Source organism: Balaenoptera acutorostrata, chromosome 21, assembly GCF_949987535.1.
Source record: "Balaenoptera acutorostrata chromosome 21, mBalAcu1.1, whole genome shotgun sequence".
In the NCBI taxonomy this organism is placed as follows: Eukaryota; Metazoa; Chordata; class Mammalia; order Artiodactyla; family Balaenopteridae; genus Balaenoptera; species Balaenoptera acutorostrata.
The window spans coordinates 35227544-35299632 of NC_080084.1; the positions used below are offsets into that span (position 1 = coordinate 35227544).

Here is a 72089-nt window from a genome sequence, read left to right on the forward strand (position 1 = left end):
GTTGGTTGGTCTCCAAGCCAAACAATTAGAGATTCGAATTAATTCAGAAAGGCTAGTTAGGCCTAAACTCTGCTACAGCCAGTTAGGATCTCACTGCACTGCCCTGTTTGCATCTTCTTTCAGTGACTGTTTTCTCTGAGAACCCTGAGGATCCTCCAGGGGAGGCATGGGGGCGGGGGGGGGGCATCTCCATGCAGTTGTAGATGATCAGATGACTATGTGTTTCTGCCCTTCCTGCTTTTTATACCCGTGATATCAGGGACTTCCTTTCCCTCTATTTTATACGTCTGCCATAGGAACTCTAGTTGACTTGTGTAATTTGGCTTCAAAATGCTCCACTGAACAGGGGATTATCTTGTTGGCAATAGACTGCTAGAGAATCTTACTGAATGATATCAACTAGCGGTTCTTTTCCAATACCAACATCTGGTTGAATGAGGCAACTGGATAAGCTACATCCACTGAAATGTTTTTATAAAATGAACCAAATCTAGGTGAAGAGGTAGGTATTATCATGTTTTTGCATATTATTTTAACTGTCAAGGGTATCAGATAATTCAAACAAATTGTCTTACAAGATACATATATTTTAAAAATATTACCCTATGTATAATAATCCTTACTAAATGCCCTTAGGTTCGATAGCCACAACTCAAAATATGGGATTTGTCCTGTGTGCCTCAGAATATCAGAGTCATGGATTCGGTGAATTTATCCCCCATATCTGAAATTTTGTGTACAAGTTAAATTTTTAGAAGCCTAGTGTTGTGGACTGAATGTTTGTCTCCCCACTATTTCCAAATTCACCTATTGAAATCCATTTCCCAATTTGGTGGTATTAGGAGGTAGGACCTCTGGAAGGTGATTAGGGTTAGATGAGGTCATAAAGGTGGAGCCCTTCTAAGAGTGAGACGCCCTTATAAGAGTTGTCTGTCTGCCAGGTGAGGACACAACAAGGGGACAGCCATCTGCAAACCAGGAAGAGGCCCTCACCAGGTATGTGACCTGCCAGCATCCTCATCTTGGTCTTCCGGCCTCCAGAACCGTGAGAAATAAGTGTTTTGTCGTTTAGGCCACCCAGCCTAGGGTTATTCATTCCAGCAGCCCAAACTAAGACACCTAGTAATTTAAAAAGGACATGGAGTGTTGGACAAAACGTATTTCGTTAAAGCATATAGATACTTGAGATTATCATTTACATATGATCTAGTTTCTTTAGAATTACATGAATGTATTTGAGGTTATTGAGCATGATGTCTGATCTAGGATTTGAGAACCTTCCAGACTGCTCTTGCTGAAGAAGGAAAAAAAATTAAACAGCAGCTTCTTGAAGAATAGAATTAACTGTAGTGGTTGCACCCTTGTTTGGATAAACCTGATTGACAGAGGCAGAGACAAGTGACATGTTCTTGACACTAACTAGTTATTTGGCCTTCTCTCTAAGTTATGAGTCACCTCTCAGTCTCAGCTTACTCAGCTACAAAATACAAAGTTAGACTCAGGGATCTCAAATGTGGATTTCACTTATGAAACTCAGATCCTATGAACCATGTTTTATATTAATAAAGTGAGTTTTAACAAGCTTTGATGTATTATATATATATATAAATTTTTTAAAATTCTAGAAGAGAAAGGCTTATCATGGAAGCATCAGTGACCTTCTTATCTCCCTCTCCTCATAAGAAATCGCTCAATGATCTCTCCTGCTGATAACCTCCATATCATTAAGGGGGAGTGATGCTTTTGCTTCCTCTCTGATTAATCAAGTTTAGATGATAAAGAGTTTACTTATACCTCTCACTGTAGTTAAATCACTATAGTGATATATTTTGTTTCTTGCTTACCTGTAAACATCTATACCTTTGTTTCTCATTTCATTTCCTGATTTTCCACTTTGTAAGATGAAAATATTACAAAATATTACAAATATCTCCCTCTCCTTTATGTGATCTTTCTTCCCATTTCCGCCTCCCGCCTTCTATCATTTATCTTTAAACTTTACTGTTACACATGTCTACAGGTATACAGTTACAGTCTGGTCTTTAACCAGATTAAGTTTTTTTTTTTTTTTAATTTATTTATTTTTGGCTGTGTTGGGACTTCGTTTCTGTGCGAGGGCTTTCTCTAGCTGCAGCAAGCAGGGGCCACTCTTCATCGCGGTGCGCGGGCCTCTCACTGTCGCGGCCTCTCTTGCTGCGGAGCACAGGCTCCAGACACGCAGGCTCAGTAGTTGTGGCTCACGGGCCCAGCCGCTCCGCGGCATGTGGGATCCTCCCAGACCAGGGCTCGAACCCGTGCCCCCTGCATTGGCAGGCAGATTCTCAACCACTGTGCCACCAGGGAAGCCCCAGATTAAGTTTTGTGTTGGATTCCAGTACTTGAAATGATGATTGCAACCTTAACACTAGCTTCTCTAGCTCTGCCCACAAGTTCATTCAAGGTGTGTTTGTGTGTGTGTGTGTGTGTGTTGTGGAAGAGCTAAAGCTTAAATCGTGATTCTAATAGTTGAAAATCATTGACAGTGCTTACCTTGTTCTATTGATATAGTTATGTGGGGACGCAGTGAAATAGGAAGCAGACGTGCTGCTTAAGGCATTTGGGCAGTGATTCTGCTTTTTACCACATTCAGAGATGTGGCATTTCTTCCTAAATGGTAATATAAATCCTGAATATGAAAGGGCTTCAGCAGAGAACAAAATTAAGCTTCTCGCATCAGACACAATCTTGCTTTGTGTGGAGAGTGCCGCTGGCAGCTGCCTGCCCATTAGGAATGAAAGGAAACGGCATCAGTCACCCACTTGAGCTCAACTTCTAGATCCTTGACAAAATCAGTCGAGAACTTGGAGGGCACAAAGTGTGTGGTCTCTTTTTTCACCTACCCATAGCCTATCTGAAGGTTCCAATTATTATTACCTGTAGAGCCAGGAAATATTCTCTATGTATTATGATACTGCCAGGTATTTTTTCTCCTGAAGTTTTTCTTTCTCTTAGTTTCCTCCCTCCCTCCCTCTCTCCCTCCCTCTTCCACATCCTTCCTTCTTTCTTCTCCACCTGCTTCTCTCTCTCTCTCTTCTTTCACTTTCTCCTCCTTCTCTCCCCTCCTCCTCTCTTGCTTTTTATCTCACTTTTTCTAATCAACTTTATTCTAGCCTCATAGTTTTTTCAAATGCAGTCAGCATGCCAGGCCTGCTGTACGACTACCATCACTAAGCTCTCAAACTGGAAGCCGCTGTTTCCTTGGACCCACATCTCCCTCCCAAATGTTACACTCACTCTGTTGGAGAATATCCTGAAGTAACTTCGTAAGACAGGATGGGTAGAAAGTAAACTTTATGAATCTTACATGTTTATAGAGATCTTTATTTTAGCCCTTACTCTTAGTTGATAATTGTTTAATGTTGATCATTTTAATTTTTCCTGGAAAAAAAAAAAAAAAAGGAAGGCGTTGGTTGCTTCATCGTTTTCCAGCATCCAGTGTTTTGTAGATGAAAGGTCTGGCACTAGTCTGATTCTCATTCCCTGTATGTCAACATGTTCCTTCTATTTGAGAGCTTTTAGAAACTTATCCAACAGTTTAGAAATTTCACAATGTCTGAACATGTGTCTTTTTTATTTCTCTCTGAAGCAAAATCAGTGAACACTTTAAACTGTGGGAAATGTATTTATATTGAGAAATTCATTTGCCCTATTTTTTTTTTTAAATTAATTTATTTTTTTAATTTATGGCTGTGTTGGGTCTTCGTTTCTGTGCGAGGGCTTTCTCTAGTTGCGGCAAGTGGGGGCCACTCTTCATCGCGATGCGTGGGCCTCTCATTATCGCGGCCTCTCTTGTTGCGGAGCACAGGCTCCAGACGCGCAGGCTCAGTAATTGTGGCTCATGGGCCCAGTTGCTCCGCGGCATGTGGGATCTTCCCAGACCAGGGCTCGAACCCATGTCCCCTGCATTGGCAGGCAGATTCTCAACCACTGCGCCACCAGGGAAGCCCTATTTTTTTTTTTTTTTGATCTTCTTTTTTGTTGAAGATTTTCTTTCCTCTACCTTGCACCGTTTTCATACTATCCTGTTCTTGTCTGAAGGATATTATATTTTAAAATCTCACTGAAAATACTTCTTGCACTTTCTCTTTTTTTTTTTTTTCCACACACACACACTGTATTTTATTTTTACAAGAGATAGATAGACTGACACCAAGCATTGTACATGGATGACCACAACAAAAGCAACAATGATTGCAATTACCAAACATGAAACACACTTATACTATGTCATAACATTGACATTCAGTCCAGTAATCCTCCACTGTAACAGCTCCTTTACTTTGCAGTGAAAATTGATTTGTATATTCTTTTCCTCTGAGTCCTTGTGGGATTTTTTTTTTTTTTAATTCAGACAGAAAGTCACAAAAATTATACTCATCCTCATCAGTTCACTCAGTCCCATGTAATTAATTTCTTTTTTTTCATCTTGATCTTTTGTTAGCACTTTTATGAGTTCATCAGTTTTTCATTAGAGTTCTGAAAATGCTTATTCATTCAGTTCAGCAGTACAGTCAGTTACCAGAAACCTGTACTTGTCAGAGTCTTTTCCATGAATTTCTTGAAGATGAAACTCTTTTATAGGAACATATTTGCAAAATCATCAGAGTACACCCAGAACTGTCTGTAAATGACAAAAGACTTAAAAATGACCATGGTTAAAGATTTGATGAAAGTTCATAATAATGCAGTTGACAAGAAAATTAGTTATTTCTGAGATATACATTTTAAAGTAATAACTAGGATTATTACTTATAACATTATACCAGAACATATAAGATTTTTAGACGTTTCCTGTAATGTCTGAAACATTTATATTAACATATTTCCATACATATTTCCATACAAATACAAATATAAGATTTTTAGAAATTTCATGTAATGTCTGAAACATTTATATTAACATATTTCCATACATATTTCCATACAAATACAAATATAAGATTTTTAGAAATTTCATGTAATGTCTGAAACATTTATATTAACATATTTCCATACATATTTCCATACAAATACAAATATAAGATTTTTAGAAATTTCATGTAATGTCTGAAACATTTATATTAACATATTTCCATACATATTTCCATACAAATACAAATATAAGATTTTTAGAAATTTCATGTACTGTCTGAAACATTTATATTAACATATTTCCATACATATTTCCATACAAATACAAATATAAGATTTTTAGAAATTTCATGTAATGTCTGAAACATTTATATTAACATATTTCCATACAAATAACCCAATGAAAGTTTAGTATTAGTTGTTTTGTTTGTTTTTTTATACTGCAGGTTCTTATTAGGCATCAGTTTTATACACATCCGTGTATACATGTCAATCCCAATCGCCCAATTCAGCACATCACCATCCCCACCTCATCGCAGTTTTCCCCCCTTGGTGTCCATATGTCCATTCTCTACATCTGTGTCTCAACTTCTGCCCTGCAAACTGGCTCATCTGTACCGTTTTTCTACGTTCCACATACATGCATTAACATACGATATTTGTTTTTCTCTTTCTGACTTACTTCACTCTGTATGACAGTCTCTAGATCCATCCACTTCTCAACAAATGACTCAATTTCGTTCCTTTTTATGGCTGAATAATATTCCATCGTATATATGTACCACAACTTCTTTATCCATTCGTCTGTTGATGGGCATTTAGGTTGCTTCCATGACCTGGCTATTGTAAATAGTGCTGCAATGAACATTCGGGTGCACGTGTCTTTTTGAATTACGGTTTTCTCTGGGTATATGCCCAGTAGTGGGATTGCTGGGTCATATGGTAATTCTATTTTTAGTTTTTTAAGGAACCTCCATATTGTTCTCCATAGTGGCTGTATCAATTTACATTCCCACCAACAGTGCAAGAGGGTTCCCTTTTCTCCACACCCTCTCCAGCATTTGTTGTTTGTAGATTTTCTGATGATGCCCATTCTAACAGGAGTGAGGTGATACCTCATTGTAGTTTTGATTTGCATTTCTCTAATAATTAGTGATGTTGAGCATCTTTTCATGTGCTTCGTGGCCGTCTGTATGTCTTCTTTGGAGAAATGTCTATTTAGGTCTTCTGCCCATTTTTGGATTGGGGTGTTTGTTTCTTTGATATTGAGCTGAATGAGCTGTTTATATATTTTGGAGATTAATCCTTTGTCCGTTGATTCATTTGCAAATATTTTCTCCCATTCTGAGGGTTGTCTTTTGGTCTTGTTTATGGTTTCCTTTGCTGTGCAAAAGCTTTGAAGTTTCATTAGGTCCCACTTGTTTATTTTTGTTTTTATTTCCATTACTCTAGGAGGTGGATCGAAAAAGATCTTGCTGTGATTTATGTCAAAGAGTGTTCTTCCTATGTTTTCCTCTAAGAGTTTTATAGTGTCCAGTCTTATATTTAGGTCTCTAATCCATTTTGAGTTTATTTTTGTGTATGGTGTTAGGGAGTATTCTAATTTCATTCTTTTACATGTGGCTGTCCAGTTTTCCCAGCACCACTTATTGAAGAGACTGTCTTTTCTCCATTGTATATCTTTGCCTCCTTTGTCATAGATTAGTTGACCATAGGTGCGTGGGTTAATCTCTGGGCTTTCTATCTTGTTCCATTGATCTATGTTTCTGTTTTTGTGCCAGTACCATATTGTCTTGATTACTGTAGCTTTGTAGTATAGTCTGAAGTCAGGGAGTCTGATTCCTCCAGCTCCATTTTTTTGCCTCAAGACTGCTTTGGCTATTCGGGGTCTTTTGTGTCTCCATACAAATTTTAAGATGATTTGTTCTAGCTCCGTAAAAAATGCCCTTGGTAATTTGATAGGGATTGCATTGAATCTGTAGATTGCTTTGGGTAGTATACTCATTTTCACAATGTTGATTCTTCCAATCCAAGAACATGGTATATCTCTCCATCTGTTGGTATCATCTTTAATTTCTTTCATCAGTGTCTTATAGTTTTCTGCATACAGGTCTTTTGTCTCCCTAGGTAGGTTTATTCCTAGGTATTTTATTCTTTTTGTTGCAATGGTAAATGGGAGTGTTTCCATAATTTCTCTTTCAGATTTTTCATCATTAGTGTATAGGAATGCAAGAGATTTCTGTGCATTAATTTTGTAACCTGCAACTTTACCATATTCATTAATTAGCTCTAGCAGTTTTCTGGTGGCAGTTTTAGGATTCTCTATGTATAGTATCATGTCATCCGCAAACAGTGACAGTTTTACTTCTTCTTTTCCAATTTGTATTCCTTTTATTTATTTTTCTTCTCTGATTGCCGTGGCTAGGACTTCCAGAACTATGTTGAATAATAGTGGTGAGAGTGGACATCCTTGTCTCGTTCCTGATCTTAGAGGAAATGCTTTCAGTTTTTCACCATTGAGAATGATGTTTGCTGTGGGTTTGTCATATATGGCCTTTATTATGTTGAGGTAGGTTCCCTCTATGCCCACTTTCTGGAGAGTTTTTATCAGAAATGGGTGTTGAATTTTGTCAAAAGCTTTTTCTGCATCTATTGAGATGATCATATGGTTTTTATTCTTCAATTTGTTAATATGGTGTATCACATTGATTGATTTGCGTATATTGAAGAATCCTTGCATCCCTGGGATAAATCCCACTTGATCGTGGTGTATGATCCTTTTAATGTGTTGTTGGATTCTGTTTGCTAGTATTTTGTTGAGGATTTTTGCATCTATATTCATCAGTGATATTGGTCTGTAATTTTCTTTTTTTGTAGTGTCTTTGTCTGGTTTTGGTATCAGGGTGATGGTGGCCTCATAGAATGAGTTTGGGAGAGTTCCTTCCTCTGCAATTTTTTGGAAGAGTTTGAGAAGGATGGGTGTTAGCTCTTCTCTAAATGTTTGATAGAATTCACCTGTGAAGCCATCTGGTCCTGGACTTTTGTTTGTTGGAAGATTTTTAATCACAGTTTCAATTTCATTACTTGTGATTGGTCTGTTGATATTTTCTGTTTCTTCCTGGTTCAGTCTTGGAAGGTTATACCTTTCTAAGAATTTGTCCATTTCTTCCAGGTTGTCCATTTTATTGGCATAAAGTTGCTTGTAGTAGTCTCTTAGGATGTTTTGTATTTCTGCGTTGTCTGTTGTAACTTCTCCTTTTTCATTTCTGATTTTATTGATTTGAGTCCTCTCCCTCTTTTTCTTGATGAGTCTGGCTAATGGCTTATCAATTTTGTTTATCTTCTCAAAGAACCAACTTTTAGTTTTATTGATCTTTGCTATTGTTTTCTTTGTTTCTATTTCATTTATTTCTGCTCTGATCTTTATGATTTCTTTCCTTCTGCTAACTTTGGGTTTTGTTTGTTCTTCTTTCTCTAGTTTCTTTAGGTGTAAAGTTAGATTGTTTACTTGAGATTTTTCTTGTTTCTTTAGGTAGGCTTGTATAGCTATAAACTTCCCTCTTAGAACCGCTTTTGCTGCATCCCATAGGTTTTGGGTCGTCGTGTTTTCATTGTCATTTGTCTCTAGGTATTTTTTTATTTCCTGTTTGATTTCTTCAGTGATCTCTTGGTTATTTAGTAACGTATTGTTTAGCCTCCATGTGTTTGTCTTTTTTACGTTTTTTTCCCTGTAATTCATTTCTAATCTCATAGCGTTGTGGTCAGAAAAGATGCTTGATATGATTTCAATTTTCTTAAATTTACTGAGGCTTGATTTGTGACCCAAGATGTGATCTATCCTGGAGAATGTTCCGTGTGCACTTGAGAAGAACGTGTAATCTGCCGTTTTTGGATGGAATGTCCTATATATATCAATTAAATCTATCTGGTCTATTGTGTCATTTAAAGCTTCTGTTTCCTTATTTATTTTCATTTTGGATGAACTGTCCATTGGTGTAAGTGAGGTGTTAAAGTCCCCCACTATTATTGTGTTACTGTCGATTTCCTCTTTTATAGCTGTTAGCAGTTGCCTTATGTATTGAGGTGCTCCTATGTTGGGTGCATATATATTTATAATTGTTATATCTTCTTCTTGGATTGATCCCTGGATCATTATGTAGTGTCCTTCCTTGTCTCTTGTAACATTCTTTATTTTAAAGTCTATTTTATCTGATATGAGTATAGCTACTCCAGCTTTCTTTTGATTTCCATTTGCATGGAATATCTTTTTCCATCCCCTCACTTTCAGTCTGTATGTGTCCCTAGGTCTGAAGTGGGTCTCTTGTAGACAGCATATATATGGGTCTTGTTTTTGTATCCATTCAGCCAGTCTATGTCTTTTGGTTGGGGCATTTAATCCATTCACGTTTAAGGTAATTATCGATATGTATGTTCCTATGACCATTTTCTGAATTGTTTTGGGTTTGTTTTTGTAGGTCCTTTTCTTCTCTTGTGTTTCCCACTTAGAGAAGTTCCTTTAGCATTTGTTGTAGAGCTGGTTTGGTGGTGCTGAATTCTCTTAGCTTTTGCTTGTCTGTAAAGCTTTTGATTTCTCCATCAAATCTAAATGAGATCCTTGCTGGGTAGAGTAATCTTGGTTGTAGGTTCTTCCCTTTCATCACTTTAAGTATTTCATGCCACTCCCTTCTGGCTTGCAGAGTTTCTGCTGAGAAATCAGCTGTTAACCTTATGGGAGTTCCCTTGTATGTTATCTGTCGTTTTTCCCTTGCTGCTTTCAATAATTTTTCTTTGTCTTTAATTTTTGCCACTTTGATTACTATGTGTCTCGGCGTGTTTCTCCTTGGGTTTATTCTGTATGGGACTCTCTGCGCTTCCTGGACTTGGGTGGCTATTTCCTTTCCCATGTTAGGGAAGTTTTCGATTATAATCTCTTCAAATATTTTCTCTGGTCCTTTCTCTCTCTCTTCTCCTTCTGGGACCCCTATAATGCGAATGTTGTTGCGTTTAATGTTGTCCCAGAGGTCTCTTAGGCTGTCTTCATTTCTTTTTATTCTTTTTTCTTTAGTCTGTTCCGCAGCAGTGAATTCCACCATTCTGTCTTCCAGGTCACTTATCCGTTCTTCTGCCTCAGTTATTCTGCTATTGATTCCTTCTAGTGTAGTTTTCATTTCAGTTATTGTATTGGTCATCTCTGTTTGTTTGTTCTTTAATTCTTCTAGGTCTTTGTTAATCATTTCTTGCATCTTCTCAATCTTTGCCTCCATTCTTATTCCGAGGTCCTGGATCATCTTCACTATCATTATTCTGAATTCTTTTTCTGGAAGGTTGCCTATCTCCACTTCATTTAGTTGTTTTTCTGGGGTTTTTTCTTGTTCCTTCATCTGGTACATAGCCCTCTGCCTTTTCATCTTCTCTGTCTTTCTGTAACTGTGGTTTTTGGTCCACAGGCTGCAGGATTGTAGTTTTTCTTGCTTCTGTACTGCACTTTCTCTTTTACTGTTGTCTTGTGTCCCCAAGTTGTTTCTCTTTCCTCCTGCTTCATTCTGGGATGTGTGATTCCTCCTACATTAAGAAAATGGCTTTCATTTTGTAGACTTTTTTCAACTATCCAGCAATCCTAGATTACCATCTAATATTTAAGAATAAGGCAACTGTCAGAAAGTCCACTCTGTGCTCTGTGAACATGGGCAGGGCTTGGCAATTGGCAGTCCTTACTTTAGGATGAGCTAGCTAGGAGCTGACTGTCTTAATCGCTGCATGCAGAGTGCCTTGTCTGGGAAAAGGAACTCTTTGAGCTAGCTTCTCTAGCTCCTTCTCCAAGTTTATCCAAAGTGTGCAACCTCTGTGTGTGTGTGTGTGTTTGTGTGCGTGTATGCGTGTGGCAGAGAGTAGGGGGGATTCCTATATATATTTTCTTGTTTTTAACTCTATATTTCACTAGTTTACTGTATTATTACTGACAGCTGAACTCTTAATCTTCCCAGAGTTGTATGAGCAGATCTTCTTCACCAGTTCTCGGTATAATCTCCTTCACTCATTTTTGACATTTTTCTTCCATCTTCTGAATTTTTTGGAAGTCTTCCACTGATCCCCTTGCATTCTCTTTGATATCGTGGACTTATTTTCTCTTTATTCGTCTTCATTTTAAACGTAATTTTAGAGCAGTAGAGGGAGAGGAAATAAGCACGTGTTTATCATCTTGACTTGTATTATTATATGTTAGGAGGGTTGTGAGAAGCCATTCTTTGAGTAACTACAGACAGTGATTAAGAAATAATCACCCACAAGCGACATTTCACACATAACTAAGTAGGCTCAGGAACACATTTCACTGATGCTCTTCCTGCCTTGGGTTTTTTCCTCGCAGGCAAGATGCAGTGGGAAAAGGAAGGTGAGTGTGTAGGTGTGTATAAATGCCACCTTTGTGGTCCCAGGCAGAGAATAATGGGCACAAGTAACTGCATATTCACTCGTGGTTTTCCAGTAGCAGTACTGAGTAAATGCAGTGAGTCAGAGGCCGAGGGGCTCGATACGATGCAAATGGTGGCCAGTAAGATACGTGATGTATCAGGTACAGTTGCTCAAAATATTATTTAAAGTCTGACTTCTTGCTTCAGGCTAGATAACAGCAGTGACATTAGCCACCATTTACTGAGCACCTTCTGTGTGGGACCCCGTCCTAAATACTTTAGGCAGATCTCCGCAACAATCTGGTAAAGTAGGTACTGTTACGATCCGCATTCCCATTTTATAGGAGAGAAAACTCAGGCACAAAGAAGACAAGTTAATTGCTCCAGGGCATACCGCTAGTAAGTGATGGAGCCAGGGTGGGAATTAAGTTCCAGAGTTCCTCTAAGACAGTGTGTGTATGCATATGTATGTGTGTGTGTGATATATATGCTACAGTATCTCAAAACACTTTTGGCCAATGGTATGCTGGTAAACTGTCTTTCTAGGGGGAAAACAAGCCCTAATTAGTAATATTTGCTGACATATGTGGTATAAATACTCCCAACATGGCTGATTTCAGGACATTAACAATGTAACCATTGGCTCCCTGGTTAAAGGGTCTCCAATACAACACTGCTTTAGCATCATAAGAACTCAGTTGAGTGAGCTTGGATCGCTTTTATTCTTAACTCTTTGGTTTAATTTTCAATCAGCCTTTATTACCATAAACAGAACAGGAGAGGAAGACAAATGACATTGGTTTTATTTAGGAATGGAAAGAAGTGTTTTGACATTTACGGTGTTTAAGGATTTTGCACAAGTTAGAAAGAAATAGAGACAGATTGCTGGCAATTGGTAGGGACTTTGTTTTCCCACGTCTACTCTTAATACCTGATTTTCTCATATTATCCACATTCTAGAAACCAAATTTTAATTAAAGAGAATACGTGAGCAACCACGTCTAATGCACAGCATAGAAAGGTCACAAGTTTAAATCAGTTGACCAATTCTTTGGTGCACTGTCCCTGCATTAGAACTATATGACTTCCTGTCCCTTTAACTCAGAAGCGAATAGGTTGATGATGGCAGCTTTAACTTTCCCCATTATATCCACTTTGCATGTGGCACTGATCTTATCCCTCAAGTGGCGATGCTTTTCCAAATACTGAAATATGACGCCTCTTCACTGGCTGACCCTGGGTTGTATATGAAAAGACCCATCATATAGCACAAATGGGGCACAAACAATTCGCAGAAGAACGAGTTTTGTAGACCTTGTTATCTCATCTTTTTAACTTCCTAAGACGGGTTGAGTATATACTGAGTAACACATAAATAGCATAATACTCAAGAAAACAAGCAAAAAATTTAAATATGCCTTTTTAGAAGCTTTTTTAAAGGTCTAGGAATCTTTTTAAAAATATGACCAGTAAAGTGACATAAATAGGTCTTAATCTATTTTCATAATTAGCATCCAATTAAGATACATATTTATGTCATCAGTTTTTAATTCAAATGAAGTTAATTAAACTATTAAGATACTGGGTTCAATTATGTTCTTAGCTCCAAATTCAAATACCAAGCATCAGATGTAATAACACTTTAAAAAGAAGTCCAACAATTAAAAATTATGGGCTTTAAAAGTATATTATAGTCTATGTATGATATCTCAATTAAAAATGCATTATGCTTATTATTTGCCTTTTGAAACAAAAAGGGATCATTTGAGTGCTGGTAATGGAAACAGACCCTTTTTTTGTTTATGTGTATATAGTGCACATATGTATGTCTAACAACTTCAGGTCAGAATTCTATAAATCAGGATTGGCTAAACTTCTAATTTGCTGGGGAGTAACAGGCCATGAAGACTTTCAAATTCATTTTTCTGGTGATACATGGCTGCCTAACATGTCAACGGATGGCAAACGCACAGAACAGGCGTTTCGTCTTGATATAAATACATTCCCAGTTTAAATCTGGCTGCTTTTCCCTTGTTCCAAGGCCCCGTATCAGATGTCAGCAAGTCGAGGTGCCTTGGGGGAACCCACAGAAGTCAGATTTCCCCTTCCGCTCTGTGCGTGTGAGGCTGCGGGCCTGCTTCCTTATTAGCTCTCAGGCTGCCGTCAGCAGCTGCTGAGTCCAGCTTTCAAGTTCCCATTTGTGAGGACTCTGCTTGGGTGGGACAGAGCAGGGGCATTTGTGACAAGGCTCCCCAGTGATGACACACGGCCAGGCCTGAGAACAGGTGACCCGAGGGCATTCTCAAAACGACAGCTTTCTAGCCCTAACTTACGAAGAGCATTAAATCTTAAGATGAGTGTAGGACAAAACGGAGCAGATATACTGAAGGTGGGGGACAATACTGGACATACGGTTTTATTAATGACTCCTGAGGTAAAAGGAAGGTAATGAAGGCAAAGATGATAGTGAGAAAGCCCACTTACAGTCCTGTCTAGTTGTCCGCAGACGGCTGACCGAGCGCTCAGAAAAACAAGGCAGACGAGAGTTACTGACTCACTGCTAATTCAAACCACCAACATCTGCACAAGAGATTAGTAAAACCACAGTACAGATCAAGTTCCCTAAATCATTTTCGGAAGAAATTATCAATACGAAATATTTGTAGCTAAAAGGTCAGAGATTTTTTTTGGTGGCTAAAAACCTTCACACACTGAGAGCACCACCAGAGGAAAAAGCCCAAGAAAATCAACACAGTTGCTCGTCATAAGACGGCCCACGTTTTCTAATACGTGCTAAACAAAACGCACCTTTATGATTAACAGCATTCTTTCCTCTTCAGGCTAGAAGAGAGCATTATGTACAACTGATAACCAGTGATAAGAGACATATTACTCTAAGGTACTGAGGTTCAATCAGGACTTATCATGCTGTGACTCATTGTTACTTTTTTCTTTGTGTCTAAAAACCTTGGCTACTCTAATTATTTTAAGTATCCAAATATAGATTATTTCTTGTGGCTTTACTGTATCACTATGGAAGTAAATCCCCAAAGGAGCAATTTCTTGAAACACTGAGCAGAAATCCAAATATCACTCAAAATTTAAACATAAACAAAATACATACACACACATATTCATTTTCAGGGGATATACAAAGCTTAAATAAAAACAGATAATAAAAATTTTTCAGATATAGAAAGTGAAAATGCTCTTTTAGCATAAAATTTTTGTGCTTATCTTACACAAAGAATTTTAGAATACATGAGGCACATTATACGATGACAGTGAGTAGCCTTTTCAGCCTCTGTTTCTTTCTTCTTTAAGTACAGATGCGGACAGAAAAGATGGATTAGATGCAGTCGACTTTTTCCTCAGTTGGCTCACTTTTTAGAGGATTGTAAACCATGAAATGAAACTGAGTAAATGTTGAAAGTTTATTGCAGGCAGCACCTGGGGCCAAGAAGAGAAAAAGTTGTTTGGTTAAATAGAGAATGCACATGTAATTTACAACCAGTACAGACATTGCTTCCCCACCTGGACACTGGCTGTTGTGTACCTGCTGTCCAGTCAGGCCACACGGAAGTGGGCTGTGTGTCCACCTTAGTGCAGATTAGCTGACAGTCCATGAGGGCAAAGAAAGGCAGTGGGAAAGCCATCTCTTTGAACCTCGGAATATAGGCTGATTTTTTGCTCCTATACATATGCAGTCATTGCTACTGTTATTTTAATGTTTTCATACCCTTTTCGCAGAAGAAGAAAATTTTCAGGCACACACTAAAAACTGTATTTCCCTAGTGACTAGGCCATTCCCTTCATCCATCCATAATCCTCCCCTCCCCAGGCACCCTGCTCTTTTCTACGCTTCTACACGGGTAGAAAGTGAGCCTTGTTTTGTCAAGATGCTCTCTGTCAGACAACAGTGATTTCTTCCCCTGCTCAGACACCTGGAGGGAGCCCTTCTAATGCCATTACTTTAAATATAAGGGGCTGGTCAATTTTAAATTCATCTACAATTATATAATTATCATTTTTACATCCTGTTAAATCTAACTTTGAGCCTTCTAAGGTTTATTTCCTAAGAGGGAATCAATGAAACTGATTTATTTTAGACACAAAGCCTCCCCACCCATAACTTATATTGACTTTTGTATTTTAGTACTTAAAAAGGAGTAAGGAATTCCTCAAACAAGTTTTTCAGATACCAAACTGTGGGAAGTAAAAGATCAAAGCGCAATAATAAGCAGTCTACCCTAATAAGCTGTATTGATCAGTAGGCTGTGTACCTTCCCCACCTGAAATCTCACTAATGAGGAGCAGCAGTGGTTGATCTTGAAATGCTTTGAAACTGTGATAGGCTCACACGGAAAGTAAATGAAGCAAAGGACGTGCCTCAAATACAGCGCAAAAATAATTCTGCTAACGCCTTTAGTTTACTAATTAGTAATACATTTTGTACCTGGGAGCCCTGAGATCTAAATGACGGAGACCTTTAAATAATGAACAGAGAAGTGGGGAAGATCATTTATCCCTACCTACTTCTAACGAATAAAAGCATTTGACTAGATTAGCCCATCTCAGCATGTACTTGAGCCGAAGCTAAACTCTCCTGAGGACAGACGTCAAGGGTAAGACCGAAAAGCCGAAGACTGGACCCTGACCACTGCCAGTCGACAGAGGAGGGTTTCGGGTGCACTTCTAACGCTCTGGGGGTCCTGACACATCAACAGGTCACATGTATCCACTGCCTACTCAATATAGTCCCTGTTTCTACTGCACAGGATTAAAATACCCAACAACATTTTAAAGTCTCTCTCCTCATCAACATTTGCAGGTTCATATAAATATGAATTTCAGATAAAACTTACCATAACTTCCAGTCACGTTAGCACATACCACAGCCCCAAAGAAGTTGGGAAAGTACTTCTGGATTCTTAAAATCACTTTTTGGCATGCTGTGGTTGGGTCTTTTCCTCTTCTCATATACTCTACAGCTTGGTAGCTGATTTAAACAGAGGCAAAACTTTAGTATCACAGAGTAAACTAACTCCAAATTTGGTTACTTGAGGTTAGACATCTAAAACCATCAAAATTGTCACATTTGACAAAATACAGTGCATATTAAGTGAAAAGAGGTCTGTAACTCCTGTGAAAGTATCAACAGGAAAGGAAGTAAACCTTGATACCATGTCTACCTTTTCAACTAATCCACCCACTCATTTCAGATAAGGACTTTTAGTTTTGGCTTCAGCTGAATAACTGTTACTTAGTAAAAACAGCCTGAAGTCATAAAGTATAGAGGTTATATTTAAGTAAGAAATGGGGCTACAATCAATGGGGAAAAATACTAGGCATGCGCAAAACATCTAGTTGCAAGGATTATCTCTCAGTAATTAATTGTACACAGCGACTGCATTTCCTACTTTTATCATCAATTATCACGGTTCCTTTACTCAGTGGCCTTATGTAAATTATTTAAATAGATCCCAAGCATCCTCATCTGTGAAGCAGAGTGAGCAGTATTATTCTGTTTCAGAGGGCTATGATTACTTCATTTGAATGATGAGGACTGTCAAAATGACGGTGTCAGGAGCTGGGAAGCAGGGCTTCTGAAAAGCTCTCGTACACGCAAATTCGGATCACGCGGCACAGACAATTACGTTCTCTCTTGAGGGACAGTATCTCCTTCTAAGATCCCTGAAGCCACAAACGTGGGAGGGCGCACCTTGGGAGGAAGCGCATCAGTATGTCGCCGTCCCCGGTCGCTGCTGCAGCTCCCGCAGTGTCGTCCGCATAGGCCCCAGATCCAGGTATGGGCGAGTCTCCTATTCGACTTTGGGAGGGCACAGCGTGGTCATTCAGGACAGGAAGTCAAGTGCAGAAAATTCTTTTAGGAGACGTTTCTACTTAGTCACTGACTACTGTTTCAAGTAAATTCTTCATCGGAATACAGAGACTACACTCTCCTTAGTTTTTCCACTTAGGTTTTCATACACCTGCGTTCAGTACATGAGAATCACACAGCACAGCCCATCATACGTGGCGGGGTGGCACAGGTTCACGGTGACTGTTCCACCATCGCCATCCTTGATCGTCTCATTTCTGGATTGTCTCAGCAGGTGCCAACTGGTTTTCCTCACCTACAATCTATTCCTGCTGTCTAGGTCAGGTGCCAACATTTTACTCAAGTTTTTCCTTGTAATAAACCTTCCATGCTTTTCTACTACTTTGAAATAAAATCCAGAAATCCTTAAAGACCCCCTGAAATCTGGATCTGGTCTTCCTCCCCCGCACCCGACAGATGTGCGGTTTTGTTTCTGGCCATTGGGAGCCCTGAACCTGAGCCTGTGCTACTTTGGATCTGCTAGTGCCTTGGCCTGGATGTCCCTGGCCCCTCTCTCAGGGTCAGGGTCAGCCCCCAGCCCCTCTCTCCAGGCCTCCTTGATGGCCCCAGCTTAATCTGGTCACACCACCATCCCTAAACTCTGCTGCCCTGGCTGAGACACCTTCTCCTTTGCACTTAGCAGCTACTAATTTATTTTCTTTCACGATAACCTTAGCTGTGAGAGTAGGGTTGTGCTTTGCATTTTGCATCCCCCATAGCACCTGGGACATACTGGTTGATATTCAGTACATATTTTCGAGATCTGGTCTTTTAGAAACACTAACCCAGGTATTTTGAATTTTATACCATTTGTAGATGTACCAGCAGCAATATTTCCCATCTTATGGATGACAACCATGCCTAGAAATTAAAAAAAAAAATCATTGTAGGTATCAACTCCAAAGTGTACCTCAAATATAACCAAATAATTGAGCAGTCGGTAATATAAATATCCTCTTCCATTATTTTCAGGTAGAAGACAATAGGAATCTTGGGAATATTGAAAATTACACCAGTGGTGAAATCTGTGTTTTTTAATGACCTTGTTTCACAGCATCATTTTGTAGACATCCCATATCCTCACTTCAAATTGCTCACTTTTCAATGCTTTTTCAAAGGTAATGCCAAAGAGAATCACGGCTATAGACTAATGGAAATTTTCAACATTACAGGAAATGACTGGAAAGATCATTTGAATGCGGCAAACATAACGTTATTAAAGAACTAAATATCAAAGATTTAAAAATCCCCAAGTGAATAATCATTAGATTTATGTATAAAGTAATTTACCAAAATGTATACAGATGATATGAAAAGAATGTGTGTGTGTGTGTGTGTGTGTGTGTATATATATGTGTGTGTGTGTGTGTGTATTTTTTTTTCTTAATTGCCAGTTAATCAAAATCACCTTCTGGTACATGATTAAGGATAAAGAAGTTAAGAACTACAGGAAGACAATTAAAACTAGCTGAACTTTAACCATAAAAACGGTATAGAAGGCAAATTACCAATAGTATCATGACCGTAGTTATCTCCCGTTTCCTTGTAGGTAGAACCCTCTCGCTTTAAGATACTAGGTGGTTTGTAGGGTCCACAGTATTTTGAAGCATCTGGTATAACATTCTGTAAACAAGATTTAAGTTTTATTTTTTAGAAAGGGTGATTTTAGAAACCAGCATGTAGTTATGTACAATCGCTAAACATTAGCGAGAAACCAAAAGGACATCGGGTAACTGAAAGATAAGAATTAAAAGCCAAAGGTTAGCTAAGTCTTATGTGGACAGATGGATATAATTTTACTAAATACCTAGTCTAGTCTCAGAATTATATAATACGGAAGAGACATTTATATTATCCGGTAAAGATCCCCAGTTTTTCTCTGTATATGCCAAAAATTCTCAGCACAATAGCAAATATAAATGAAGATTTTTAGATTAGATTTTTTTTAGATTTCTCAAAGAAATCAGGTACAGAACATGACTTTTAAATTTTAGAATTTGTTCCCTGACCAAAGGAGAGCTACTCTGAAATTTAAAGCAAAATCTATTTTAAAATCTTCTATTTTTCAAAGCTAGGTACATGTGAACATATCCTGAGCTGTACTCTCAGATTCTTTTATGAATCTTAAAGGCTCAGGAAAATAATCCAAATTCGTAAGTTCAGGCTGTGGGTGTGGATTAGTGTTAAAGCAAGAAACCTACAACTCATGTCTTGCTCATTTGCGCACCAGGTGCCTCCCATGACCTGGTTTCATGCAGTGGCCTCTTTCAAGTGACTCCCTGGTTACTCAGAGGTAGCTAGGATTTGGCAAAGAAACAGGTAAAAGACTAACACGCTCCACAGCAGGATTCTGGATAGCAAAGACAAACCGATTTAGGCTCAAAGTCCCATTGACTTAAAGATAAATTATCTTCCTGGTAACATACTAGACACCTAATAGTATAAATCCTCAAGTTAAAAAAGGGCGAGATACTGGGTATACTTCACATAGATTAAAATATAAGAAATATTTTAGACTAATGGTTCCCAAACTTTGTTTTCTTAATACATGGAACCTTTTGTTACAAGGGAACACAGCAGAGCAGTTCTGAGTGAGGCAGCGCTTCTCCCACAGCAGAACCTTCACAGCTTGAAACCACTGCCGGGGGCCGGGAGCTCCCCACTCAGGACGTGGCTGGGATGCAGCTGGGGAGCTGTCGAGGCCATCCTGGGCCCAGAGCTGGCGCCAGTCGTTGGTTCTGAAGTGCCCCCAGGGCGCTGACTGGCACCGCAGGCAACAGGTGGGTGACCGAGAGCGGCAGGGGCGCCACGCAGTATTTTCAGTAACTGACTTTTACAAATCGTGCACACGTACCCTCCAGTAATTTGGCTGGCAATTCCAGGCAAGCCAATCTGAATGAAGGGCACAAGAAGCATCGGTAGATAAATCCTCGTTGATAAACCCCATACTTTCGGCAAACTTGGTGGCTGGAGATGAGGGAGAAAAATGTAAACGAGTTAAGTATTATCTTTTAAACAAAATGGATGCACAGGAAGTGCTGTGGGTCAGCTGTCGCGCACGTGGAGCGCAGCCATCCTGGGGGTAAACACAGCCGGTCAAGGGAGTACTCACACGTGAAGAGTGTCATGGGCATCAGTTTCTAGATCTCGACTTCCCTACGTCCTTCCTGACCCTGATCTGCCGAGACCCTTGTGGGGGGCGGTGTGTGGTGACAGCTCTCCTTTCCCACCTTCCCTCCAGAATCTCCCTGCTTCTGCTTCACAAAAGGAAAGGGACACCTCGGAACAACCGCGACTGTAACTGGGGTGCAATGCCCAGAGCGTAAAACAACGTTGAGACACCAAATAAAGGCACCACCGGATTCCATGAAAGACTGACAGCTCCTGTGTTTGTCAGGTGGTTTTCCATTCTGTTTCAACAGAACTGAAGGGCGCCTACTGGAATTGTCAGCTAATACGTGGTTAAGAATGATCTTTCTGAATACAGATCACGGTATGGTTTGGGGTATATACCTTGGGAGGTGTTCAAGGAAGTGCCATCGCCATAGCAACACTCCACCCGTTCCCATCCTCTGTTATCCTATGCGCCTTGGGTCTTACACCCATAAAAATGTAACACAAGAAGAGGAATAATGCTGAATCCTGTTTCCCTCCAGCAGTTACTCATTCATTGATAATAAACTGATTTCTAAAAATCCTATTTTAAAAATGAAGAAAGTACAATTTAGAAGTAACTTATCCAAAGTTAAATAGATATTAAGTAAAACAGCTTGAATTTGAACTTAGCTCTGCTTTTATCCACTATTTTATACTGAGTCCTTTTTTCACAGTGAAGACGATAGACACAAGACTACATAAAAACTGAGTACAGTTAAAACATACCTGACTCTCCTGCTAACAGCGTGTGTGTCGTGTGTTCCAGTACTTTTCGTGCTACACCGATGGCGTTTTTAATTCGTCTAAGATCTCCCACTGCTCCTACGTTCATGGTAGTACTGCAAGAAAAAAGTGCAGTAAGATCTTTTAAGGTATTTTTATAGGTTCACAAATTTTCTAGAAATTGCTTTACTTCAAGCTATAGTGTTGTGCAGGAGAAACTCCACTGTCTCAACGTAGACGTGACGGCGCATCCATGAAGTTCATACAAATTCCCACCTTCAGACATATTAGGGAACAAACAGAGAATCTATTACCCCTATATTCCCAAAGCACTAAAATTCTCAGTTTCCCATGGCTCGTTTTAAATATGGCTTTTGAAAGGGGTTTTAAGGCTTCAGGTCAGGCAACCCACAGCGTTTGCGGTTGGTGGGTAAACGATGGTTTACCAGGTCAGAGACGTATTTCTGTACCTTGGGGTTCTCCCTGTTCTAAGGAGACTACCTACCTCAATGTGATAGTTTTCTACTATGATTATGATTTTTCTTTTTTTTTTTTTGAAATAAAATTTTTATTGAGGTGTAGTTCATTTACAATGTTGTGTTAGTTTCAGGGGTCCAGCAAACTGAACCAGTTCTATATATGTATATATTCTTTTTCAGATTCTTTTCCATTATAGGCTATTGTAAGATATTGAGTATAGTTTCCTGTGCTATACAGTAGGTCCTTGTTGTTTACCTATTTTATGTATAGTAGTATGTAATTGTTAATCCCAACCTCCTAATTTATCCCTCCCGTACCTTTCCCCTTTGGTAACCATAAGTTTGTTTTCTCTGTCTCTGGGTCTAGTTCTGTTTTGTAAATATATTCATTTGTATCGTTTTTTTTAGATTCCACAAATAAGTGATATCATACGATATTTGTCTTTTTCTGTCTGACTTACTTCACTTAGTATGATAATCTCTAGGTCCCTCCATGTTGCTGCAAATGGCATGACTTTCTTTTAATTGAGGGGGAAACGCCTTGTGTTTGGAAAGGCCAAGTACAATATGCTAGGGGTTTTGACCTGCATCAAAACTTATATATTGCGGGGGGAGGGATAAATTGGGAGATTGGGATTGACATATAACACACTACTATATCTAAAACAGATGAACAACAAGGACCTACTGTACAGCACAGGGAACTCTACTCAGTACTCTGTAATGACCTACATGGGAAAGAACCTAAAAAAGAGTGGACATATGTATATGTATGTGTAGAACAGATTCACTTTGCTGTATACCTGAAACTAACACAACATTGTAAATCAATTCTACCCCCCCAAAAATTAAAAAAACACACACATATATTTGTCCATCTTGCTCTCCGTAGAAGACTCATCAGCTATAAATGTAACTCAACCTGCAGCGGAGGTGCAGAGAGCACCAGGGCGTTTCAGGGCGCGCGTACCCGTCCATGATCATGGCGTCCAGGGTGGTCTCTCCGGACTCGTCGGGGCTGCCGCCGAAGCCCACGGTGCCGTCACAGCGCTCCTGCTCGCACGCCGCACAGCCGCTCTCAACCGCGTCCAGCGCAGACCCTCCAGCCGCCAACGTCCTCCACGCTGGCAATCAAATCCCAAGAGTGCTCGTGTAGACACGGATTTTTTTTTTTTTCAATGCCAAAGGCAACAAACCAGAAACGGCTTGAAAACTCCTATTTTTAAAACTGTTTGCACATTTACTGCAAGTTAAACTGAAATTTTCGTCTATCAGGTACTGCAAAGAAGTCAGAGTGATATAGACAGAATTCTATAACACAACTCTTTACCATGAAGAATTCAGACTTTGGCTACTGATGCAAAAGTGAGGGTTTTTTCACTTATTAATACCTCTTTCTACTGTGTGTGTGTGAGAAAAGAAGTATTCTCTCCTTCAGTTTTAAAAGTTACAACGGAAGCTACTAAAACGCAAACTGAAAATTCATGAAATCATAGCCCCGTAAATTTCTTCTGCATCATCCGATTATTAAAAATATACCAGCAAGTCTCCATAACAACAAAATAACAGCAAATAATTACAACGTGGGCTTCACGTGGATAATTCATTTAATCTTTCAGGTACTGTACAATTACTATCCTTATTTTAAAGAGGAAGAAACAGACCCAGAGAGGTTATTTGTTCAAGGTCACACAGCTAGTAGGCAGCAGCGTCTGGATTCAAAAGTAACCATTTTGGTTCCAGGGGCCATGCTTTTAACACTAAACTATGTTCTCCAGAGCCCCAAACATGGAAAAGAGGGGGGGGGGGGAAAAAAAAAAGGTGTTCAATAGTCAATTTCTTTACTAATAAAAATAGAATTCCTTGACGGGTTAATGCCACTATTGGTAAATAATAAGCATTACTACTGAAAGAACAGGCTTGAAAGTATATTTAGAGAAGTTCCCCCCCTCTGAACACAGACAACATACACAGAATTGTTCCCAGCCCAGGGCCCTGAACTTTCTTTTCTGTCTCATCATCGCTGGGAGTTTCTTTCTCACAGCCTGTTTCCTCATTTTTTTCTCTGAATCATTTACACTGCCTATAACATACAAACTTAGCTCCATCAAATTCTAAGGCTAATTCAGCCCCAGAAAATCATATTAGCAGCCTCAAATGGGGGAGAAGGGGTCCAAAACTACTCCTAGGGTAGTGTCTTGAACTGAATGAGACAAGTACGATAAGAAAATGACAAGGTCATCGTGTGTACAGGATGGTATCAAAGCACGTAAGCCAGGCACCTGACTCAGACTGGGTTTGAGGACAGTAAATGAGGGAGGTCTTCCTGGAAGAGGTAGTATCTTAGTTTGGTAGTTCTCCATCCTGACTGCAAATCAACATCACTTAGGCAGCTTTAAAAAAAAAAAAAAAAAAAAAAAGCTTTGGTTCCAGCAGTGAAAGGAAAACCTCAGGAGGTAGGGCCCAGGCACGGGTCCTTCTGAGACGCTCTGAGGATGATCCTAACGCATAACCAAGGTTGGAACTCCTTTTCCAGGTGGCAAATACAGCGCGTCAGCATGGAGCAACAAAAAGTGCACGTAAAGCGAGCACGCTCTGTGGGGGAACTTAGCCGTCGGCGCAGCCTAAGTAGAGGGTACTGGGGAGATGTGACGGGCCCCAAAGGTGAGGTGGAGAGGCAGGGAAGGGCTGGAGGTCATCAAAAGCCGGCGTCGAGGGGCTTCCCTGGTGGCGCAGTGGTTAAGAATCTGCCTGCTAATGCAGGGGACACGGGTTCGAGCCCTGGTCTGGGAAGATCCCACATGCCACGGAGCGACTGGGCCCGTGAGCCACAGCTACTGAGCCTGCGCGTCTGGAGCCTGTGCCCCGCAACGGGAGGGGCCGCGATAGTGAGAGGCCCGCGCACCGCGATGAAGAGCGGTCCCCGCACCGCGATGAAGAGTGGCCCCCACTTGCCGTAACCGGAGAAAGCCCTCGCACGAACCGAAGACCCAACACAGCCAAAAATAAATAAATAAATAAATAAAGTAGCTATTAAAAAAAAAATTAAAAAAAAAAAAAAAAAAAAAAAAAAGCCGGCGTCGGAGCCACTGGAGGAAGAGTCTGAGCAGAAAGGCCGGAACTGCTCCGGGTCGGCAGCAGGGTGGAAAATACAGTGACTCGGGCTGCAGAGAGGGAGTCACAAAAAACGCTGAGGGCCTGAAATGCAGCAGTGGCGGGGAGGAGGGTCCATGTGCCCGAGGCGCCGCGGCTGCGGGAAAGGCTGCAGGGGAGGCTGCGGAAGGCCCGCCTCCCGGCTCCCAGCCCCTCGGCGCGCTCGGCGGCGGCCCGCCCCACCCGCGAGCTCTGGCAGCGCAGCCCCCGGCCCCGCACCTGCTACGGCTGCATTCCTGAAAGGCCAAGTGTTGAGGATCAGGGGCAGCGGGCCGGAGCTGCACACCGGGGCCCGGCAGAGCAGCAGCAGCGACAGCAGCAGCCGGAAGCTCGGCTTCCGCGCCATGGCCGCCCACCGCCGCCAAGAATAAGCCCGACGAGGCCCCCAGCCGTCCAGGCCCCCGTACCTCCGCGGCTGGGGATCCCGGAACTCGCCGTCCCGGCGCCCCGCCCACCTGCCAGCCCCGCCCCGCCCACCCCACTCCGCCTGCTCCCTTGGGCGTGGTCCGGGCACCTCAACTCTCGCGAGAACTGGCCTCCTCCTGGGGACCGCGGGAGGTTTTCGTGCCCCTTGGGCGTCGGGGTGTCCACGCTACCGTCCTTAAGTCTACGCAGATTTTTTTTTTTTCTTTAATATTCAACCGAAAGTTAGTATGAAATTGCTCGGCCTTGGCTTACACGACCCTGGGAGCTTTCAAGTTTGATTTTAACGTGTCAGCCTCTTACGAAAAGTTGAAGTCGCTAAGTTGGCGAAGCTCACAGCGTGCTCCGTGGGTGCCTGGCCGCAGAGATCCGGGATGGGTTTTGAGGGTAGGTGAGGCGGCCTGGCTTACGGCCACGCTTCGTTTAGATTTCTCCCACCCTACCGTCGGTCGTCTTTCCTCTGCAGCTTTTTGTAGGACGTCCTCTGGTTTTGCATCTCTGAGCTGAAAGAAATGGAGACACCGGAGAAGCAGAAATCCGCCGTCCCCCCAGCTCAGGGCAGTGTACCTTCCCGCGCCTCCGGGGCACGAAGCTTCCTCTGTGCCTTTCTGAACGTGTTTTACCTTACGCCTGGCACCATTACGTGCTTAATAAATGTTTGAATAAAGGCGGAACGGAGACTTTACCTTGTTGAAAGGTGAACTGAAGCGTATTAAAGGTTCTGGGAACTATGTTTTAAGTAGACATCCCATAAAACAATGATTGTTGAAAAGTGCGTTTATAACCTTTTACTTACGTCTGTGTAATTTGCTTGTTTTTTTTTTTTTTTTTTAGAGGTAGAGATTTACAACAATAGGTGTCTAATTTTTTTTTTTTTTTAATTTTATAGCTACTTTATTTATTTATTTATTTTTGGCTGTGTTGGGTCTTCGGTTCGTGCGAGGGCTTTCTCTAGTTGCGGCAAGCGGGGGCCACTCTTCATCGCGGTGCGGGGACCGCTCTTTATCGCGGCCCCTCCCGTTGCGGGGCACAGGCTCCAGACGCGCAGGCTCAGTAGTTGTGGCTCACGGGCCCAGCTGCTCCGTGGCATGTGGAATCTTCCCAGACCAGGGCTCGAACCCGTGTCCCCTGCATTAGCAGGCAGACTCTCAACCACTGCGCCACCAGGGAAGCCCCTGCTTGTTCTTAATTAGATTTACTCTTGGAAATTTCATGAGACATTAAACAGCTAATCATCATTTTAAGTTATCTTTCTTGCTGACAGATTCTGCAACAGAGATAACGAGCTTATTTGACTTTGTAAACCGAGGTGGAATAAAAGTACTATATTTAATGCTGAGAGCGCGAAAGACCTGCCTCTTCTAATTAAGTGACAAACTTAAATTAGGTTTTGTTTACCGAAGATTAGCCTAGATCATGTGTAATTGAAAAACATTTGGGTTAGTTTCTATATATCTGTGAGTATACTTGATTTATTTAATGTTTGTCTTTAAGCCAATTAAAATAGAGCTGTTTACAAATTAATTGTGGCAATACTATTGGGAAGTTAAAAAAACACACATCTATATTATACCTAGACATTATAAACATACAGACAAGTACAAACAGATCTTATAGCTTTCGTTTTAAGATTTTAGCCATGAGACAGGTATGATAATGCAAACTCACTAGTTTATAAAAGAACATTGGATCCAAATTGTGTTCCTGGCAGATAGAATAAGTTTACCTGTTCAGATAGCTTTTTACTAATCTTTATGAAAGAGATTTCTAAGATTTTTCTTAGGCCTGGATTTCAAAATATCCTCCCTCTCCCTGGTTTCTAGAGAAGACCAGGTGGAAGAGTTACATCTCCAAAGACACAGAGAAAGAATGCAAGTTCCCCCAAGGATTCTTGTTGCTTAAGTCCAGATCATCTACAGAGTCTGCAAGTCTTTTGACATCTCATTGGGGAGGTTTGGGGATTGGTGGGGAAAAAAAAAAAAAGTATGAGTGTGCTTTGAATTGTTTCTAGATTCTAGAGCTTAATTTCTGTTCCTGTAAAGACTTGATTTGTAATACAAGTTAGATGTTTTTAATTCCTTAAATAATTGGGTTGCAACCTGAATGATATTAAGAGACTGACCCACCCATCCAACTACTTATCCTCAATTTGCTTCTTTATATCAGGGAGAAGATCTTCCACTAAGATGAAAATCAAAAGATTTCTATGTTTCAGGTTTTAGAGTTCTGTGTCTTTGGAATGTTTTAGTAAATCCTTGCACAAAGGCTTCAGAATGTTTTTCTTTCCCTCTGGGTACATAGTTTCATTTTAGTTTAGAGAAGACCTAAAAAAAAGTTGCTCTCAGGCTCTAAATATCAGCTTGCAATTTGACCAACTTATATGACTGTAGAGCTACTTTAATAAAAGAAAAAAAAAATCCTTTCAAATTATCTTGTCAGGTGTCACCTGGGACAGAGAGTAGATTCCTGGCGGTATTGAACAAACCCCTGGATAGAGGTATCCCCCAAAAGGATACAAAAGATCCTACTCTCCCAAGATCCAGAGTCACCCCCCAAAACAAAGGAAAGACTCAGACAGTTCCCCCCCCTCCCCGAGAGCTGGCAACAGTCAGGAGGACCCAAGCCTCAAATGGGATGCAGCCCACATTTCTTCCAGGCCATATTCACGGGCTTGCAACCTGACAGCTGCCAAGCCAAGTTCTCAGGACACAAATAAACAAGCAGGCATAGCTGTCCCTGGGAATGAGAGAGTCACCACCAGCGGGCACCTAAAAGCTAAGTCAAGAGTCACAATTCAAAGATCTCATTCTCACAACTGTGTTTTCCTGCCCATCTGGGTTTGGAAAGGAAGGCACAGCATGAAATTGTACTTTCCTCTCGACCAGGCCCCGCGGCAGAGATCCGGGAGAGCTGACTTTGGTAAGAACCTTTGCCGGCTTCACCAGTTTCCCCGGGATCCCATCTGCAGGCTCTGGAGCAAGTTGGGGTGTCCCAGCGGGTCTCATCCAGGTCCCCAGAAACTGTAGAGGAGAAAAATAATGTTCCTTCTACCTTTTCTGGTGAGTGCCTGTCTGAGACCCCCTTACTTTAGGACGCCTCCTAACCGGATACGCTTACCTAGGTGAAAAGTTCACCGTGGCCACTGCAGTTCAGGATTATCCTTGATGAGTTTAACCTGCCTGTTCAGCCTGAAAACAAACTTCGATTCACCTGAGGCTCCACCCTGGACCCAGTCCAGCTCAAGCCAGTCCCAATACGACCCCAGACCCAGTCCGGTTTCTAAGTCGGACCCAGCCTGACTCCGACCAGCTTCTGGACCCAGTACGGACAAAGAAATGCTCACACGAAGCCTGAAAGCTCAGACTAGGATCCGGGGGGACTCGCGCACGACCTCCAGAGCCGGCGGGGAGGCCTGAGCTCAGGGCTCAGCAGGTACCCACGTTTGCTTCCTCTTTGCTCTTGGCAGCGGGGTGTCGGGTATATCGTCCTTCACTCTCTTCTGACACTAGAACTGTTAAAAGATAAACGGAGGCATGTTACATTCTTTAAAATTTATTTGAGCAAAAATCAATTCGAATCAGGCAGTATCCAATCTAGGAGGTAGAAAGCAGCTCCAAGGAGCTGTACAACATGAAAGACTTTCACGGGCAGAGGAGAGCAGGAAAAAGGTAGCTACACTGGCAAAAAAGCAGGTTGGTTATTTCAAAGTTACTTGCCTATAGGGGAGGAAACAGATTACCTAACTAGTGCTGACCAGACGGTTCCTGATTAACTGGTTTAAATTCCATTTCTGGGAGAGCCAAAAGTGTGATTAAGTCAAGTCTTAGTTTGGTGATGTGGAGTTACCTATTTTATACATATGAGTGTATATATGTCAATCCCAATATCTCAATTCATCCCACTCCCCACCCCCAGACTTCTAAAATATTAACTTGGTAGGAGTTGCAAGGTTTACGGAAACTTCAAGGCTCTTATTGCTATGAAATTAAATAGACAATTTAAACAGCATAAGATAGCCTAGAAGAATTATCCCAGGATAGGGAAGTGCTATTAAAAAGTTAGGCGTAGGGACTTCCCTGGTGGCGCAGTTGTTAAGAATCCGCCTGCCATTGCAGGGGACACGGGTTCGAGCCCTGGCCTGGGAAGATCCCACATGCCGCGGAGCAACTGGGCCCGTGCACCACAACTACTGGGCCTGCACTCTAGAGCCCACGAGCCACAACTACTGAGCCCGTGTGCTTAGAGCCCGTGCTCCGCAACAACTAGAGAAAGCGGGTGGGCAGCAATGAAGACCCAGTGCAGCCAAATTAAAAAAAAAAAAAAAAGAAAAAAGTTAGGTGTAATTAAAGAGAAGTGTTATAAACTTCTGCTGTGGGATTTTGGAGGAGGAACAAGTCATTTGTGCTGGGGTCATCAGGGTAAACTAATGCCAGCTGAAATTTGAAATTTCAATTAATTTTCATTAGCACCTGCACTGAGCCTTAGTTTTCTTGATACAACCTCGGGACCCAGCTCAAGTCTTAAGCAAAAATAAATAAAAAATAATAAAAATAAAAATAATCATGTAACATAATATGTGAAAAACTGGTCTCCCTGCCCGCTGGTCTCTATAGCTCTCCCTAGTTGGGCACGTATATTTCTTCTGGCTAAAAGAGCCTGAACTTGTTACCTCCTGTTAAGTCCACTCTTGTCCAAATTTCCTACTTGAAATCAAAATTCCTATCAGAGAGGTTCAGTTCATCTATTGGTTGGAGGAAAACAGCTAAATTATTTGATAGTGGGAGTGTCGGAGAAAAGATCGCGATATGTTAGCTTCCCCAAAGATATTTGTATTTAAAATAATTAGTGTGCCCTCTCAAAGGAATCTAACTTATTTGGCGGCTTTCTAACATTTATTAAAATACCCGGCAGATCCACTCTTCAGTTTGCCTCAGTTTAGAATCACCTCTGCAGCTATGTCTTAAAGATGTTAAATTAGTCTGGATATTTGGGTTTCTTCTGGATTAATTTTTCCTTGACTCACAGTTGGAGCATAGTTTGAGTTTCAGTCCTAGAAATCACCTCATGTTACTCTCAGGTTTTCGTTTGCGCCTGTGTATAACTGGATGCTTATGCTTTATTTTGAGGTAAATCTAAATGAAAAGAGATATCTGTTAATCAGATAGGAGACCTTAAAAACAAATGGTCCACAGTTTTCCAGCGTCCTCTCCAATTATTTATTCTTTTAAATCATTAATTATATATAACAGCAGAAGTATGTAGCATTATTGATAAATCAAAATAATTAGATAGACATTATTTTTATTTAAATTTAGAATGCATTACACAGTTTTCTTTGGTCAAAAGCTTATTTTCCTAAATGGAACTTACAACTAGCAATATTGTGGGAGGATTCTCAACCTCTGGATCTTAAAACACAGGGCAACAACGTATCAGTGTGGTTAATTCATAAAATCTTCCCTAGGCAAACTTTTCATCTGTGAAATGGAGAAAATATGAGTGTTATTCTTTATCTTATGAAGTTTTGGGAATGAGTTAGGAGATGTGAGAGAATGATAAAGTACAATGAAAATTCAATAAAATTCTATTGTTTAATTGGCATCTGCCAAGCAATTGATGTCAGGGAGGAGGTGCTGCAGAAATACGCAAAGCAACAAAAAAGAAATCATTCTGAGATTCAGAATTTTCCACAGGACTCGTGAAGAGTTGGCCGGGTACCTATAACACATTTTTAAGTAAGCACTTAGAACTTCCTTGACTGTCTTAAATGAGAGTTAAAAATAATGTTTTCCGTCGACTAAAATGTGGTTTCAGTGTTTACAAAGATGGTCCATGGCAGGGTTGTGAGATTTCTCGAGTGTCTTAAAAACAGCATCCTGCAGGCTCACCAAGGAGAGAGCCTCAAATGGAACCTTAGACGGTGTTACAGGTAGAGCCTTCCCCTGCGGGGTGAGGAGGACACGCACGCGGCCGCAGCCTCCCCTCTGTTTCCTCTAAACTTCACGGCTTTCAATTTGTCAGTCTCAGAAGGCTGCAGAGTCGAGTCTCTCCTGATAGCATTTGAAACCGTGGCCCCACGGAGGACTTAACGCTGTAGTTGCAGGGAGTCCAGGTATTTCAAGTCTGAGGCTTAAAAAACTAAGCCGTCCCCTCCGGCTTTTGCAATGATTCTGTGAAATCCATTTGAGAAACAAGCCCATGTTTTCCTCCTTGTTCGAAGCTGTAAGCGTGACTTGGCATTGAACTAATAATTTCTTTTTTCAAGAACTCCCCAGTGAACTACTACCTGGGTTATCTAAATACAGGTTATGTATTTGATTGGCATTTGCTCTTGTCAGTTTTGCAGACTGTAAGTAATGTTAGTTGCTAACAAAAGAAACTCATGGTACCGCATTTCTCATTTATGTCCATTTTTACACTAATCCTGGGACACTTGATGATTCTTCCTGATTGTACATTTTGGTGTAATTAGAGTCATTATACAGATATAAGTGTTATCTTATTATTCTCTAAATCGGAAAAGAAAGTATTCTTCCTTTCTGAAATACTTTTTCTGGGTCATGCCCTTGAACCCATTTGTCAAATCATAGGAGATTCAAATCACAAACTTTTTTTTTTTTTTTTGACTTTTTAACCTTTAAAAGTCATCTTGGTGGCTTACAGGACCAAGATTGTGTAGAAGAGTAGTGTCTTATTAAGTGATTTCTTTTCAAAATGAGTTATACACAACATATTTTCAATTTGTAATTTTAATACTGGTCACTGCTACAATAAAGTTATCATAACAAGGATATAGCAGACCATTTTACATGGTGGAATCTACTTTTATGACAGCTGTTTATAATGTTATGATGTCTTCATGAATGTGATCCATTATAATAAGAAAGGCAGGGACAACAGAACAAACTTCAGGATGTCTTCCTACCACTTTAAACATCACCTTCACATCATTAACTAGTGTCACAAATGGTTTTAATGGAGAAATTTAACAATAAAAGCAAAATTCCAAAAAGAAAAAATCCATGACTCACAAGATTACTCTCACCATTTAAAGTAATACTCATCCAGTGATCATGATTTAAATGGAAAAATATTCTAATGTGAACAAATGTACCTTGTGTATAACTATCTAAGTAGTCTGTTATTTCCCAATGGTTCATATAAAAATTTAAAAGGGAGGATTATTTTACATGTGACTTGGTGTTCATTTTGTCATTTTTTTAGAAACACATAGGTGTTTGACAATCTCTCAGTACTCTGTACTCTAGCCCTTACTGAAGATAAGGCATTAACATTTTGGTACATATCTGTTTGGTGAAAAATCTTGATAATACACAAACTGTTGTGTAACCTGCTTTTTAAAGATATCTTTAGCCTCTTTGTGTGTCACTAATATTCTTTACACCATTTAAACCCTTTTTATTGTGAAATATAAATATAGCAAAGGACATAAAGCATAAAGATACAACCTAAAGAATTTTGCATAAAAGGAACACCCGTGTAATCACCATTCATGTCAACAAATAGAATATTTTGAGCACCCCAGAAAACCTTTAACTGCTCATACAACATAATTTGTAGTGGAGGTATAAAAATTCATTTATGACTGAACAAAAATGATCATTTTCTACTGTCTTTTAAATTGTAGGTCTTCGTGTATAAATAATGTTTCAGAATTAACCTGTCAGGTAGTACATTGAGTTTATATGGTAGACTATAGCAATTAAAATAGTATCATGCTAGCTCATGGGTGAAGGTCCATATTAGGAATTCAGGACTCTTACATGGCTCAGGTGGGTGGGCAAGGCCCATTACTAACACAGGTTTCTGAAGAGCCAGGACAGATTTAGATATTAGGCAGGTCTCCAAATTTGGGGCAAATTCAGGGAGTCAGGTAGTGAGAGAAAATGACCTCTCATTCCGAGGAAGAGGGGCTTTTTGACCCTCCTACCATCTTTATCATCTTCTGGTCACAGAATTAAGGAGCTGTGAACCAACTAGATTTAATTGCATCCCAGGGTCCTGACTGCATTTAGTAGTTTAGGTGCCCTAACTACCCGATGGCTCTAACTGTAAAAAGCTTAGATCACACATCTTTAAATTCTTCACAGGTTTAGGATTATGATAACTGTGATTTTGAAATTTTGTATCAGCTTTAAGTGCTTTGAGTATCAAATAACAGAAAACTTAGTAATGGTTTAAAGCAAAAAGGATTTACTTTGTTGCACAAAACAAGAAGTAAAAAGGGGTTGGCATTGGTTCAGTAGCTCTAAAAGGTCAGAACTTACTTGTTGCCTTATGGTCACAAGACAGCTACTGTTGCTCCAGATATCGTATCCATGTTCAAGCCAGGGGGTGGCAGATTCCCAGACATGCCCAGCAGAAAACTACTTCATTCTCATTGATTAGAATGGTGTCTCTTGACCTTTCCAGTAAAAGCCTTCATTCAACACTCACGACATTTTCTTTTTCTTTTTTTTTTTGAAGGAAGTGGCTGGATGTCACTTCTGGGTCAGTGTAGTACATAATAGGAACAACACATACAGAAAGAGGCCAGATACTGAGGCGACCTTGAGAGTTTAAGACCTTTGTAAATTTCTAGAAACTTTTTAAAGGACTTTGGACTTCATCAGAGTATAAAATTGGAGTTTGAGCCCATCTTATTTATATCTCAAGATCAAAGGAGCCTCATTCAACATCAGAGTGATGATTATGCTGCTCAGAGGGAGGTTGAAGGGAATAGGACATTCTCCCTCTGTGATAGAAACAGCGTTATGTTTGAGAATATGAGGTTAAAGGAATATGGGGGACTTAATGTCTGATAATCTTGATCTTCTCTGGGAGTAGTAAAAATCACCTGCCAAGATTACAGCAAGTTTGAAATGGTGACTAGAAATTGGTGAGGGAATTTAGAAGATTCATTATGGGAAGTATCATAAAGATGGGCAATAATTGAACAAAACAGATCGTGGAGCATGGAAGCAGATCCATTTGACGTCAAGCAGCCTGATGTTGCTGAATCCTAATTAATCATAGTCTTTGCCTTTCTCTAGTATCATTTTAAAGCACCTGAATTATAATGTCAAAAGTGAGAATCATCCGCTACTGGGGAGGGAGTCTACTTGGTTGATGGGAAATTTATTGGTATTGCTGACAATGGCAACATTCAGACTGAACACTGTGTGTGTGTGTTTAAGGGAGCGTCACCAAACTGGGTGACTGGAAGGTCTTGTGAAGGTAGAGGGCCCATTTTGGTGGATGCCAAGGGCTAGAGGGCTGGAGAGTAAGGAGGTTGTAATAAACGGCAACAGCCCTTTTCGCATATGCTGACTATCACATTCTAGGCTTCAAAGACAGATCCCATCCTCAAATTAAGGACGAGGGAATTTACAATCTGGGCTGGACTTAGCCTTAGAAACCTCAACAGTTGTTGTCTCCTTTTTTCTCTTCTTCTTTCCTTACCTCTTTTCTCCCTCTCTCTCCCTTCCTCCTTCACCTTCCTTCCTTCTTTTCTTCCTTCCTTCCCTCCTCCTCCCCTCTTTTTCCCTCTCCTCTCCTTCTTCCCTTTCTTCTTTTCAAAAATATTGATTGGTTGCTTATTATGTGTCAGGGATATTTTTATATGGTATAGATACAGTGGTGAACAAATCAGAGAAATTCCGACTCTGATGGAACTTATGTAAACCACTGAACAAATGTGTCATATGTTAAAGAGCCGTGGAAGCCCTGGAGGAAAATGAGGCAGCGTGATGGGGGTTGCCGGATGGGATAGTCCTGGTGACGGTGATGGGAAACGGTGAGATTCTGGATGGGTTTTGAAGGAAAAGCCTATAGACTCGCTGATGGTTTGGAGACGTGGGGTAAGATGCCTGGGAGTAGCTGACTGCGCTGGGTGATGTGACCAGTCACAACTCAGGATGAGAAATGGGACAAGGGCTACATTTTTTTGGTTTTGGCAACAGAGTGACCTTGGAGTTGATTTAATTAGTGTCTGACAGGTTACTGAGTCTTAGGAGGGCAGAACCCATATTGCTCACAGCGACCTCAGTGGGCACTCACAGGAGTGGTCCGCTGGGGTTGAGGGGGGAGCTTATCCAAGTCCTTCATCACGAGACTCTCCTGCTAACTGCAGCTCCCTTCCCCGAGAAGGTTCCGCGAGGAAAGTCAGGGGAGAGGCTTTCTCCTAACTGCTTATATTCCTTCTCCTGTTCATTGAGGATGTTCATTGAACTCTTGGCCATTCCAGCCCGTGCTCTGAGGGACATATTTGAGTGATAAGTCAGAGAAGACTAAACTGGGCAAGCTCACCTTTTCCTCTGGAGCCTGAGCTGCTCCCAGGGATGGGCTCCTCGCCCTGCCCTGTGCTTTGTGGTCCCGCTGGGGGAAGTTGGCCGCCTCTGGGTTTCATGGGATGAAGCCCATTTGACTCGCGGTAAAGAGATATCCTCTTGGTTTATTGTGAAAGTGATCATCAGGCCACTCTTTGCCCCTCCTGGATTCCGTCTTGCAGTTGACTCAGAGCCCTGGCTAGGGACAGGAGTCCTACGGGTGGAGTTCCCTGGGGAACCACACAACGGTCACGGTCACATTGCCTTGTGTTTCATCACCGTTTACAGACATAGGCACACACACGTCAACTCATCCACGGCTCCTGTTGTGCAGGTGAAGGGATTGAAGTTTATAGCAGGAAACTGACAAACTCATTGTAACTAAAAGTAGCATGGAGATAATATATCCAGGTCTCCTTACTACTAAACATAATGTTTCCCCCCTTATATCCACAACGACTTTGGGTATATATTAAGGGTAAGTTTCCCTTGAGTCCTTGGGGTAGCGTGCACATTCGTCAAAGTTTGCGCAGCAGCACAGGAAACCTCTGACAAAGTGTGAACATAGAAAACTTGTCACTATATATTTTATTAGTTAAAGCCTTGCACATTCGTTCATCCATCTCTCATTTGAACTAGGTCAAATTTTTCATTCGTGTCCGAAATGTATTCAAATATATTTTCTTTGAGAGTTGCCTTTCATAGTTTTTTTTCTTTTTTTAAGTGCTGAATTTTGGTATGAATTTTGTTATGTTTGTTCATCTGGTGATATTTGTGACTCAACTGGGAAATGAATAATAACATCCCCAAACTGTTGAAGAATTTCTATAGCAGCTGCTTTCTACCAGGTACCTTTGAATTCCTCTGTCTTGGCAGAATGCAATATCTATTAATTATCACAAAATTTTAAAAGTCTCCAGCTTTGCAATGAAAACTATGCTGTGCTTATTTTTCTGTGAAGGAAAATCTAACATGGTGAGTACCCAGGGGAGTCATGATGGGCAGATAGCACAATATGAATGGCGCTGGAATGCTTCCACGTGGCACTAAACTCTTATCTCCAGCCAAGACCCATCAACACAAATAGAAGGAATGTGAATTAGCCGTTGAGGCTGTGCATTTACTTTTAAGAGCAACTGTGCAATCTAGTTTTCAAGACCCAAGCCACCCAAACACATTTTTCTACGTCACATAATGTTATCATTTAAATATTGTCATTCAAATGTGAAGACCAGCTGTGCATATCAGGACACAGCTGCCGGGCTGAGGTACAGATAAGCCATCTGGTGCTTGGTTCTGGGTGGTTAAATTCCAGCCGGGAATTTCACTTCGTATCCAGCTGTGATAAAGTCAAGTGAAGGCTGCATATTATTCCTCAGGAATCACTCCTTTGGGATATTCCTCAGAAATAAATTTCAGCCAGAGGTGTCATTGATTGGTTCTACACTTTCAATGATAGCATTTGCCAAAATAAAGCCAGAGAATTGTGTGGTCATTTCATTTTCTTTCTATGAAACAAAACGAAATAGTTGAAGAGAATGAAGCTTGTCAATCTTCTTCAGATTATTTGTGTGCAGGGTCAATCTGCGTATAGTTGCCTGGCTTCCCTCATCTCTCTCAGGGGAAAAATCAGGTGCTCTGTGAAGGCTAAAACAGCAAAGGTGGTAATTAGCCTGATTCCAGAATCATTCCGTCTGTAGGTATGTGAAATATCAGACACGTTCCTCCCTCAATACCAAATGTTTCCAGCGGAAGGATCTTAAAACGCTGCCTTGACTTTTTATATGTGTGGTTAATCATGGCATCTTCAGGAAGAAAAAAACCTCCAAAAATTAGACTATTTCAGCATCTGCAGGCATTTCTGTGTATAACTATATGGAACTATGACTTAATCTTTATTACTTTTTTTAAAAAATAAATAAATTTATTTATTTTTGGCTGCGTTGGGTCTTCGTTACTGCGCACAGGCTTTCTCTAGTTGCGGCGAGCGGGGGCTACTCTTCGTTGTGGTGTGCGGGCTTCTCATTGCGGTGGCTTCTCTTGTTGTGGAGCACGGGCTCTAGGCGCGCGGGTTCAGTAGTTGTGGCTCGTGGGCTCTAGAGCACAGGCTCAGTGGTTGTGGCGCGTGGGCTTAGCTACTCTGCGGCATGTGGGATCTTCCTGGACCAGGGTTTGAACCCGTGTCCCCTGCATTGGCAGGCAGATTCTTAACCACTGCACCACCAGGAAAGTCTCTATTACTTTTTAATATCTTCAAAAAAACAGACTTTTATTATAACTTAGGGCAATGTTTCACTTAGTGAATGCTCTATAGATAATTTTATCTTAAGCAAACATCACTAGTGTGTATTAATTACACCCTAGTGTAATTAGGGTGTAGAATAGAGTTATGCTATATATTAGGGTGAAGAATAGAGTTATGTAATTAGTTAGAGTTTATGTAATTAGTGAAGAGTAGAGTTATGTAATTAGTTAGAGTTTATTATTAGAGTTATGTAATTAGTTATGTAATTAGGGTGAAGAATAGAGTTATGCTATATATTAATGTATGTTAGCTGTCAAATACAGTAACTGAGATTGAAATAAATTAGTTTTCTTTTTCTTTAAAATTAATTAATTTTGTTCTATCCTGTGGCTTCTGATTGGAAAAACTCACCTTTTATCTCTAGCTGGAACCTTCTTCTGGGAGCTGCGATTGCTAATTTAAACACACACAAAAAGTGAATGTATGTGTAGAGAAATTATTCAGTAAAGACTCTTTGTTACTATGTTTTTAAAGTGTGTTTAGAGAAAATCTTGCGGAGGGAGTAAGTGAGTAACCAAAACACAGTTAAGCATAGTAAAGCAAACTTCCAATGCATATGTGTTAGGCAGGGTGCTCCAGAGCAACAGAACCAATAGGGTACAGATAAATAGGTAGATATAAGATGAGACTTATTGTAGGAATTGGCTCAGATGGCTGTGGAGGCTGAAGACCCCCACAGTCTCTTGTCTGCAAGCTGGAGAATAAGAAAAGCCAATGGTGGAACCCAGTCTGGATCTGAGGCCTGAGAACCAGGAGCTCTGAGGTCAGAGGCAGGAAAAGATGGACATCGCAGCTCAAGAAGAGAGAGAATTTGCCTTTCCCCCGCCTTTGTGTTCCATTTGGGCCCTCAAGGGATTGGATGATACCACCCACGTAGGCGAGGGCCTCCTGAGTCAAATGCCAGTCTCTCCCAGACACGCCCTCACAGACACATCCAGAAATAATGTTCTGCCAGCATCTGGGCATCCCTTAGGCCAGTCAAGTTGGCACATAAAATTCACCACCACAGAGTATATTATTCAGTTTGGGTGGTTTATTTTCCTTTTGAGTCTAATTGCAGAAATTCTTAAGAAACACTTTTAACTTTAATAATATGGATTTAAGTTCCGGACTTGTTTCTAACTTTCTGAGAGGTCTAAAATAAACCAGTGAATGTGTCATTACAATTTCTAATCTTTTTGCATTATTTGAAAGAGAATTTAAACTGAAAAGATTTTTAGAATTGCTATCAGGATTATATATTCATTGTAATTTCTCCAAAATATATATTTTAAAACCCCACTAATACTTCAGATACAGAGTGAAGAAATCCATCCCTTAAATTTGATAGGCGCCATTCTCTATACCCCAATCCCAGGACTGAACGGAGCCTATAGTAGCAGTTGAAGTAACTCCGCAGAGCATGAAGGGGCAGGCCTTCGGGTCATAGGAATCGAGAGGACAGAAGTGAGAAACAGCAAGGAGAAAACAAAGACCTTTACAAAAAGTTTAAATTTACGAAGATTTAAAACATGCACTACACCTCTTATTTTCAGATTTAAACTGTGGACAGTTGTTAAATTTTAGACTAACCCTCTTTTTTTCTTTTCATTTTGAATACCTTAAAAATAATTTTGTTACATGCTTTTGTACCTCAATGTGTGGACAAATGAAAAACTGAAGGTTACTGCTACTTGGTGATAGAGGTTTCATTATTTGACTTAGAAAATTAATTTTGCCAAAGTCACCAGGTTGCCTAAAAGCCCTTCATTGATAGCAAGCATCCCTTCTTTACAACAAGAAGTTGATAGGCCAGGTGGGAAAAGTGTAAGGGAAACTAATTTTCAGTGACTTTGGTTCTTCACTTTGTGTGAATTATTTCTTTTGAAAATGGGAGATGGGTGGGAATCCCCTGAGTTAGTGAATTTTTTAAAACACTTGAAATGATAATGGATATTTATATAATCCCTATGTTATATTGTGAAACTACTGGGGAAAAATGGGGAATGGCAAAATGACCCAAGTAAATTTGATGTTTCTATGAAGGGATAGGTTGTAGAGTCAGACCTTCTGCAAGAGAAGGGATCTGTGGTGTTGTTTTTAATTTGTCCTGAAGGGGGTGTGAATTTTGGTTTCCGATTAGGGAATGTGCTAGGAGCTGTGATACCGATGATGCCTAAATATATCAACATGTTACCTTCTTTACACAAAAATGACCATGATGACGGACAGCTACCATTTATTATGTACTTACTGTGATTCCAGCACTATTCTAAATATTTCATGTGTTAACTTATTGAATCCTCTTAACACTATCATTATAACATTATATTACAATTAATATTATTATTAACACTGTATAGGTGAGCTGTGAGTTTAACCAGAGAGGTTAAATACCTTCTCCAAATTCTTATAGCTTGTAAATGGTACAGCCAGAATACAAATTCATACTGTCTGCCTACAGAAGCCACATCCTTTTATGGTAAACGATATTGCCTCCAAAGTATTATGTTGTATTGGAGCACATTATATAATAACATCTGATTGCGATCACATAAACAACCAGGACTCAAAATGCACAAACACACATAACACACATGTGTGCACTCTTTTCCACCTAAACCACCAGCAAAAGAAATGATTATGTTTAGAATATGTTAAATCTATTAGATTAATAATTCTCTAGTTGATTTCCTTTGAGTCAAAGCCTTTCACATTTTGCAGAGAATTTGAGGAGAGCAATCTGAAAGGTGATCAAGTGAAAGAGTTACTTAGCTGCTAACATGGGCATTGGAATTCAGAGAACAGAAATGGCTTTGATTTGAGGAAGGTTACCTAAATGGTACTCAAGTACATTAAAAACAATTCCTGAACAACAAAGGACAAAGTTTCCACGTCCTTGATCTGAAGGCAGATCAAGAGGAAGCGGATTTTGCTCACAGAAAGGCGGATCTGGTTTGGACATAAATAAATAAATCTTTCCAAGATTATGTGAAGTAAACCTAAGCCATAGCAACTCACTTGGTCCTGCTTATCACAACTCACACACCTATCACTGAATCACTAAAATTCCTTCCACCTCTACGAGTCTGTTAAACTTGACCAAGAGTAGTGCCATATTCCCCTACCACCACCTGAACTTAATTATAAGGGCTGTGATACATATGAACATAGAGACTATAGGTAACTGCATAGTTATTGAGAAAATGCAAGAATAACAATGTTATTACCAAGTATAAGAGCTCAATGGCGGTGTTTTACAAAGCATTTGGAATTACTTAAATAATATCTGAGGTGAACTCAATAAATTCTAACCAAACATGGGTTAGTTACTGATGGGTTACTTATTTATGGGTTAGAAGCCTCTAGCCAAGTATGTAGTTTAGGTTAAGAAAAGACACAGATTCTTCCTAGGAAAGATAGTCATCACCAAGATTACAACCTAAGAAAAGACAATCTCCATCTAAAATTTTAACACAAAATATATACAATCATTTCATTACTTAGTTGTTTGGAAAGAGAAACAAAAGAAAATTTTCTTTGGGGGCAATTACTAAATTATCTTAAATAGTTATTTGACCTTTATACAAATGATAAGTTTCAGGGAGCATTCATTAGTCTTAGAAGTGCCTGTCTCTGTATTACTAACCTTCCAATCATCATAATACTGTTATCTGAACTAGTCACATTTTCTAGGCATCTCTTAGTTGTGAGACCTACACTAGTGGTAAAATAGGGCTCTGAGGAGCATAAAGGATCCTTTCTTCCCCGTTTGTGCTTATTTTTTAAAAATACAAAGGTATGGATTTGCAACACCGTGATCTATGTTCTGTCAGGTTATGATCTCATATGTATATAACTTGTTCAGTCTTAACAAACTTTTTTTTTTTTAAGTTCTCATTACTTCACTAATTTATTCTAGGTCACTATAAAATTTCATTCCATCTTCCAAAGTGCTTCATCTCTTTTAACAGGTTTGGTGACATTTCAAGGTCAGTAACTATTGAGGATAAATTGAAATAAAATCCAGTTAAGATGAAGCCTAAAGGATTAGGTTATTTAAACACAAGACATTTCTTGACAATGAGGGTTATTAGGTATTAGATATTAGAATAGAAATTACCCTCATTGGTCTGTTGGTGATAAACATTCTCATTTATCTGACAGGAGGTAAATGTAATAATTTCAGAAGACTTGGGAATGGAATAGATGACCTTAAAAACTCATTCCATGAATGTAGGCATGACATATATGATATTGGGCATGAAATAATTAAATGGTATCTATTCCCAGAATGGAAGAGATTGTCTAATGGTGACAAATAGGAAGTGTCATGACACTTGAGTCTGCCCAGTGGAAGAGTAGTAGGTGACGCTTCCTATCGGAGTGATTTTTAAAAGCCCAAGCCTCCCATCATTCTACCCAGAAAAATGCAGTCCCTTTGAGAAATTAAAGACATGCAGGACTCAGGCTGGAAATACAGATCTGAAGAACCCTACAGTCATACGCGGAGCCTAATTAGGAGAGCAACCTTTCATGCATATTTGTTGATTTAGATTCATGCTTAGAAAATATACTTTGAGCAATTGCCAGCAAAGGCTAAGCTTATTAATGAGGGGACCCATGTACTTATTCCTGGTGTCTTGGGGTATCAGAAGCACAGCAGATTACCTAAGACAACATACCCTGGAGTCAGCCTACATGCGTTTGAACCCACTGTTCAAGCTTCATGGTTTGTTATGTAGAACTATATATGCTAATTGTAGATAGTTCTCATTTCTGGGTATGAACTCCATCTTTTTCAGTGGATTCTTTTATCATCTTCATGAAAGGCAAAGTAGATGTTTGGGCAGGCTGGGCACACAGTTCTCTCGCAATAGCTGCTGTCTCTTCTGAACAGGTATTCATTCTGATTAACTAGGGCCAATGCATCCAAATTAAATAGCTTGAATGTAACTCCTGGGCCTAAATATTATCGTGTAGATCCTTGGATTTGGTTGTTCTCGTATGTCTCCGATGAGATATTGTCAGGAAATATTGTCAGATATTGTCAGGATATTGTACATGGAGCCAAAACTTCCTGGTCCTGGCTTTATAAGTAGTTTTCCTTCTAATGAGAGCTTGGTTACTCGTGACCATTATAATTATTTTCAATTTATTTACTCTCTTTGAGGCGTATGAATTACACTCTATCTGTATCTGTAGCTATGAAACATATTGTATTTAACTCTCCCGTGTGGCCATATGGATGGATTCTTCCCAAGAGAGAGCATAATAGTAGAGCTCTTTAGTTGCAGATGTGAAACGAATGTAGCTCCTAGCTGAATATTTTCCCTGGCTTTGTCCCTATGAAGCACAGATGTTTTACAAGTCATCTTTATATTAAGGCTAAGATAACCCAACTAGGTTTAAAAGTGATCATATTTTTCAAATTCTGCTCTTTCTCAAGCTGTGTACTCTGGAAAGAGAATTGGCTTCAGAAGGTGATTCCTGGCATAATCACTGGGGCTCCCAATCCAGTAGCCTCTGGGAACCTGAGTGTAGTAGAGTCCATCTCCTGTTACAGAGGCAGCAGGTACGGGTCCCACACTTTGTGTTAAAGTCTCCTGAGCAGTGGCACCTCTTTTCACACAGGGAAAATGAGGAGACTTGGCGATGAACAGTTTTAGGGAAAAGCATATTAAAATGAAACCCTGTGAACACATTCCAGCCCCTGTTTTCATGAGTCATAAATCCACCAAGGCCTAGGGGTTTCTAGGTCCAGCTATGAAGGGCCTCTACTGGACTGCCCAGGTGGACCACCACTTGGGGCTCCTGGTGTCATGTGGACGTGCAGGAGTTAGGAGAAAACACGCTGTCAGTCAGGTGTCCGGGAAGCACCTTAGCCGCCAGGAAAGTCCTCTGCTGTTGGTGTAAGGCGTAGCCACAGACTGAGCGCAGCTCCAGGTTGTTTTAGTAACAGCTGACTTTTGTAGCGTTGCAGCTTCCTCCTGGGCTCTCGGTATCACAGTCAAAAGTAACTTCCAATGAATAAGCGACTCCCTTGCCCTTGACAAAGGAGCACAGATTGGCTAAGGGGATTGGCACTGGAATATCTACACTTCAGAAAGAGAAAGTTTCTTCCTTGGCAACAGGAATGTGATCTTGTACACTTTATACTAAGAACCTAACAGTCCCAAAATAGCATATTTGGAATTCCTCAGTTTTAAATACCTTTGCCTGGAGACTGATAACAGTCTTGTGTGAAGGGTGTTGCAGCACAGTGGGTGCGTTTGTTTTCGGTCTGACCTCATGCTGGAGCAAACGCGGTGCCCAGGCCTGCACATGTGATGTGCGGTCCGCTTCCCCAGGCTTCCTGGGGCTGCCTGCATGAACATAAGCAAGTGATTACTCAGGTGCTATCTATATATTTCTATAGAAGATATTTAAGTACATCTTGTGTTTATAGTGTAAGTGCACAAATGTTAGGTGTATAACTTGATGGATTTTTACATATAGAAATGCATCCACGTTACCACCACCTAGATCAAGGTAGAGAACATTTCCAACAGCTGTACTTAGCCATTTTCCATCCCCTTCCAAAAATAAGCCCTAATGTGACCTCTATGACTGTAGAATAGTTTGCCTGTTCTTGAACTTTACGTAAATGAAAACATATAGTGTGTATCCCTTTATGTCTGGCTTTTGTTTTCTTTTTCCCCCAACGCTATGTCTGTGATATTCATTTACATTGTTGCATGGAATCATAGTTCTTTCTTTTTCATTGGTGTGTAACACACTGTTCTACAATTTATTTACCCACTGTAGTGTTAATTAATTGCATTGTGCCCAGTTTGGGGCTAGCTGCTACTTACATGCCTATATACGTTCTCTGGTAGACTTTAGCACTTATTTCTGTAGTGTGACTCATTGCTCTTAAGCAACATATGCCAAATAAATACCTTTCTCCATATCACAGATAGCTGCCTGAAGGGAGATTAACTAGCATTAGAAAATCATCCACTTAAAGTCTCTTTGTTTAGGAATTCTGCTTCCTTGTTCATTTGATATGTTACTTTATCTCCTCAAAAAAGCCTCCATCTTACCAAGAAAGCAAAACCAAAGTTGTAGAGATAGCCCATGAGTTGGTCTCCAACAAGATTTACGAAAGAGGACCTATTGGGATGATGCCATAGGCAGAGATTATCAGAAAATAGTTTACCACAAGGCCACCCTCTCAGCCCAAATTCTCTGCTCCAGAAAATGTAATACACACAGTTCAGAATCTCTCTGACATTACCTGCAGCAAATTCCAACCCTTCCCTACAAAAAGCCTAAGAAGCGTGCAAATCTTCTTTGTCGTACAAGAGCACTGATCACAAAGAGAAATACCACCTCTGCTCTGGGTCTCAGGACCTTTACCTGCAGGCAGAGGAAGGAAAAGGCAGTGTGAATTACGTCTACGTATGCTTAGGCATTGCATTTGAAGCACAATGAGTTGGAAATATTTTTTGTTTGGTCTCAGGCTCAGAAGTCATCTAGCTCAAAGTTTAGAAGATCCTGAAACCTGATTCTGTGACGCCACCTTCCTCCAGTTGCTCAGACTAGAAACCTGGGATTCATCCTTGATTTTCTTTCCTCAAACCTATCTCCAATCCATCATCAGCAAATCCTATTGGCTCTTAATAGAACCTTCCAAATACAAGCACTTCTCCCACTTCTTGGTGCCCCTTTGTCCCCCAACGCGGCCACAGCGACCCACTCACGGGCACCTCTGCTTCCACACAGGCACTGTTTTGACCTGTTCGTACAATCTACCATCCCTCCTGCAAATAACATTGGTTTTTTTTTGTTTGTTTTTTACAAATATAAATTAGATAATGACACCCCACTATTAAAAGAACAGAAAAAACAAAGCAAAAGAAAAACTTCCTCTGACTTTCCATCACTCTTGGACCAAAATCCTTTTTGGTCAGGAAAGCTCTAGATTCTCAGGCTTGACCTCACATTGAGAATCGCCTGTAAGGTTGAAGGATCCTACCTGATCTGGATACTTGGCATTTGACGGCTCCTGGGAGGCGCCAACATCCACCTAGATTGGAAACCACTTCTCTAGGCTCCCTCGTCCCGCCACTCTCTCCCTCTCTCTGCACTTCAACCCCAGTTGCCTTCTTGTGGTTTTATCGAACATACTAAGCTCATTTCCATCCCCAAACATGGATCACTCTTCCCTCAGATCTTTGCATGATCTGTTCTTCCACACATTCCAATCTCTGTTCAGATGTTAACTTTACAAAAACATTTTCCTTGACCAACCTACTTAACCCACCCCCTGTTTCTTTACCCGGTATATTCTTAACATTTATGGGAAATTATTATTTTCTTCCTTCCCTGTTTATGGTTGCTGTTCGTCATGAGAATGGAAACTTTGGGAAGATGGACACTCTGTGTTATTCACTAAATGTCTTCAGCCTGGCGTATATTATGCCCGGTACTAATTCTCTAATCCATCTATTTTGAGTGAGTAAAAGGATTAATCAGGATTCTGGGTTCAAGAATTGCTACAACTAGGTAATGGTGGCTTGTGGAATTCTTTATTTAGAAGGCTTTTGTTGTTCTATTTGCAGCCTTGGACTTTCCTTCTGGAAACAGTCAAGGAGACTGTTGCTTGTATTTGCTTGACTCTGTTGCTGGCTTTTTATGTTCCACTTCCTTCCTGAGATACAGGCCATCTGATTGGACTTTGCAGTCCTGAGTCAGCTGCTCCAGGGTTAGGAGTCTTGGCTCCATCCTCAGTGTTGAGGGCGTGGAATCCAGCGCTTCTCTTAGGAGATGGCGCGGGTGCTAATCCCTGCCCTTATGCTGGAGGAGTCACCACTCTTTCTCTTTAGTCATGTGTCCCCTTTTCACCTTTGATATGAAAGCGTTGCTTGTCCCCCGCCCGGCGCCGCGGGATGCATCCACAGACAGGGGACGTAACCTACCGCCCATCTGCATCCCCTGACCTGGGTCTGGGGTCCTGGTCGCTGCATCCCAGGTCCAAGGCAAATGCTGTAAATCTCTCTCTTGAGTTAGGACTTGAATGAGAGCCCTCAGGGTTGTGTAGCTTATGAGGAGAAGCCCAAAGTTTGAACTCGTTATTTGACCACAAGAGCAGGGCACTCTGTGTTTTACGTTATTTTTCTAAGGCTGAGATAGAATGTACTGGAAGAGTGAGAGGGCTGAGAGGAACTTGGAAAAACTCTAAAAGCAAGATGTAGAAAGAATAAAAAGCAGAGTGAGAGAAATTTTGCTTTGGGTTAGTGAAGAGACACCAGTCTGTCTATTTTAAGCAGAAAGGGATTTACTATAGTGAATTAAGTGCTAGTAAGAGCGTAGATATGATGACAAAAAAAAAAAAAAAAAAGTGGGAACAATAATTTTTTTTTTAAATTGAAAGTGGTGAGAAAAATCAAAGATGTCTGGAACGTATATGGGCAAAATCCTTTTTTGGTGAGAATCATTCTGAGACACAAAATGTGAATTCAGTGACACATGAACAACAATGAACAAGAAAATGATTAAGAAAGAAGACAAGCAAGCAAACCCCCAAAACAGAAAACCCCCTTAACTGTATATCATACATAGAAACTCAGCATGAAATGTGTTCATTAATATAAAGTTGTTAGATCAGTTTCTGCATGTAGTGAGTGGTCGATAAGCACTAGTTCAGAGAAACCAGAGCTTGTCCACCATGTTGAAGGTGCCAACTAACAAAACTCTTGTTGCAAGCTACGGGGAGCTCACTATTTTCAAAATCCATTCTATTCTTCCACTGTCAAAGCCAGTGGCAAAGCAGCTTACCCAGATTCCATCCTTGGTAAGGTGATTCTGAACACATCTGAAAAGTGTTAAGGTTGGTGGTGCCTACACCAACAGAGTCTCTTTTTGTTTTTCCTCCATAAGATACTTCTTTTTAAATTACACAAGCAGTATATACTCATGATATCAAATCAAACAACAGAAAAGTATAAAGTTGAGAAATGCACCCAACTCAGTTTCCCTAATGCTGTTGACCAGTGTTAATGACAGTGTTTATGTCAATCAACACCTTTTTTTTTTTTTGGATTTTCTTATTTATTTATTTATTTATTTATTTATTTATTTATTTATTTATTTATTTTTGGCTGTGTTGGGTCTTCGGTTCGTGCGAGGGCTTTCTCCAGTTGCGGCAAGCGGGGGCCACTCTTCATCGCGGTGCGGGGACCGCTCTTCATCGCGGTGCGCGGGCCTTTCTCTATCGCGGCCCCTCCCGTCGCGGGGCACAGGCTCCAGACGCACAGGCTCAGCAATTGTGGCTCACGGGCCCAGCTGCTCCGTGGCATGTGGGATCTTCCCAGACCAGGGCTCGAACCCGTGTCCCCTGCATTAGCAGGCAGATTCTCAACCACTGCGCCACCAGGGAAGCCCAATCAACACCTTTTAAATTCATTTAATATTTGTTTATCTTGGGGAAAAGTTACAAAATAGAAACTAGAAGTAGAATAGCATGCCTTCAAAAGAAGTTCATTTCAGAGGATTATTGGTGGAAATACAAAGACGGTAAGCTTAAATCCTTTATGGACTTATGAACAAAAGGTAACCTTTTTGATATTTTGTTAGTTAATTCTAAAAATAAATTCTTATTGGTATTATTCTGGAGAAAAAAAAAAAGGAATGCTTATTAAGCAAGACGGTGTGCTCCTTAAGGATTAGTATTATGGCAAAATCCTCACACGGGGTGAGCATTTTCCAAGTGTTAAATTAAAATAGGAAAAAGAACATCTAACTTTAAAAATGCCAGCCTTCTTTTTCATAAGGTCAACAGATTTCTCATTTTACCCATTATGATTATTATTTTTCTCCACTACTATCATGAAAGTAACACATAAAATGTTTATATTCAATTTATTAATTTGTTTCATTTAATTACGACTATTGCACCATTTCGGAAAAGTCCTGTGTATTTAAGAGCTTAATGTATTTTCTCTTTGTTTTATTTTGTGATGATTGAATAGTTTTTAAAATGTATTTTGCAAACCTTCAATATTCCATTTGTGTAATAGTTTAGACAGTCTTTTTATTAGCTTGTAGCTGGTTTTTTATTAGCTAGCTTTCTCCTTCTTGTACTCTTTTCTTCCCTCCTAGGAGAACTTTACTTCTTCTATTCATCAGGAAATCAAGGCCCCGTAATAGAGGGCTGGGTTATAGTTACTGAGATGGGGTATCCATCCCACTCAACATAAGGCATATGACTTAATGACCAAATCCACACCTCAACCAACTGGTTTTTAATGGGATTCTTGCATATTTATATTTTAGTTTGTGTAAGGAATAGGATTCTTGTGCATCATTAACTATGGAAAGGTTAGGGAAAAGAAAATGGGAAGTGAGAGTTAAAAAATATATAAGTTTAATTGAAATTTCAGATTCTAATGCAATTAAGGCAATTCTGACTCAAGTTGGTGACAAAGAAACATACTTCAGATTTGTGTTAGCTGTGGTTTTGAGGAGCACATTTTTCATTCTGGTTAGCTCTAATTTTGCTAAAGATACCAATGATTCAGAAAAAAAGTTCACGTTTCCATTTAGATGTAGGTAGTTTCTTTAGTGTAAATTTGAAACCAAACAACCAGGGCTTTCTAAAGCTGGATCTTACTTCTTCCTTTTCTTTCTAAAAGAGAGTTGGTCAATGACAAGAGCTAAATTATCTTGATCTGAAAAATAAAGCTTTAAGTAAAGAACACCACTTTCTTGTCCTGGAAGAAAATAAAACCATATCTTTAAATATAGTCTTATGCGGATGGGTTGAGAGGTAGTAATAAAGATTGGTATATTACTAATACTTTCTTTTTATATTCATTAAAAAAGTAAAACTAATGGATTGTAGTTCTTACAAAATACTACTGCATATATCAGTAATACACATTTTTATTGGCTGCTGAATTTTCTAGTGAAGGCTACATGACACATGAATATGCTTCTAATTAGTTTAATTTACTTAGGGGGAAATGGACCTCATCAGCCAGTTTTTTTAATGTTTCCATGACGTTACTTATTACTATAGTTTTTTTTTTTTTTTTTTAGTTTTATGAACTAGGAATTTATTGTCAATGTTTGGTAAACAGCACTATGAATTAATACTTGCAAAAGGTGACAGTTATGTAGTTTATGTTATTGGTGATGCTAATAATAAATAGTGACTCTGCTTGAGTCAAATCCTAACTTTGCCACTTATTTGCTGTGTGACTTCAGGCAAATTATTCAACCTTGTTTCCTATTCTGTAAAATGTCTCTGTTTACACGTGTACAAATTAGCAATAAAAATAATATCAGTAGCTTTTTCTGAGGATTGAGTTAATTCGTATAAAGCATTTATCACTCAATATATGCGATGTGGGTTTTTATTTTTCTGTGTATACTTTGAGCCAGTTCCCTTTCCCCAGCAGACACATTCAGTCACACTGGAGAGTCCTCTCTCCTTTCATCCAAGGACTGAGTGTATGTTCTGGGAACTCAGTGGCAGGGCTTTGGCGGGGCGCTGGGGACACCAGAGCCGACGCGCCATCGTCGCTCACACCCTTGTCCAATGAGCGGAGCCGTCGTCACCCTCCGGGTCATTTCTGATGTATGTCCGATACGTCCGCGTCCTGTCTGTCCCTGGTCACACACACAGACTGCAAGGCTGTTCGAGGCCCCGTCCGTGCCGACTCTCTGTGCCTTGGTTCCTGCTCCGACCCCGCTACCCGCCCTGGGCCCTCCCCGTGGTGTGGACCCTGGGCTCCACAAAGCTATCTGGCAGTTTGCATATGCACCTATGATGAACTCTGGAACAAATTTAGAAGCACAGAAACATAAGCACTTATGAGGTTTATCGAATCATTATTCTTATTATTTTGAACAAACTCTTCCAAATTCCATTTTTTTTTTTAGAGGGAGAAAGGGGATTCAAGACAGTTATTAGGATACATAGAGACATTACCAGTAACCCCGGGCTCTCATTCCCGCCGAGCTCTGGCCAGGGGGACTCCCCTGGGCATTTGATCAGTTGACATTCTGACCGTTAAACTAAGAACTAGGTGTGAGTCTAAAAAGGGACGCCCTGGTGTTAAGCGCCGTCCCGTGAGTTTGATGTAGTGATGATTTGCCGGATGAAAACATATTTGCAGAGTGTTAGGAGGGAGAGATCACTTCTGGCTAGTGACTCAAAAAAAGGAAAGAGGTTGGAGGAGGAGGTATTTGATTTAGGTCTGGGAAGATGTGTGGGCTTTTAAGCCAAAATAAATTTTGCAAAGGAAACCTGCGCTTGCCTTCTTGTACCCAAAACTTATCTCTTTCATCCTCCACTTTGATAAATAGAAGCGTTTTTGTGGTGGAAAGCACGTAGACTTTGGAGCCATCAGCCTCAATGGTGCCAGTGAATAGCTGGATGACTTGGGAAAATCAATCTCCAGGCCTCTGTACAGTGACCGTGACCGATTCCTTCTGGGCTTAGAGGGTCAAGTGCTGAAACGACACGAAGCACCCAAGGTTCCAGGCCCAGCACCTGTAACAACTCAAGAAAGGCTACTTCTTTTCCCCCTTTTGACCCTAGAGCTTTAATGTAAAGTTTATTTAGTGTGTACTGGGGGCCTGGGGACAATTGCCTTTAGGCGCTGTGTGTTCTGTAAATAAGTATTTATAATCATTGTCCGCTTTCTCCTGGAAGGATCTGTAAAATGCAAGATTTCATTGCCATTGATACCTAACCCAAATGTGTATAATCATAAAGTGGAACAAAATAACTGGTGATATACAGAGCCTAAAGTGAGAAATCGATCTGGTTTACAGTTTTTTTTTTTTTAACTGCTAAATTCTACAGAGAGCTATTTTAAAAGGAAGTACATCAGCAGAGCTAACATACAAGATTTTGCAAGTGGTTGCATTTAGCAGAAAACATGATGTTTTCTCCCAATTGACCTCTTAAGAATTATGTGACTGGATATACTCTGTTCCCCCTAACTGGACTTTGATAACATGTAATTGAACAATACCGTTCCTTTGTTAGATCTGTTTGCTCTTATTATGTAGGAGTTTACCCCAGCTCAAGAAGAATGAGACAGCTACTCTGGAGTACAGCTGGAAGGCATCACAAGTTGGAGGAATGGTGAAGGAAACCAAGAACTAGCTTTCTCAACCAACTAGGCTAAGCTTGAAGACATAGAATTCACAAATGTCTGAATAAAATTTTTGCATCGACATGGAGGGGAATTTCCAGCCTTGGTACTGCTGGGTGTGGGTTTGGGAAGAGGAAAATTAAAAGAAAGAAAACCCACTAAAAATGGAGAGGAAGTCAAAATACTGGTCTATAAAAATCTGGTTTTAACTTGCTCTAAGATAAAGCACTTTATAATTATTCTCTCCAGCCACATGCCTGAAATAAGTTTGAAATCACAGAACGGCAAAATTTATGATAAACAAAAAATCATCTTGGATTACTCCTAAATAAGGATATCCTAACAGAGCAAATAATTTTATCTGAATAAATTGCTCATTAATGATGTCTGCACAGCACAACTTGGTGTCAGCAGAATAGGTCTGTCTCAGAAAGAAAACTGTGGTTAGACTGACTTTTGACTTGGTTGTTATCCTGAAGAATTCAAATCCATTTCTCCCCTGCAGGATTTTTCTCGACAGTGTTAGCCATCTAGCTCACTCTGTGCTGTCTGACCTGGCTCCTGTATCGTGCATTTTTGTGTAACTGAACTGTCTTTTTCTACTTTAAACCTGCCATGTTGTGTTTGGTGGAGGGTATAGGTGCACCGTTATGGTTTGTAAGTTATGAAACCATTTATGAACGCCGTTGAGAGTCAATCCATTTTTGTGTGAATGTTTTTTCTACCAGTTTCCCTTTCATTTTGCCAACATCAGTTACTTTGATATGGTTGTAATATTCACTCCTTGCTTGAGAGCAGTAGATTCAAGGTGTCACTTCCTGTGATGTTGTAGATTTCCTTTGGTGTCCTACTCTGTCTGATTCCTCCTCTTCTTTGTCATGGCATTCTTTCCTTTTATTTTCATACGTTGGCCAGTAGTTTCTGGTACTCATAGAGTATTAACAGAACTTTGGATGTTTAATAGTGATTTTAAAGACAAAATACCACTTTTGTGCTTACAGTAAATTCGTAAAAGAATTGCCATTGTTAGAATTTTTCCTGAAAAAATTTACAATTGTTAATAAATGGCATTTAGTAAGAAAAATATACGAACACCTAGAATTGCTCTTAATTGCCAGACACTGTTTTATCTAGTAGGTGTGCGTTGAGTGCCTACTGGTGATGAGAGAATATATTATCACCCCTCTTCTTCCTCTTACCCTGCCTACTATAATTAGCTTGAGAATAAGTCTCTAAATAGACACAGGAAGTAACACACGCTGCAAGTGTGGCTTCAAATGCTCTAAGGGTCCAGAGTGGAGGGAGAGTCTGTCTGTCTGGGGTAATCATTGAGGAATTAGCAGATGAACGGGTTCCTGGAAGACTTATAATGGGTAAAGATTGGGGATGAGCAATTTAAGTAGAAATAATGACAAGACAAAGTCCATGAAGGCAGCAAATATGAGATGTTCTTAGAAAATGATATATTTTTTTAAAGAAAAAAATATGTATGAAATAAAGGGAGTGAGTCCCCAAGTTAAAATAAAACTATATAGCAGATAGCATGAAATAAAGTTTACATGGTATATTTTCTTGTTTAAAATCTGTACAGATTCAAGTTGGAGTGAACATAAAACACTAAAATAAAATTTCATAGTAATTCTCACATAAAAAAAAACCCACCCAAACTCCATTAAGCGTCAGTACTTGAAATGTGGTGACCTGCACATTCTCCGTAGATCTGCCCAGTGGAATTTCCCAGGCTGAGGAAACATTCTGTTAGCCAGAGTGTATCACGGTCCTTCTACTTCTCTAGGTCAGTCTGCCAAAGAACAGGGATGTGAGGAGTCCAGGCCTTCATCTGTGTGATTAGAAGGAAACATTCCTTTACAGAAGGAGTAGACCACTTCTGATAGGTCTGTATAGGCTTGTTATCATTTGCCCAATTTGGTAACTGATTATAATTCCCATTTGCTCTGCCTGTGTAGGAAAGTCATAGATTATCTGGTTACTAAAACATACAAATAATGCATATACACAACTTTAGCTTGAGGATTTCTGAGAAGGAGTCCAGAAGAGCAAAATCTTTGGAACAAAGACTTTTGGATATTAATATTATATCGCACTCATTATCCATCATTATCAAAATCATTTTTATTATAAAAAATCTGTTTGTACATAGAATTCTCCAAGGCTCGGGCTGAAATCACCATGATAGCTTATATTTTCATGAAATAGTAACTTCTTCTGCTCTGGTATGATGATAAATTATGTATATTATAAAATTATACAGGTTTTGTGATAATAAAGAAAAAAGATGAAAGAAACATTACCTATGCAGCATAATTTAGGGAACGAAATGTTTAATCCATTTTAGAAAAGCAAATCTGTATTGATAATGAAAAGTCCCTATCAGTTTACTTTTATGGGAAGAGTTAAAATTTTCTGAATATTTGGGTCAAATCCCAAAATACCATACGACTTTATAACACAAAAATGAAAACCATCTATTGTATTCAAACCATGTGTTCAGGCTAAACGGTAATGTTAACTGGATTTCTTGAATCCAGCCTGGAAACTTTGATATCCTTCTGTGCCACGTGGGGCTTAAAAGCCTCTGCCTACGGAGGATCAGACCTCCTTTCTTCAGCCTCACTGCCCCGATCCAGTCGTGTTCCTATTAAGTTCTGTTGTAACCCCTCCTGGTAAAGGGACAGAAGCTGGCTGTTCTTTTCTTTCTCTCATTTTTACATCGATGTAGCTCAGTTTGTGCCTGAGTATTTCAGGAATAAATAGATGTTATGAACCAAGAAAAGAATAAGAATAGAATGGTGAAATTGACCAAGCTATTAGAGAGTGTTTTCCCTATTCGACACCTGCTTCAGTCTCATAGGATATTGGAGGCTGAGCTCTGGGGGTCTCAGACATCCTGAAGTATAATTCAGAGAATATGAAAAAGATACACACTTTAAAGCTCCTGAAATTCAGTGCCTGCAGATTTTCATCTCTTCCTGCTACAAAGCAAAAATGATCTCCATTCTCTTATCTGTGCACAAGGCATGAATGTTAATTGATGGCTGTTGTTCCTGAATTACATTTGGACTACTGGGGAAAACTCATATGTGATCAGTTTAGTAATAGAGTGAGTTCGAATGTAATGTTACAGATGGGCAGTGAAACTTTAATTCATACTTTTATGATCTCCAACTTGGATTACAGTCATTCTCTGCCTCCCGGCCTCCTTCAGGTGTCCCACTGGAAAAAGAAAAGATAGCCTGTGCAAGTATGCAGCCCCTGAGATTTTAAACATTCAGAGTCTGGTCAACGTGTAGCTCTGCTTGGAGCGCTTGGTCCGGCCCGTCAGTTAGGGCCAGAATGGATGCTAAGAGGTCCTAGGGATATGTTTTTGAAACAAGGCATGAATCCAAATGAGTTTCAGGTTCCCTATTGTCCAAGCCCAATTTTGCTCAAGTGTAAAAACGTGGGGTTTTTATTTGTTCAGAACTGCTATTATAAATCATGATGCCCCATAGCTTTTTCAAGCGGTTGTGGAATATAGTTTTCCCAGACAGATTCAGAATATCAGACCTGTTGTTGAATCTAGGTCAAGGCTAAAGTGATTCGTATAATTTGCTTTTTTTTTTTTTTTCAGCGGTGCGGTATTCTTTCCGTGCCTTCCATGTAGCTTTGCCAGGATTTTAAAAAACTCCTTTAAGAGCTTAGTATTCTAATATTTAGAATGTTTAAAGTAAACACAGTTGAAATCTTGTTTAAAACTATGCTCTTTTAGAACGAACTTATGGTTACCAGAGGGGAAGGGTCGGGGGCGAGGGATAGTTAGGGAGTTTGGGATTGACATGTACACACTGCTGTATTTACGATGGGTAACCAACAAGGACCTACTGTATAGCACTGGCAACTCAGCTCAATAGTATGTAACAACCTAAATGGGAAGATAATTTGAAAAAGAATAGATACATGTATATGTATAATTGAATCACTTTGCTGTACACCTGAAACTAACACAACATTGTTAATCAACTATACACCAATATAAAATAAAAAGTTTTAAAAAAGCATGCTCATTTATATGCATGCTCTGCTATGTGTGGTGATACCATAGCCATGACCCCTACCACTTTCTTGCTGATGACAAAGAAACATCAGACATTCCGTATTTTCCTTATAATTCTATTGTACAGGATATTTTATAAACATATTTATCATTTTTCCTAGGTATGATTTTTACCCTAAGTCCCCAAGTCATCACATTTGTGTCAATCTTATTTGAAAGTAAATCATGAAAATGCATTTCCACTTTTTTTTTTTCAATATCTGGAAACAGAAATAGCCATAAGGGCCTTTTATTTCTGAATGCAGTTGCATAATTTGGTTTCTTTATCTACTGGCATTTCCCCATTTCTTTTAAACATGTTTCTTCGGCTATCTAGACATACATTTGTCATATGGATTGAAGTTGGTATAATTATTTTCCCTTTTTACCTATTGGTCATATTTTGCATGGGATGACAGTTTTATGGGAATTAAATATCAGGAATACCTGTTTCAAGGAAACGATATGCTATTAGTGACTAGCTACCTTGGTTTTATTCTTCCTGAGCATCGCATATTCCTCAGCAATATAATTATAGGCAGCATGCAGTGAGAAACACACATGAAATCTGATATTGAAAAATCTGGTATTCTAGGACAAGCCATTTTGCTTTTTGAGCTTCTTTTCTCATCAAGGAGATAGTTGTAGTTCACACCTCACATGGCTTTTGTACGGATTAAAAGAAATATGAAAGCACTTCAAAACTTATAAAATTATTAGCAAATATTAGTTATTTATAATACTGCTCTAGTGGAGGAAAGCTTTTATTGACAAGAAACAAAGTACTTAGCAACTAAATTCAGTATTTAATTTTGAAGCACAGAATTTCTTCTGTTAACAGCCGAAGCCCTCCCTTCTGCTTTTTGCTGTATATTCCCTTCCACTTTGGGGGTTCATTACTAGTATAAAACAATGCATATGTGTGGCCACTACATTGCATTTTAGTAAAAATCAGGTAATAAACAAAGGTATTGAACATGTGCAGAAATATAGCAGTAAATATGGAAAGTGAAAATATACTCTAATAAGGCCCTCTTGAAATATTTCACTCTGTAAATTCTCAATAATAAAAGCAGTTGCCATATTTCCAGTCACAGAATATACTGGTAATTATGTTGACATTAATACACACTCCATATCTATATTTTTCTCCAGTGTTTCTTAAATGTCATGAAAACTAAACATTGGACTGTTCTTTTTCAGTTGATTAAAGAACCATTTTTGAACTTATCTCTGAACTTTTCCTAGTAAGGGAAACTCGATGTTCAAATACCTGTGAGTTCAGATGGTACCATGTGGATTGGGATGGAGGGAACTGATCTCATTCCCCTCTTGTTTCCTCTCATCCCTACTCTGTTTTGTGAAATTGCCCTCTTTCTCTGAGAAAGCAAGAAGTCATATCTGCAGCTTTTCTTAGGGACTCACAAATGAGCTCCTTTAATTCTGTGGACCAAGTCCTTTTGCAGTTACCATAGTGACTCAGACCCAAACAATACGGCATCTTTTCCCTTGAACTGTTTTAAGCTCACGGGCTTCTTGGCTTCTTGCTTCACTGTGTTTTCTCCCTGAACTTTTCACTACTGAATTTTTTCTTCTTTCTTTTGTATTCCATCATAGCCAAACTTATATATATATATTAATTTTTAAAAAGAAATATTTGTACGTGGGGAGACATCTCAGAGATGAACCAATAATTTACGATGTCCATGTCAAGCTCCCTCTACTTGACAGTAATTCTGTGTATTAATTGTAAAACAATCTCATGAGGCTTCATTCAGGACCAATTCACTTAGCTTTAAAAACGAATACAGAAGGCGTGATATTGCATGACTACTAACAACAAAGTAAGGTCTCCCAATGCCCAGGTGAGCGTCCAGTGTCTCCAAATTACGTCCACTGTTCATAAATTACTTTGTCATTGACCAGCTGATAAACCTTTCCTTCCAACTGGTACAGGATGGAAGTAAAGAGAAACAGCTAGAAAAATGCATCTATGTAAATGCATGGTTGGACTTCGTTTTACAGACTGGGTTGAAATAATTATAGAGAGTGTAAGTAGCAGTAAAATTAACTCTGGGATGTTTCATTTCACAGAGGATGAATTCTTCTCTGCATGACCCTACTGCTGTCCCATCCCCTAAGTCAATATTTTTCAACCAACATTTTCTGAATGTATGCTCTGTGGTAGGTGCTTGGTAGAGGCAAGACATACAGATAGAGCTCTTGGCTTGAGAAACTCATGAACTACTTATTTGACTAGAATACTTCAGTTGCAGGGAATTTATTCAGGGGGAGGTTTCCATCTAAATGGCAATGAAAATAACCAACGTTTACTGTCTTGTAGAGTCAGCAGAGCGTCATAGTTAAAAGTGTGGATCTAAATTTTACCTCTCGAAGTGCTGAACACTGGAAAAGTGGTTTGTTTCTTCATCTACAAAAAAATAAATAACAACAGAATCTAACTCAAAGGACTGTTGTAAGGCTTGAGTGAGTTAATATTTGTACAGTACTTAGAATAGTGCCTGGATTCAAATCATTGTTAAAAATAAATAAAATGCCTTACTTATCCCAAGGACAGATCTAACATTAGAAATTTAGAGACTGTATGAGTCATCTATTGTTGTGTGATAAATTACCCTCAAACGTAGCAGCTTAAAGCAGACATGATTCTTGGATAGTTTCCAGTAGGTCAGGCACGGGGCACAGGGGTGTCTGTGTGTCTCTGACCAGGGCAGCTCATTAGGCTGCAACTAAGCTGTTAGCAGAGGCTGCAGACATCCCAAGTCTTTTTTTTTTTTTTTTTTTAATTTATTTATTTTAGCTGTGTTGGGTCTTCATTTCTGTGCGAGGGCTTTCTCTAGTTGCGGCAAGCAGGGGTCACTCTTCATTGCGGTGCGCGGGCCTCTCACTATCGCGGCCTCTCCTGTTGCGGAGCACAGGCTCCAGACACGCAGGCTCAGTAGTTGTGGCTCACGGACCCAGTTGCTCCCCAGCATGTGGGATCCTCCCAGACCAGGGCTCGAACCCGTGTCCCCTGCATTGGCAGGCAGATTCTCAACCACTGCGCCACCAGGGAAGCCCACATCCCAAGTCTTGATGGAGCAGGACTGGCTTCTAAACTCACCCCTGTGAGTCTCAGGTCTTCACAGGCTCTTGGATGGAGATGGTTCTGTGCCACATGGGCCTCTTCATGGACCACTTTATAACATGGCGCCTGGCTTCGTTCAGAGTGAAGGATGGAGGGAATGAAAAAGGTCACCAAAATGAAAACCACTACTTTTTTGAGGAAATGACATTCCATTACGTTTACTGTATTCTACTCAGTTACAGCAAGTCACTAGGTCCAGGCCACACTCAAGGAGAGGGAATTTACACAAGGGCATGAACATGAGGAGATGAGGTGGATTTCACTGGGGATCATCTTAGAGGCTGTCAATCACCGAGGTGATTAACATTTTTTTAAGCCTATGAATGCTAAATATTATAATGTACTTCCATTAATAGAGAGCCTGAAGCCTCTTAAAATCTCCAGAGACTTGGCAATCTGCGTGTACTTCCTTTGGCCAACTAACATTTTGTCTCCGATGCCAGGTTGTTAATTATATTTGCTATTGGTCCATTGTCTCTGAAATGTACAAAGACCTCTGTTACCTGAAGGTTGCCAGACAGATGTATCCTAGTACTGGAAAGTGACACTCTCTTTTCTCTGAATCTCTTTCTTGTTGAGCATTGATTATCAGTCCCATGGGGAGTGCTCCAACTCCATGCAGAATAGCAAAGGTCATCACTACACCAACCACCAGGAATAGAAGTCCAAACACTTCTGATGGTTGTATCTTGTATGGAAGTTGCCGAGGAAAACAGTGCAGTCAAGCACAGGATGCAGCAATGCTTTACTTACATGAAGAGACAGCAAAAGATCAGCTTTAATAGTTGGCCTTGGTTCCCCATGGCCAGCAGGTCTCTTCCCACAGCTACACAGGGTTATTCACCTACGTACATGCCTCTCATGCACAATGGAAGGACGCTTCCCTTCCCCAAAGAGCATAGATATAGCAGTGGGGTTGGTCAGCTACCGTATGTCACACAGGCTTAAGCAGAACAAAAGAGTATTCACTGAGCCTGAAACAAGGTAAGATATTTCCACACAAGGGGATAAGCCCAGCACGAGCTGTGTGAGCTCCTTATCTCTCGGTAAGGAAGTGTTCCATGCCCAAGGTCCATTCTTTTTTTTTTTTTTTTTAATTTTTTTTCTATTTCTTTTTTCTTTCCTTTTCATTGTTTTCAAGTGACTTTTTCAGGACTAGAGAATTTTTATTTTTCTTTCTTTATTTTTTTCCAGCCACGTGGCTTGCAGGATCTTAGTTCCCAGACCAGGGATTGAACCTGGGCTGTGGCAGTGACAGAGAAGAGTCCTAACCACTCGACCACCGGGGAATTCCCCCGAGGTCCATTCTTATGCAACTCCATGGTAGAAAGATTGTGTGCCCGAGACAGCCTTTTCCAACATTTCTGTTAGAGTGTGGTTTGTGTTTGTTGTGCCCACCCTGATTTGTGGATTTGCCGTACAGAATTTAGTTAAGACTACCGCTTTTAGAACAGTTCTCAGAGAAACTCAAACATGATGGCTTCTTTGTCCTCAAGGCCCCAAAATGATGATTCAGAGTATTTTTACCCTTATGAGAAACTACATTATGTTTTAAATCATTCACTTAGAACTAAACCATGAAGATGGATGACAAAGTGATGCGGAGAAACGTGCTTATTGAATTCAATATGGATAATCAACCTATATCATTCAAGGTAAAAAGAAGGAAATAATGTTCTAAGACTAGGGGTGCTGTGATTTTATTTGGTCCTGAAGTATACAGGTATATTCTATTTCACCCAGATCATTTCCATCAAACATACATAATTGAGATTTTGCTGCCAATTAACTTCAGTTGTGTGGACTTAGACAATTGTCCTTGAACCACAGGCTTCATGTGAACTCCTTCTGAAGTGTATCTGGAAGAGACAGCAATTTTTTCTTTATGGTTGTGTTTCAGTTAGAATTCCTGTGCTTATGTTGCATCTGACCTCTTTGAAAACCTTAATTTAAATGAGGAGCAAAGAACTCAACATTCTCTTGCAAGGTCCATTCTAGCTGCAACATTCTGCAATTCCATGTTTCCAAAAGGTGCAGAGTTGTTCTGAATTGTGACGAGAGTGGCACCGAACTCTTGTTCTCCCAGAGTGTGAATGGTAAGGCACAATCTCCTAACATCTTTGTAACAACAAAATTATGTTTCTGTATTTTTTCTGATGAACAGAGAAAGGAGAGAAACTTAGTCGTGAGAGATTTCTTGGTTAAATTAATGTTCCTAACCTATACAGTAAATGATTTCTTGTTGGAAGAGATAATTATTTCTCTGGGCTCTTATTAGACCATCTGCATAACTTCAGCTTTTCATCCTAGTTTTTCCCTATTATTTCTGAACACTTCTTTATTAATTATCATTTCTTTCGATTTCACTTTCAATTTCTTCTGCCCCACTAGCCTCTCTCCTTTGTCTATAAGACAGAATAGAAAATTTCCTCTGATCACGCTATTTCCGCAGGGAACTGTCTTCTGATATGCCTTTTAAATAAACAAAACTTTTGGAAAGAGAATACTTTGACGCCCTCAAATATTCCATTTCTGCTGCATCCTCTCGTTTATTAACCCTCAACAATCTGCCTTCCACCTTAAGTCTATAACAACGGATCGACAAACTTGAAGGTCACATGTGATTGTATAATGACATAAACAATGGTCCTTTTCCATTTTTCATCCTCCTCTGTAAGCCCTTGACATCAAACACTAATGCCTCTCATCACTTTTGCAGAAATCCGTCACCCTGGCTTTCTTGACAGAGAATTTGATAGTCCTCCTATCTCTGCCTGCTTTATCTGTTATTATTAGTTATTCATTTTCTCCTACTGTTATTCCAAAAGTTCTACCCTGGGCCATCTTTTCTATCTCTGTAGCCCTCTCTTGGCCTTTCTAGTCACTCTCTTAACTTTAACCATTTGTTTCTTCTTTATTCACTAGTCCTAATCTCTCTCCTGATTTCTACACCTTCCTTACACTTTTGATTTACAGAAATTTTGACATTAAAGATGTCTTAGTCATCTTGATTACTTACTCAGGTAAATTATCAAAAAGAGGAGATGGCAACAAAAAAATCACAGTACTATTATAACGCTACTCGCTTATTATCTACACTTGAATATTCCAACTGGGCAGTTTAAAAACAGAAATAAATCTAAGCGCTACATGGCTCTCAACGGCATTACGAAAACTGAACTTTTGAGTTGGGCTTCCCCCCTCAAAGGGGCTCTCAGAGGAAGCTGCTGCCTCGACCACCACCAGGAAGCTGCCCCTTCCTTCTGGCTTCAAAACCAAGCCACATCTGCCCAAATGAGGAAGCCGCCCAGTAGGGCATCCGTCTGTTGAATCCAGAGTGTCCCTCTATAGATTACAGCTCACGGGCGATCTGCATCTGCCCACATCCACCAGTTTCTAATCAGAATCTTGAATGAGTTATTTGATTGGCATACTTTAAATGACGGAAAGAGCTGTGGATGGAAGACAGTCTGGGAGAGGCAGGTTGCTCTAGATGCTTAGCTCCGGCAGTACAGGAGGGGATGCCAGCAGAACACTGGGATTGATGTTGAGTGAGACGGTTCATATTTTTGCCGTCCTCTTGGTCCCGTCAAAAAGCATACATGACCTGCTTCTCATTCTTAAATTTCAACAGAACAATAATAGACACAAACGAAACATGCTCTTACCTAACCAACAGCAACTCTTCCTCATATAGACAACAAAGTATACTCTATTCAGACAGAAGATCCAAGGTCTCACCAGTTCCTACACCCATCTCTGGGTGATATCCATGCCTCCCTGCCATCCTGTAAGCTGTGGACTATATTATAAAGTTAACCACTACTTGTAAAATTGAAGACCCTATAGAAAAGCAGTAGAGAAAGGGGAGAAAAGATAAAGAAGTGATATTAGATACTTAAGAGAAATTAAGAAAATATTGGTAGTTTCTAAAGCCCTATTTTTCTATATTTCTATATAACTTTCATGAGAACATAGGGGGCGTTTATAACTTCTTCCCTTCACTGTCTGTATTAGTCAGGGTTCTCCAGTGCAACAGACAAATAGCATTGGGTTCTTGCTATCCGGCTAGGTAGCTAGCTAGCTAGCTGTTGGTCAAGATTGTTATAAGGAATTGGCCCACGTGATGATGGAGGCTGAGAAGTCCCGAGATCTGCAGTCAGCAAGCTGGAGACCCAGGAGAGGAGATGTGTGGCTCTAGTCCAAGGCCAAAGGCCTGAGGACCAAGAGAGCCGATGGTGTAAGTTCCATCCTGAGACCCTACCGTCTCTTCACACAAGAAGTGCTGCTGTTCCAGTCTGAGTCTAAAGGCCAGAAAAGACCAACATCCCAGCTCAACAGTCAGGCAGGAGGAGTTCCCTTATGCAAAACCAAAAGGAGGCAGCTTTGTAAAATTTCATTTGGGCTGATTGGATGGGACCACCCACATTTAGGAGTGCAATTTTCTTTCCTGGGTCTACTGACTCAAACGTTAGCTTCATCTAGAAGCACCCTCACGGAAACACCCAGAATAATGTTTGACTCAATATCTGGGCACCCTGTGGCCCAGTCAGGTTGACACGTAAAATTAACCATGACATTACCCATTCCAAGCCCTTTTTTCCCTCAGAGGACACATAAACAAATCAGGGTTTATTCTCTGTGGGTAACTCAACTCTTCCTGGTCATAGTAGAGTTGGGAGGCAACCCAGAGGATCCCCAGCTTTCCAGACATATTCTTTTTTATCTTCACAATATAGCAGTGACTCTATTTCCCCTTTAACTGTATTAATCACCCCAGTAAATGCAGTAAATGCATGTCACTGGACCATTCTTCTTTGTTGGTCCAGTGACATGTGGACCCCCAAGTGACCAGACCTCATCTGCTAGTGCAGTGAAACCATTTTCATTTTCTCAGCTGAGAGCATCTCTCCCTTGGGTACCTTTTTAAGTTACAGCGCAGGCTAACTTGCTGTAATGAAGAAAGCCCCAAATATCGTGGCTTGAACAAGATAATTATTTCCCTCTCACACGAGTCCAGAGTTGGCCGGTGGTTTAAGGCATAGAAGTATCTTTGCTTAATAAGATTATCCAGGGGTTCTGTCAATCTTGTTCTATCTTGTAGCTCTGTAATGCCTCAGGGTCTCGTCTGCCTGCTCAGGACTGGCTCATCTGCTTTATACCTGTGAATTCTAGCCCACACATATGTGGAAAGAAAGGAAGGGAAGTTCAAGAATTTTCCTTCTTAAAGGATTTGACCTTGAAGTTGCATGCGTACTTCTGATCGCACCTCATTAGCTAGAACTATGGCACGTAACTCTATATGGAGGCAGTGGAAAGCTGGAACTTGTCTCTAACCGGGCAGCCATTCACTGAACAAATATGCAGGGTGTTCTGTTATTAACATGCAGAGGGAGATCATTGGTGCTGGGGAAGTTATCAGTCTACGCTGTGGTACGAAAACCTCTAAAAATCAAGATACCAGAGTTTCAGGGATGGGAAGCAAAAATATTATGAAAGGGATTGCAGGTGTAACAGTGAGAGATGCTACTTTCACCCCTTGGTTCCCAGGCCTGTGTGTTTTGTCTGTGGTACTTAACATCAAATATCTGATGATGGTTTGAGGTGTATATCACATCCCGAAGGACAGTTCCCCAACCACACCAAAATTGGTGCCCCCTGGGAGGATAAATCTTTCCTACTGTCCATCACAGCTCTCCTGATGGTCGTGAAATGCTGTATCAGTCCGCCTCTGCATGGTTCTAACACATTGCTTTAGGAAACGAAGGTTAAATGTTTTCTTCCCCATCAACTGGCAGAGTACTTCCCACAAGACTTTTTGAGGGAGAGGAGGCCGTACAATAAGTGTAGAGATGGTGAGAATTTGAGCTCTCTGCTCAAGCAACTTACTCTTATCCACAGATAATAGCACTTTTCAAGAATAGAGGTAACACTTTATCTCACCAATGTATTGCTTGGTGTCTTGATAAAGGGAGCCTTAGAAGACAGAGTTAAGGGATGGCTTAGTGGTTACTCGTTAAAAAATCTAGAAGAATTATTAATATTTATTCTCCCTATTCTTTGTATTCTTTTTACATTACTCAAAAAAAAAAAAAAAAAAAAGTGCTGTCCTTTTAACTTCATCCATCCTGGGCCATGACTGAATCTAGCTTTCAACCAACCAATCAAGTAGACAATCAGAACTTCAGCAGGTTCTTGGTGGGCTAAAAATAAACCTATCCCAAGATTTTGTTTCTCTTTCCCTGATTTAAAATCCTCAGAATTGGGCTTCCCTGGTGGCGCAGTGGTTGAGAGTCTGCCTGCCAATGCAGGGGACACGGGTTCGAGCCCTGGTCTGGGAAGATCCCACATGCCGCGGAGCAACTAGGCCCGTGAGCCACAATTACTGAGCCTGCGCGTCTGGAGCCTGTGCTCCGCAACAAGAGAGGCCGCGATAGTGAGAGGCCCGCGCACCGCGATGAAGAGTGGCCCCCACTCGCCGCAACTAGAGAAAGCCCTCGCACAGAAACGAAGACCCAACAGCCATAAATAAATAAATAAATAATTAAAAAAAAATCCTCAGAATTTTTAAGAGTGTGAGTTTCTCAGCCAGTTTCTCTAGTTTTGAATCCTGGTTTTATACTAACTAGCTGTGTGATCTTGGATAACTTGCTTAACCTCCATATACCTTACTTTCTCTATTTGTAAAATAGATATAGTATCTACTCATGGTTTAATTGTCAATACATTTAAAGAGGTTATATATATACAGTATATATATGCATATATACACTATATCTGTATCACAAAGTCTATGTTGGATAAATGATAGCTCTTTTTTTTTTTTTTAATTGAACATAGGTCAGCATCTCTAGTTTGAAGGTAAAAATCCTTCATCGTTTTGTTCTAGTCTTTACTTCCACCCATTGTTTTACACCAACCACGTATTCCAAGACTGTGAAGCTGGACTACATCCTGCTTCCTGACAAGTCTCTCACTTTTGTATTTGACATCTTTTCCTGACAAGTCCTTTCATGGAACACTGCTTATTGGATTTTACACATCTTACAACGCTCACATCAAGTGCTGCTCCCACTGTGAAATCTTGCTATTTTTCTGTTTGAAGGTGCTCTTTCCTTTCAAAAATCTTCATTGTGGGTCATGTTTTTTTTTCAGGACACCTCATTAATTAATTCACTGATTAGAGAATTAGACACATCTTAAGTGAATACCTACGATGTTTAAGGAGAACTTTTCACTGTGAAAGGAACTTGCAAATTTGTAGGAGAAACAAAGGTATAAATAGATAATTACAATACAGCGGTTTGATGTTATGAGAGTCATGGTTAGACAGGTTACTTAGCTCCAAATTGGGAAGCCAGTGAAGGCTTCCTGGAGGAAGCGATGCCAGAACTGAGTTGTAAAAACAGTTGTAAAAACTGTTATGGGGGCTTCCCTGGTGGCGCAGTGGTTGAGAATCTGCCTGCCAATGCAGGGGACACGGGTTCGAGCCCTGGTCTGGGAAGATCCCACATGCCGCGGAGCAACTAGACCCGTGAGCCACAACTACTGAGCCTGCGTGTCTGGAGCCTGTGCTCCGCAACAAGAGAGGCCGCGATAGTGAGAGGCCCGCGCACTGCGATGAAGAGTGGCCCCCGCTTGCTGCAACTAGAGAGAGCCCTCATACAGAAACGAAGACCCAACACAGCCAAAAATAAATAAATAAATAATTAATTAATTAAAAAAAAAACTGTTATGAAGTTCACATGGGGCTGAGGTGGGGAAATACTGAAAAGGTAGACACTGGAAAGGTACAATCCTAGAGGACCATGTATGAGAGAGTAAGGAGTTTGGACATATTTTTAAGTGCCATTAAAGCCTCTTCAGCAGATTTTTAATTCAGATAATTCATCTTAGCAGTAATATGGAGGTGGGGCTTTGGGGCAAAAAAGACCAATGAAAAGTGCATTGCCATAATCCAACTGAGAGATAGGAAGGGCAGGAATAGTAGGACCAAATGGAAAAGATGGAATAATTTGAAAATCATTCATGAGAAAAATTAGAAGCACTTTATGATCAGTTAATTCTGGGAGATGAGGAAGAGGAAGGAGGTAAATATGTCTTTTAGGTTTTAGCTGGGATAACAGGGAGGTTGGTGGTGCTAAAGAATATCACCTAAATCTGAAACTAATATAGTACAGAGGACAAAAGGGCAGGCTTAGCATGTTTACTGTGTGCATGTGGTGGATCGTACCCTGACCTTTTCAGATCTACTTGTTCACAGATATATCATTCTCTGAGGTGAAAACTTGAATATGAAAGACAAAGGAGACAATATCTTGGTATAATCGTGTCCCACATGGTCTGTATTTGTACATCTACCAGTGGTTCACATCATCTGACTTACTATCGATGGGAAAAACTGCTAAGGTAGAAAAAATCCATAATCTTAAACATAAAGAGAGAAAAAAGGAAAAAAAAGGAAGAAGGAAGAAAAAACAAAGATGAAAAAAAAGAAAGAATGAAAGGAAAAGGAAGATAAAACATCCATGTGGAAGTTGAATTTATATGAATGTAGAATTTGATAAGAAATTGAAACTGGTAAATATGATCACAGATGAGCAGATAACTAATTAGATAATGAAAAATTACTTTTCATTTAAAATCAACTAATCTCTACCCTCATTCTTTTTTTTTAAAAAGGATTTATGTAAATTATTTGGTACGGTAGATGTTCTTCTGTAAGGAGACACTAATGGCAGAGTGGAGTAATGGAAGACAAATTGGGCTGAGACCCCAGAAACCTGGGTCCTAGCTCTATCCTGCCCTAAACTTGGCTGGACAAGACACTAGTCCAAAAGTAAACATTGTTTATGTCCCCTAAAATCTACATCTGTTGCTTCTATAGCTAGGCCTAGATTTTCTTGATTTTTTTTTTCTTTTCAGTTACCCTCTTGTTGAAATCTTTTGATATTTATAATCTGATTCACTGTGGCTCAGAAATGTTCGTCTTCTTCCAAAATGCTTGTGAAAAGAGAAGCAACACATGGGAACTAGACACAGATATGGCTGCCTATGAAGTACTCCAATCAATCAAGACTAACATAAAATGATATAATAATACAAATTAAGGCTCTGGAGTGAATAATTTTAACTTCCATCTCTGCTAACACTGAAGCAATTATAGGGATAAAGAATGGCTATCACTCAACAGTCCATTAAGGCATCTCATTAGTAGGTTAAAGGGTTAAGACTTGATTAAAAAAAAAAATACACCAGTCAAGTTCAAGGGACAGAAGGAAATGAAATGGAAATGGGTTACTAGGTGAATATAATTAGACAGCATTTCACAGAGTAGACATTTTATAAATATAAGTTGTATAAATGTATGAAAGAGCCTGAAGTCTTGGCTTACTTTTTGCTCTAAATTAATATTAAAATTTTATATTATTATTAATGTTCTTCACAGGTTGAGTTGTATCTGCCTTTAGCAGTAGAACAACCCACATTTCCTGAGCCTCTTCTGTAATTCACATATGAAGAATTAAACGTGTGTGTGTATATGTGTGTGTGTAATTACAGGTGTGTGGAGAGGCTGGCGGTATTCAATTTTTAGCTGTTTCTAACAAATTCAAACAGTTGATTGCAGAGATTAATTTTCAGTTGACTTTACATTGCATGAGGATACTGAGTAGTGCTAGACTTAAAAGGTTTTGAAAAGAGGAAATCTGCTTTTTCTAGAAGAAATTTATATTCAGCAAGATGAAAACAGTAGTTATACTACTGTATTGGCACAGCATAAAACACTTAAAATTAAGAAATTTCTTGAAAATTTGTGGCACCTATAACTGGCTTTCAGAATTCATTCAGTGGCATGTTAACTGAAGTAAAAATGAATAGAGGCGTAATCCAATGAAGAAATGATACAGACAGTCTGATGGGCAGAATTTTTTTGATGGGGAGGTAGAGTTTCACCTACAATCTCTATAGATCTAAGGGAGAAAATACGTTGTTCACAAAACTTAAATTCAGTGGAGGAACTGATTCGATTTTTGAATTTATGTTTAGTTCGTAAATAACTTTCCTCTTTGCAGACCACCATGTCCTTGAAAAGTTAATTTAGTTTTATCTCTGGATACAAGAGGCTTCGCATGACAATGGAAGTTGAAAGCTTCCCAGGTAAAGATCCTTCAAAGAATAAGGGACTCATGATAGGGAAGGATAAAAGTCAACGGTTTATACCATTCAATTGCTTTTAAGATTTTCATCAAATGCATGCCCTGCAGTAGAAACTTACTAGAGCAGCTTTCCAGCAGAGTTAAAATCATAAAACAATGACATTGTTCCCTTTGTTTCTCTGAGCTTTCACACGGGAATGACAGCAACCGAACTGTGTATCAACTTACTTTCTTCCCCTTTTGGTGTTGAAAAAAAATCTTACCCTGAGGTACGTGACACAGTTACGCAAAAGCTGCTTCGTTTTTGTTTTCGGCTAGAAAAATACAACTTTATTCTAAGAGTGTTTGTACTTTATGGATTCTGGTGTGAATACGCCACGGGTTTACTCAAGGACAAAGTCTTTCAAAACACAAAAAAGGAGTTCATTGCAATTTTTAAAATAAATATTAACTTGGGATTAAAAAAAAAGTGTTTACTAATACCTTTTCATCAGATCCCTAGAATTTGATTTTTTAAAAATGTGTGTATATTTTATGGCAATGGCTATAGCTTACTTAAAAATAAGGATTTGCAGCAGTGAAGGGGACTTCATGTTCCTACTTCTGGGATGTTGCCAACCCGTGACCTCACGCTGATGTTTGCTCTGGAGGCCGCCAGGAGCCTGCCACATGCAAGTGAATGACTTCCTCCCCGCCCGCCTGTGTGTTCTATGTTCCCTCCTGTGAGCAAAGCCATGAAGGGAGCAGAGTATGACTGTCCTCAAAACGCCAAGTACAGTTTGGAGTTGAGGCACTTTCTTAAAACCTACATTGTAGCTGTTTCACCAAAAAGATATAGAATACCATACAAGTCTTGCTTTATGTTATATTGCAAGCTAATAAAAGCTAAAATTAGTTTTCTTAGATATTCATTGAGTAGAAGCTTTGCTTTGAGTTGCCTTTTTGAGATTTAATTTTTAAAAATTCCTTGCTGTTGACACTGAAAAGACACTGCCAGAAGGTTCACTGGGACAGACTATACTAATCTGGCTACACTTCAACTGGGTTAATTGCATTTTGACTACTTAAATTTTTCTGCATATGATATTTCTCTTTATTCATAGAAACGTCATAGTTTGCTGAATGACATCAAGCACCTGTTATATTTCATTTCCTTAAAGTTTCTGAATGTTAGGGATTGTTACCACATCAGTTTCTGTGTAAATGGTTTTGATTAGAATTAGGTTTAGAATAAATTATTATGCTATTTTATCATAGTCCGTATAGCATGGATAAATACATCCCAGGCAGGTATGCTCTGCTACCACCGAATTAATACTGAAGCCATAGTTTAAAAATGTCATGAAGAATGAGCAAGCAATGCATTTGCAGTGGTATTGGAGTGCACACGATTTTCACCTCGATGTCTTAGCCTCTGCTACTCCTGAGGAAAGCTCACATTTGAGGGAGCTGGCATCTTACTCAACAAAAAATTCATCAGGGGGCTGGATGGACCTGTCAATTCTTTTCACTTTCTTCGATGGAAATTTGAATATTAGTTGGACTTTTACAGTTACTATGATGGCTTAGGAAATTAGCTTAATTCTCAACAACGTTTTATCCCCTGGCAGACGTTCACCGCGCCCCTCAGCTTCTCCCCGTCAGCAATGTCACTAGATTTGTCAACTACAATGATTGCTTTCGGCATTTCTTCACTAAGTTTTATAAACCCTCCTTACATGGTGCTCACAAACTCGTGTGACTTCTAGCTCATCTCTTAGATTTCCTGGCAGATCACTGTTGACTGGGAACAGGGCAGGGGGCTCCTCAATACCCTCCCCCATGTCCCTATCAGCTCTCCAGGCATCTGCAAAATGATGAAGGAAATTGACGTTTTTTTGGAATGTAAGGTAAAACGTGCCTGGAGGCATCTTTGGACATTGTCATTTCTTTTGATGTGTAACATGGAAACAACAAAGAAACAGTGTATCTGCCTCTAAACTTAACTTCAAGGCAAATCCCCTAGCCCCTTTCCCAATAAGCCTGCTGCCCCTTGGTCCTGCAATCCGGAAGTTCTCCAGCCCTGGCCCCACTCCCAGGACATCAGCAACGGGGGTCAGAGCAGAAAGTGTCAGGGTGCGTCTCAGAAACTAACAAGAGATGTCCCCGAAGACCCCGGAAGCGGGGAGAGACTTTGAGCGAATGAGGGTTGTGCGTTAGGCAGATGTGAACAGAGCAAAATACAATGAAATTTGAATTATTATTAATAACAGTAATTATTGCGTAGAAAATGTAAGTGGCCCCTGCCACGGCCATTCTGAGTTAACCGTCAGGGCACCTGACACGAGGAGAAGCACCACCACGGGAAGATTGATGCTAAAGGTTCTCAAAGTTTCTCCCAGAATTTCCCGGAGGGCTCGTTAAAACAAAGCTACGTGCTCCACCCCAGAGTTTCTGACTTAGGAGGTCTTCAGAAGGGAATTTGTGTTTCCAAAAAGTTCCCAGGTGAGGCTGATGGGGTTGGTCCCGGGATGACATTCCGGAAACCACTGTGTTACAGCAGAGCTGAACACGGGAAGCTATAAATGAATCAGAGACCCACCTCTGTCCCCGTTCTTCATGGAAGGGAAGAAGCAGGGAGAGTTTCGTTTCTGCAGTTCTTTTGGAGCAAGAGCAGAGCCAAAGCCACCTTTACTCATTACTGTCTTTTTTCGTTAATGCTGAAAACGTAAACGAATGAAGGAAGTTGGAAATTCAGCTTTCACATCCTATGTTAAACAGAGATGGAGAATTCACCCTGCGTTCTCCAATCTAAAGCACCTAAATACTTTT

At 40.1% G+C, this 72089-nt stretch overlaps 1 protein-coding gene across 1 annotated transcript; it reads right to left on the reverse strand.

Annotated features, from left to right (window-relative positions):
* Positions 1 to 13690: 13690 nt before the first annotated feature.
* Positions 13691 to 25138, reverse strand: AGA (aspartylglucosaminidase). The gene is made up of 9 exons (XM_007188988.3): positions 24912 to 25138; positions 22510 to 22663; positions 21064 to 21176; positions 20036 to 20148; positions 18690 to 18804; positions 17967 to 18042; positions 17023 to 17130; positions 16166 to 16299; positions 13691 to 14750 (listed from the first exon to the last, which is right to left on the reverse strand). Exons 1-9 carry the CDS (start codon positions 25036 to 25038, stop codon positions 14650 to 14652), a joined length of 1041 nt encoding a protein of 346 aa, XP_007189050.2. The 5' UTR covers positions 25039 to 25138; the 3' UTR covers positions 13691 to 14649.
* Between the last annotated feature and the right edge of the window lie 46951 nt (positions 25139 to 72089).

What these genes read in the sequence shown, in the direction of transcription:
- AGA (XM_007188988.3), bottom strand. Translation starts at nt 25,038, where the DNA reads ATGGCGCGGAAGCCGAGCTTCCGGCTGCTGCTGTCGCTGCTGCTGCTC. An exon ending in CTACGGTCATGATACTATTG is followed by an intron (nt 18,043 to 18,689) that starts GTAATTTGCCTT and finishes TTTAATTTCTAG; the next exon opens with GCATGGTTGTCATCCATAAG. An exon ending in CTGATGCGCTTCCTCCCAAG is followed by an intron (nt 16,300 to 17,022) that starts GTGCGCCCTCCC and finishes TGTTTAAATCAG; the next exon opens with CTACCAAGCTGTAGAGTATA.